At 35.9% G+C, this 72,089-nt stretch overlaps 1 protein-coding gene across 4 annotated transcripts; it reads left to right on the top strand.

The window, feature by feature from the left end:
• Positions 1 to 8,901: 8,901 nt before the first annotated feature.
• LOC137387376 (zinc finger protein ZFP2-like) lies at positions 8,902 to 58,490 on the top strand. Of its 4 annotated transcripts, none has more exons than XM_068073784.1 (10): positions 8,902 to 9,000; positions 17,071 to 17,212; positions 17,528 to 17,606; positions 24,719 to 24,784; positions 29,544 to 29,609; positions 36,731 to 36,853; positions 38,256 to 38,402; positions 43,103 to 43,249; positions 48,504 to 48,554; positions 56,581 to 58,490. In XM_068073784.1, exons 3-10 carry the CDS (start codon positions 17,561 to 17,563, stop codon positions 57,855 to 57,857), a joined length of 1,923 nt encoding a protein of 640 aa, XP_067929885.1. In that variant the 5' UTR covers positions 8,902 to 9,000; positions 17,071 to 17,212; positions 17,528 to 17,560; the 3' UTR covers positions 57,858 to 58,490. The 4 variants fall into 4 exon arrangements, with proteins under 4 accessions (XP_067929885.1, XP_067929888.1, XP_067929887.1 ...); XM_068073785.1 differs by having other exon boundaries at positions 8,982 to 9,014; XM_068073787.1 differs by lacking the exon at positions 29,544 to 29,609.
• The last annotated feature ends 13,599 nt before the right edge of the window (positions 58,491 to 72,089 follow it).

Here is a 72,089-nt window from a genome sequence, read left to right on the forward strand (position 1 = left end):
TTGGTAGCGAAAGATTCACCATGTCTTACTTTGCTCTGTTGTAAGTGCAAATATGTGAAAATGTAATTTCAAGCTCTTAAAAACTCAAAAATGAAAAGCCGTCGTAGATTGGAATCAGTTTATTTCTCTGACGTTGTCATTACATTTGGTTATTGCTTTGTCACGTGATGTTCTCACGTAAATTGAAAGGCCAATGAAAGGCTCAATAGAAAACTTCTCGTAGCACTTGTTTATGACAAACACTTCGGGTTTTACCAAAGACCCCGTATCAAGTATAGATACTTGCTACTTTACAGTTTTGTTTCGGCTTTTTCTAATCGGCTAGTCGTAATCTGATCATGTGACCCAACACTTCACAAATAATTTCTACAGCATTTTTTGATCATCACAGGTGACCAACAGGCTCGTCATGTTTATCAGACAATGATACGTACTCCTTCGAGCTAAAGTTAAGATATTAAACAAATTTTCGCGGTAAGTTATAAAATATCAGTGCTGAAATTGACAGCATTACAATGACGATAAAATAGACGCCTAAAAACAATAGACATGGTTTTATTTAATACGTGAAGTATAGTTGTGAAAATATTTCGACGAATGAGGTTGCGTGAAAGTGTAAACAGAAGCTATTTTGTACAACTATACGAGTTGTTTTGGAAAGAGATTCTAACCTACGGCAGTCTCGTGATGGTGGCGATTAACCATTTGTTTTTGAGCTTTTAAAAGCTTTTAATCACATTTCAACATATTTTGCACCTACAACATGGCAGAGTAAAACATGGTGAATCTTTTCATATCAAATAACTGTAATCTGAATTTTGTTGCAAGTCAACCTTTAACTTTAAGTGTGTGCATGGGAGTAAGCTAGTGCGGACAAGTGTAGGCGTGTGGGTGTGTGTGGGCCTATGTGGGTCTGTGGAAGTGTGCGCGGGGGTGTGTTTAGTAGACTAAATTCATTTAAGTTAGATTGAAAGTTCATGTTATGTTACGTAGCATTAAAAGTCTAGTGTATCATATGCATTGCTGTCAGGTCTCTCTCACACCACTGCTAGCATCTGGTCAACTGTCTCAAAGGTAAAAACTCCATACAATACTGTAGGCAGTAATGTTATACTGTAATGTGTATCATAACCATTAAATAGGTGAATAATTAGCTTTTGAGTGAGGCTACTGAATTATGACAATTAAAAGCACATTTTTCCATTTCAATATCCTGTTTTAGGTGGTTTATTATTGTTGTGAGAATTAATTGACTTCTAGGCCTATTTAGTTTTATTTTATTTAAGAAATCTTGCATTAAACATGAGCACATTAATATCTGAGCTTAGTGCAAGAAAGCATTAAGGTGGTATACCAAGGTATGACTGTACTGTACATAATAAGGCTACACTTTATTGCAGGCCATAACCACGTGATAGACATTTGCTACTTTGGGGGCATAGATGGTGAATCAGAGCAAGTGAAAATACATTTTTCCACCGTAGTATCTTGTTTTAGGCATTTTTTGATAAATTGAGAACGGATTAACAAGGATCTGCAATGACCCTTTTTTGCTCCAATTAAAGCTAGACACTTTGTTCAAGTATAGAATAACGTCTTTGGTACTGTATAAATATTCTAACTGTTCAGTGTAAAGGGGTGGTCACACGAGAGCTGAAACGAACTAAATGACGCAAAACGATGTCGCTGTCAGTTGTAAATTGTTCGGCCGAAGACATTTCTGGCCAAAATGAACCATTTCGGTCCTGCTCGAAATTTTGTGGCCGAACCCTTGCTTTTATTGGCTGGTTAAAATTCTAGCGAGCACGCGTCACATTTCTCCTTACTTGCGTGTGAGCAAAGTTAAAAAAGAAATGGGACAACACTTCTATTTTGTTAAATAAACAACATGAAGCAATTTACGACAAGGCTCACCCGGACTTGTGATTCTGTTGCATAAATGTAAGATGTTGCACTTAAGTTTTGCATAAATGTAAGAGAATGGTGGTGGTTTTCTTTCGTGTAGAATAGAAGTAAAGTGTCATACTCATCCTGATGAAGTATCGGTGACTGATTTATTTATGTAAAATCACAGTACTATAATAATAAAGACTGTTTTTGTTTGTTATGTACTCAGCATAGAAAAACATTCATATGTTAATAAAACATATAATTTTGTTGATGGGAAGGGTTGGCAAAATATTTGTATCAAGTGATTTATGTTGAGCAGCTGAACGATTTTCTGATAAATCTGCTGCTTAATTATAATTAATAGTTGTTCCTCAAAGTATTTTGTTTACAATAGAAATATTTAGCTCAAATACATAAAAACTACCAATGAAATAGTGTCCTGTCTCCACGCGTATGGTATCTAGGAAGCAAAGTGACTTCGGATGCCGTGTGATATGTGGCTTAGCCGAACCGAAGTAAAACAACCACAAGACCAAACCTAAGTCGGTTCGACCATCGTGTGACCCCGGCTTTAGAATAGCCAAAGTACATGACTTTCTTTAACGCTTCTCCACATTCAATCTGTTTGAACTTGGTGTTTATGTCCTCTTATAAGAGAAATATCTACATCCTTCATCTGGGACTAGCTGGTCCTCATAGCATCGGCCTGTCATCTTCTCTTTTTGATCCGGTCTGGCCAAGCCATTTTATTGTAAATTTTTCAGGGTCAAGCTGTCTCTTTGCCGGCCAGGCAAGGCTGCAACCAGCCAGTCTTCTCAAAAACTCCATATACTCATTGATATGTTTTCTACAGTGTGCAGCAAATAATAGCAATGATGCTATCAACTAGGACCCTACAAACTTGCAAATTTATCCCTTATATAATAGTATTCTATTAAATGCTACAAATATATGCTGAAAAACGAGCTACAGAAACAATGTTCATGATGTATGTAAAACAAAAAATAAAAACTTTAAAAAGTTTCTGAATGTAGCCTAATTTGCTTAGCCAGATGCGATTTAGTGCTGCTTCCGCTTCAATTCATTTCAGCTTCATCTGGTTGTTTAATAGCTTCTTCTAAACTACTGAACTAGTTGATATTAAAATTTTTATTAAGATATTAAGATTTTTACGTAGCGAAAAATAAACTTTTGGCCATAGGTAAAGCTTGAACATGCGCAGTAATCAAGCCAATGAACAGTCGTTAGAATACAAAATTACCAATGAAGAAAATTATTTCAAAAAGTACTATTGGAAAATCAAACGACATCGACTAACACAAATTTGGTATGCTTGGCCGATTCAACCAGACCAATATAGTCAGCTTTAAAATGGAAAGCATTAGTTTTATTTTTTCACATCCTTTTTCCTTCAATCCACTCCTGGACTGGAAAGAACAATGAACTGAATGTATTGCATATTGTTAGCAAGCTTTATAAAGTATAATTACCGGTTGTAATTCTTTTATGGTACAAAGAGCATTACACGCGGATTAAAAGGAAATCAGCATTGTTTTGTAAACCAACTAATCACAAAGCAAAACGATATTACTATTTAAGATGTTTAAGCCAGTTTACTTGTGGCAGAGCATTGCAAGATCATATAACAAAATGTTTAAAGCTACACGACGGTAAATGCAAAACTAAAATGATATCAATAGGTCCCGTATTAAAATTTTTGAATTATAAAAACGTGGAAAAGGTTTCCCATGTAGTGTATTCAGATTTTAAATGTATTATAAAAGATATTGCTCATGTACCTTGGGGCTTGGCAATTCACTTGGTAAACTCACAAGGTAAATCTTTGAGATTTTAACTTTACAGAGGAAAAAACCGTATGAAATAATTTTATAGAGAACTAAATGAAATTGATCGTCAAGTAAAATCCATTCCAAAAACCCCTATTTCAACAACTCCGCAACCAGAACAAGAATTTCAAAAAGCTACTCATCGTTGGATATGTTGGACATCTTTATTCGATGATAAAGTTGGAGACCATGCGTCTGGTTTGTACTGAGAACCGGCTCACTTCAAATATAATCTGAAACTTAGAGTTTCTAATGAAATTGTAGTTGGATTTCACAATTTTAGAGGCTATGATTCTCGTCTCACACCCAAAGTTTATAATGCAAAAGAGTCTGTAGATGTCATAGCCAATACGAATCAAAGGTGTAGGTCAATGACCATTGCCAAGAGATTCAAGTTTATCGACTTGCTACAATTTTTAAACAATAGTCTCAATTGGTAGCTTATCTCAAAAACTTTACCCATTTGAGAGCGGCTTTCTCCGATGATCATGAGCTTTTATCTAGAAAAGGTGTTTATCCGTATGAGTATATGAACGCTTTTTATAGATTTAAAAAAAATCTCTACCTCCCGAGAAAGCTTTAAAATCTTCTCTCAATGGATACGCCGACATTAAACAGTCTCATTATACACACTATCAAAAAATATTGCAGCAGTTAAATGTTAAAGATTTTGGTGAGTATCACGACTTGTATCTAAAAACTGATATATTGTTGCTTACGGATGCGTTTGAAAGCTAGCATTGGACATTTATAAACTCCACCCTTGCCATTACATTACATCTCATCTAAGCTGGGATGCTTTGTTAAAAAGGACTGGCATTCGACTAGAGCTATTGAATTATGTAGACATTTACAACTTTGTTGAGTCGGGTATTAGACGAGGGTTATCAACTTGTAGATCTTTGAGATATGCCAAAGCCAATAATCCTTTTCTTAAAGACTATGACCCGATGCAGTTAAACAGCTATATAATGTACGTAGATATGAACAACTTGTATGGATGGGCAATTTCTAAAAAGCTTTCTACTCATGGATTTCAATGGGTCAAATCGCTCAAAAAATTAATGATGATGAAGGTTATGTTGCTGAAGTAGATTTGAAGTATTTTAAATAATTACAGGATGAACACAATGACTTTCCAGCGGCTCCCGAAACAATCATCCCTGCAGAATATTCCGATTATATGATGTCACTAGCTGAACAATATAAAATTCCAATTGGTAAAATTAATGAGCTTATACCCAACTTAGCGGATAAAAATAATTATGTGGTACACCACGAGGCTCTCAAAACTTATTTAGAGATGAGTTTAAAAATAACATAAATACATAAAATACTAAAGTTTAAAGGATCGGCATGGATGGAGCCATATATTAAACTTAATACAGACCTTAGAAAAGAAGCCAAGTCAGATTTTAAAAATGATTATTTTAAATTGATGAATAATTCAGTATTCGGCAAATCTATGGAAAATATTAGAAATAGAATAGAGGTAAAGTTGGAGACTGATACCAAACAAAAAGAAAAGTGGATTAAAAACCCTCGGTTCAAGTGCACCAAAGAGTTTAAGAAAAAACTATCATCGGTACTACTCAACAAATCTGTTTTAGTATTAGACAAAACCGTATACACTGGTCAGGCAATCTTAGACACTTCAAAAACTTTGTTGTACAATTATTTTTATAACAATATTTGAAAGCGATATCCAAAAGCGAGCCTGTTGTATACGGATACCGATAGTTTTGTAATATTCGTACCGACTAAAGACTTTTATCAGGAACTATATTTGTCTGAATACGCTACGAAAGGTTGTACGAGCGATTACCCTCAATATAGTTTGAAAAATAAAAGGTGATAGGTCTGACGAGGGAGGTGGTAAACCAATTTTAGAATTTGTAACTTAAAGATCTAAATCGTACTGTGTAAAGTATGAGTATCAAAACAAAAAAGGTGAAGGTGTAAAAAAACTACATCATCAAAAATTGGAATTTTAACAAATACTAAGACTGCCTAGTTTTCGGAATACCCAGTAGTTCATGTTGTATAACTTTAATACAACAAAAACTGCATTCCATTGCTACTAAAACTATAACGAAAAAGACTGTGACAGCGTTTGATGATAAAATATATTATACAGACTCGATAAACAGTTGGGCTCATGGACATTGCAGAATACAATAAATGATGATACAGGCGCTAATAGCAATGCATCTGCATTAAGAAGAAACTCTAGATGAACTTCGCAAGCGAGTTGCGAGTGGATGCGAACGTATAATAAATGAATGATATTTGTGTATAAATAAATGGCAGAATTGATAAATAAATTACATCTTAGTCTTGAAAAAATAGCTCTTCAGATCCACTCGTCTTTAGAATAGACGAAATAATCGCGTTTCGAAGAGAATTAAAAACTATAATGAGTGAGAGGTTTATTATACAAAAAATATACCAAAGTGGTTAACACGTGTAAAGGATTACAACTGTATCTAGTATGATATCTGTAGGTAGTTCAACAGCTGGTGTTGTTTTAGCCAGTATCGGTATAGGGATATTGCCCGCTATACCAGTATTGTAAGGGCTATATGTGCGGCTGGAACTGAAGCTATAGAAGTCTCAAAAAATAGGCTAGAAAAAAAGGAAACAAACACTCGGCCATCTATCAAGAAACAGGTGACATATATAATTCAGTGCTTTCTAGGGTTTCTGATGGGTTTCTAGTGCTTTCTAGGGTTTGTGAAAAATGAAAAAGAATTTTCGAGGATCATGAAAGATAGAGATGCGGTACATCAGCTATTTAGAGAAGCTAGAAAAAATGCATTACCTAAAGAAACTTTGGGTATTTCAAAAAAAGGAAGAACTTCTAAGAGCTGTAATTAAAATGTAGTTTTATAAATAAAATTATAAAACTATGCTAACATCGAGTAGGTGATACCAGCCGCCATAGACCAGCCGCCATAGCTCTCTCAGTGAGTTATAACTTTTTATTTTCTAAAACTCTCAATAACTCGGGTTGCTTCATCTTCATCACTTATCTATACCGCGGCTTTTAGCAACCTCTCTCAACACTAGTGCACTCTGATCTCTAAGTTCAGGCGGTACATGACATTCTGTTTTATTTCTTGAAGGAAGTATTGCGGGTCTAGGTGTGCTTCATTTAAAAAAACTTATAGGCCCATTTTTTTACATGAGCAGACTTTAATTAGGTTTATTTTATGTTGGTTCATTTTTTTAAATAAACAGACTTTCATTAGGTTCATAATTTTTCTTTCGTAGTCTCAGTTCATGATCTTGCCATTTATAAAAAACATTATCTTGAGGAGGAAAAAACAGATCAACATCATCACAACTTTTTTTCCATGTGGGTCCATTGATATAAGTTCAGGCATTGATGGGAATCTTTATCATTTATTGTAACTTAATCATCCTTAGCCCACAATACGGAGTGATAAGTGTGTTCGCTAGTATCAGATCATTGTTGCAAGCCATTGTATACAAATCTTTTGCCAGGCGTAGTGCTATCAGCTATATATTTTGGCATAAAAACAATTAGTTTTTTGTTCATATCATCTTTACAAACTGTGACTATATACGAGCTGTATTTAGTTGGCTCGGGGTTGACTGATACGATGGTATAAGGAGATGTTTTATTTAATGTAGCCAGTTTGCTTATTGACTTGGTGGTTGCTTTAAATTCTGTGCCGTTTACAACCTTGCTATCCATGCTTATTTATTACAAGTTTTTTAATATAAAAATTGGCTAGAGTAGTATGCTACATGGGGTTGGCTTATATCACGGTTAAACCTCCATCTCCTGTATTCCGTATTATATATTAGTTTTTCGAAACTCGGCATAAAATTAGGGTCATTGAGTGCAAAGGTCATTGAATGCAAAGTGCTCCAGAACCCCCATATAGCATACTACTATAATCTTCAATGAGCAACTAGGTTGGCAAGTTCCAAAATTGCACCAGCATAACCACGGGCTAGCCGGGTCACGAACTCAAGGATTTTCGCCACGCTCATACAAAACAAAAACAACAGGGTAGACACACTTTTCGCGGTCTTCCGCACGAATATTCAGAAATACTAACAGATGTCAATTCTATCGGCCAAACACAACCTACTAATGGATGAGCAACCTATTAATGTATCCGAATACCTCATATAAAATAAGCCAACCAGGTTACATAAAGGTTAATACCAACTTTATCTCTGGAAATATGCCTGCCCGCGGTTTTTGGCCAAGATTAACCAGGGTTCATCATACACCAAAATGTCTCTTACGGGTTCTGGAGCTAGTCCGTTATTTAATATTATCGGGTGGGTCCATTGTCCCCGTACCAAAACTTAAACTATTTTTAAGCCAACCAAATTCACGCGTTGAATAAATCATGAGCACGTAAATGAACTACCACTCCACTACTACAACTAGCGCGTAGGTACCGTATTGTATGGCGTTGTGATTAGCTTACATTGTGGCTTCTATTCGGGACAGGGTGTTTATATGGACGCCCGATCTTAATAAACAGAACGGGGTCCCTCCGGAACCCGTAATAGACATTTTGGTGTATGATGAACCCTGGTTAATCTTGGCCAAAAACCGCAGGCAGGCATATTTCCAGAGATAAAGTGGGTATTAACCTTTATGTAACCTGGTTGGCTTATTTTATATGAGGTATTCGGATACATTAATAGGTTGCTCATCCATTAGTAGGTTGTGTTTGGCCGATAGAATTGACATCTGTTAGTATTTTTGAATATTCGTGCGGAAGACCGCGAAAAGTATGTCTACCCTGTTGTTTTTGTTTTGTATGAGCGTGGCGAAAATCCTTGAGTTCGTGACCCGGCTAGCCCGTGAGCATAACAGTGCACCAGCAGGACAGTTGTATCTCCCTGACCACTTCCACTTGTGGAAATGGCCCAGAGGAAGTGGTATTTTTTCTTCAAGAAGCAGCTGCAAGTTTGAAGCTGCAATCTTTATGAACAGAGGGTCGGGGATCAAACAACATTGGCCAAAATCCATTAGTCTGCTAACCAAAATTCACCAAAAAATTATGGAGAGTTTTGTCAAATAAACTAGAAGAGAGTTGTCTGCTCTACGTAAATATTATTCGTTGGGGTTCTTGAAATAAGCTCCGCCTTCAAGTCGCAGCTATCCCATTAATGAAAATGGTTAATTTGTTGCCAGCCTCGTTTAAGACCGAATGTGTCTAACTGAATTTCAAACGTACTTTGCAAATCTCAATAACATTTACAAGCGAAGGTAAGCATAATTTTGTAAGTAACAAGTTTTTACTCTCAAGCTTTATTACTTATATTTGTAACCAGTGAATGGGTATACTGTCTCATTTTACAATATTCACAATCATTAAGAGTGCAATGTCGTTTAGGTAGTAACGTTTAGGTATGCTATGAAATGCCGGTTTGATTATATTTTGACTTGAGGACGCAGTGTACACCTATAGACCTATTATCATGCTAAAATAGTAGAAAATGAGTAGTTAGCACAAATAACTTTTCAACTCTGATGACTTATAGAGTAAATGTACTGACTGTCTCTCACTTTTATTGAGAGTAAACGATTGTAATTGCCAAATAATCCATCTCACTTAGAGAAATGTAGGCAGCAGTTGAGCTTCTATATGTACGTATTGAAAATATAACTAAACCGTGAAACCTAAAACGCCTGTCAGGTAATAATAGCTAATAATATGTTGACATAACGTAGTGCCAAATCATACAATAATAACAACAACAAAACATAGTGGTATTGCAATAAAACAAGAATTGAACACATACATAAAATAAAACTTACGGAATAGAGCACACGTGAATATTAAAATACAAAATTAGAATTAGAAAATGTATGGATACCTTATGTTTGCCACTACAAATCAGCGAATTGGCTTGTTTTTAATTGCACGCTCATTGTAAAATAAGTCCATAGTTTACATTTGACATCGTCATAAGCCTTCATGGTGTGAGTGACTCAACTAAAATAAGAGTGAACCGTTCCTACAGTACACGCAATATGTATGCTACTTGGGAGTACCGGTTAGGAAAAAGATGGAGAGAAAATAAGTTCCATCCTTTGAGCAAAGCAACGTTTATGTTGCCTATCGTTTGCACTCTCCCATGGGCAGAGGAATATTAAAGTCACCAGCGTCAAGAGTTTTTTTCATTTCGAATGTATCAGACCTGGTTAAACAAGGTGCTATTTAACACTTTAAAGCCTAACATTCGATACACCAGCAAGCCCCCTGATCCTAAACCGTATTTACAACATGCAATCAACTGTGAAGGTATTTAGGATGGCACAACTCCATTTGAACTAAGCGTCAAATCAGAACTCCGAACTTGTGAAACTCAATAAAAAACTGAAATCAAATTTTGTGAATTTTTTCACTCTTTAAAATTGGGACATTTTAGAGGTATCTAAAAACATAATGCTTGATGCAAACCGAGTCTGATCAAGTCTGTATTTCTTTATGAGTAGAAAAACAAATAGTTGTGATCTAAATCTCTTGATGCTGAGGAGAAGAATCTTTTTAGTTTACTTTTTAGTTAGCTTGCCTTGTATCTATCTTTATTACAAAAAAATTCAATCAGTATGTCATTAAGAACTAATGTTGTCTGCAGTCATTTATCATTTACTGATCAGTTAAAGCTGTCTTTCTTATTTCGAGAACATCTCCCGAGATAATCCTCTGACCAACGTAAAACTTGAGGTTTTTGCTGAAATTCTTCACCTCACAAAGCGAACAAAGTTTGGTAATTCCGCATAAACCGCAAATACATAGAGAACTAAATTTTTTTGGTAGTCGTTTTTCATTTCTCGGGCTGTTAGAAGTGTTCTCCTTATTTTGGGAATATATCGAAAAATAAAAGTAAAGTCAATTTGAAACCTTTAAATTATGCTAAGAACAAAAACTGCGCAAACCAATACAGATTTCATAATTGTAAACAAACTATGCGTATGGAAGTGAAGATAGAACTAGTGTTCATTTGGTAGCCATTTCAAATTTGTCGTTTGTATAGAAGTGTTGTCAATATTTTTACCGTATTCAACGAACTGTTAGTCAAATTAATATGAAATTTCCTCATTTGATTAAATTCCCATACTCCACAAAGCTACCAAAGGTTTTTGAGGTTCTTTATACTGGAACATAAATAAAGCGAAACAACCAGGCTGAGTACGGGTTTAGTAAAAAGTGTGACGCGTGATGAGGTGTGAGGATTAAATATACTTTTAAATAACATAAAATCATTCTAAAACACTCATAGATGAGTTTTGGAGGATTTTCAGTTAGGTACAAAAAATTGTGTGATGGCTAAAATCATGCCAGGCCGTCATAAAATTGCTCCCAATGGCTTGCCAGATGCGTTTTAAGTAATATCTCAACAAGCCAGAACTAATTTGCCAGATTGTTATTTCAATGCAGTGCCTAAATGATATAATTGTAAATCTAGAGCCATACAGCTTCACAGAGTCTCATGACCAACGAAAGCCGTAATAGGAGCTCGCTGTTTCCAAACAAACAGGCCACGCCCACTATTTTTTATGTAAGTTACATGTATAATGAAGAGGCCGCAACATTAACCAACAAAAATTACTCCTCTTGGCAGTTGCTCTGAAATTGATTATTATGTTATACAACATTTTAAAGAAGACAAGTTTCCCTAAAATAAGCTACTAATTTTTTTAATTCAAAAACAATATAACCCTTTCAAGGCTCAAATTAAAGCACATCTTACCTAAATTGGCATATAGCTCAAGTTCTGGTCGGTTTTGTATTTGCAGCCAGTTTCTAGTTTGGGTTTCTAAAAGAATTATATGTTGGGATGTCTGTGAAAGCCTTAGGTGCTGCTGCTAAACGGATATAACAACATATTGGCTGGGTGCAATATTCATTTAAATACTGTATGTGGATACCTTTCCTTCAACTCTTCATCTTACAAGCGCACCAAGGTAATATCAGCTGAAAATCAATTAAGCAAAACATATATGCAAAATATATTGTATACAGTATTGCAATACATATGCAAAACCATGCTCAGGTAAGCAGTTACAGAGATTATGATCATCTGCATGTGATTAGATAAAAATATAATTTATGTAGCAGTAACAAACAACAAAAACAAAACAATAGTGTAGTGAAATTTGGAATTCTGTTGAAAAGGTTAATGACGCGTTCGCAACACTGATTTCAGGTGAGCAGTTGGATACTACTAATATTTTGACAATATATTAAGCTGAAAAATATTAAGCAAAAGAAAATATAAACAGAGCGAGTAATGAAAAGAAAATTCGGCTTAGAAGGCACTCTTTGGTTCTGCTCATCAACAGACGCTTTAGGCTGAAAATCAACTGATGACGCTAACTCCTTGCACATCATCTCGCATCGCCATTGAAGCACTCCCACAGACGAATCATTCTTCAGTGGCTTTTTTATACGAAATATAGTCGTCAAAGACAAACCTTTTCGCCAGACGATGCCCTAGTTGGTGTTGGCAGCTTGACGATGTCAGTGCATGGCACCCTGCGCATCTTCATCTTTTGCTGTCTAAGCTTGGCTTCATCCGCCCTTTTCTCTTTCTGTGCCTAAAGAAAAAAAATTGTATCTTTTCAAACGTTTCTTCTCGGTCTTAGTCAGTGTAAACCAATGCTCTTCGAAATATTTCTGTTAAAAGTTGACTTGCAACAAAATTTACTTTACAGTTATTTAGTATCCAAAGGTTGACCATGTCTTAATCTGCTATTTTGTAAATTCAAAATATGTGGAAAAGAGATTACACGCTCTTGATAGCTCAAAAATGAACAGTTAATCGCAGCCATCACGAAGACAGCCGTAGTTTGAATTCTCTTTCCAAAACGGCTTAAATGTGACGTAGTTGTGGTAGATGGTTTCTGTTTACACTTTCATGCAACCTTATTCGTCAAAATACTTTCTCAAATCTACTTCCCGCATTCAATAAAACCATGTCTATTGTTGTTAGGCGTCTATTTTATTGTCATTGTAATGCTGTCATTTTTAGCAGTGATATCTTACAACTTACCGTAAAAATTCATTTAATTTTTTAACCTTACCTCGAAGGAGTACATATCATCGTCTGACAATCATGACGAGCCCGTTGGTCACCTGTGATAATCAAAAAGTGCTGCAAAAATTAATAGCGAAGTATTGGGACACATGATCAGATTACGATTTGATCAAGCCGAAACAAAACTGTAAAGTCGCGTGCATCTATATTTGATACGGGGTCTTCGGTAAAACTCGAAGTGTTGTCATAACCTAGTCCTACAAAAAGTTTTATATTGAGTTTTTTATTGGCCGTTCAATTCACTTGGGAACATCACAAGACAAGATAATAACCAAACTGTAATGGCTTTGTCAGATAATAAGCAGATTCCAATCTATGGCAGCTTTTCGTTTTTGAGCTTTTAAGAGCTTGTAATCACATTTCCACAAATTTGGCACCTACAACACAACAGAGTAAGACATGGTGAATCTTTTGGTACCAAATAACTGTAATGTGAAATTTATTGAAAGTCAACCTTTAAACATTTGTCAAAAATATATATCACACCTACTATATCATATATTTGTCAGTACACACATAAAATCGAACCAGTTAGTACATGTATAAGCAGTACGATTGCAGGCCTAATGAGAGCCTAAGGCTGTTGCTTCTATTTCTTCTTAAAACATATTGATATGAACCATGTCATGGTCACAGTGGTGGTCTGATACAATAAGTATCAGACTTGTTTTCAATGATACTTAATTCATTACTTTTTTTAATTTCCCTCTAGCCTAAAACAACAACTAGCTAAATGTCATCACAATTCCAGAAAAAGTACTACATGTAGTAAAAAGCAGAATTAATATTATTAAGAAAAGGGAACCCACCTCACAGAGTACGGCTTCTTTTCTTGGCTCTAGAAGTTCAGGGGCTCTTGGAAATCTAGGATAATGAGCCAAGATGAACAAACAGTATAGTATTTCTTTAAAAATGTGTAGAGGTTTTCAGTGATTATCTTTCCAAGTTTAAATTATATTCAAGCTAATACAAGTCAAAGTTTTTTTCAAGCATGTGTGAATATGACTCGTGACGATTTCTAATAGATTTTCAAGTATTTCCAATAAGTTTTAACACATTTTTGACCAATTTTTACCCTCACGCATATTTCTAGTTTGTTGAGATATTACTTAAAATGCATTTGGTAAGCCATTGGGAGCAATTTTATGATGATCTGGCATGATTTCAGCCATCACGCAGTGTCACGCAATTTTTTTTACCTAACTGAAAATCATCTATGAGTGTTTTAGAATGATTTTATGTTATGTAGAAGTGTTTTTAATCATCACACCTCATCACGCGTCACACGTTTTACTACACCCGGTACGGGTAGACTCAGGTGTAGAATCAAGTGGAACAATATGTTCTCGAGTTATCTCGGGCCCAGGCCTCGATATGTTAAAGGTTGTCTTGCAACAAAATTCACATTACAGTTATTTGGTATCAAAAGATTCACCATATATGTTGTGTTGTAGGTGCCAAATATGTGGAAATGTGATTACAAGCTCTTAAAAGCTCAAAAACGAAAAGCCGCTGTAGATTGGAATCTCTTTATTTTGATGACGTAACCATGAAATTTGGTTATCGTCTTGTCACGTGATGTTCTCACGTGAATTGAAAGGCCAATAAAAAGCTCAATATAAAACTTATCGTAGCACTAGTTTTTGACAAACACTTCGGGTTTTACCGAAGACCCCGTATCAAATATAGATGCTCGCTACTTTACAGTTTTGTTTCGGCTTGGTCTAATCGGTAAGTCGTAATCTGATCATGTGACCCAATACTTCGCAAATAATTTTTGCAGCACTTTTCGATTATCACAAGTGACCAATAGGCTCGTCATGATTATCAGACAATGATATGTACTTCTTCGAGCTAAGGTTAAAACTTAAACGAATTTCTACGGTAAACTAAAAGATATATCACCACTAAAAGTGACAGCATTACAATGACGATAAAACAGGCGCGTACGAACAATAGACATGGTTTTATTGAATGCGTGAAGTATATTTGTGAAAATATTTCAACGAGTAAGGTTGCATGAAAGTGTAAACAGAAACCATCTACCACAGCTACGTCACATTTGAGCCGTTTTGGAAAGAGAATCCAAACTACGGCGGTCTCGCGTGGCGGCGATTAACTGTTCGTTTTTGAGCTTTCAAAAGCTTGTAATCACATTTCCACATCTTTTGCACCTACAACACAACAGAGTAAGACATGGTGAATCTTTTCATATCAAATAACTGTAATGTGAATTTTGTTGCAAATCAACCTTTCAGGTTGATTTGCAACAACTATTTATTTGTTGATTAAAACAAACATTTTAGATTAAACTATTTATTACTAATTTATTACTTTTTTGTGATCTTCACACCATTATTTTGCCTGATTTATGGAATATCTACAAAGATTAGGACCAGGTTTTGAAGGAAGCTAAATTATCTGCATGCAGTCTTGTAACCACAATGTCGGACTTTGAAAGTGACAATAGTATCAGACGTCAACATTACATCCAAATTTCTTGACAGAGGATATAGACCTGGACTCAACATTTCTTTGGGCATACCAAACTCTTCTGATTACATCAGACCCAAAATTGCTCGAAATATGACATTTTTGTAAGCAAAAGTAATAAATCTGATTGCAAATCAAACCTAAAAGAGATAAAATATGAGCATTAAAATCCATGATGCTCGACAACACCCTTCGCAAAGATAATTTCAAATGAATTATGGTTATGACAATTACATTAATTCTTTCTCTGGAGAGGGTTTAACAATTCTCAAATTGTTGTTAGTAGATTTACCATGCAAATCACTTGAATTTCTGATTTAGGCTTATTAACAAGATTATGGTTAATTCCATTGTATCATTCAGGTATGTTCATATTTTATGATGTGGCAGTCAGAGATTTTTTACTAACTTATGTTTTTCGATTTAAGCTATCACTTGGAACTGCCCCATCTAAAAGAGCTCATTAATTCTCTTACTTTGACCATATTGTGAGGGTGTGGAAATCCATATAAGGCATGGATGCCATAACTTCACAAAAAGGCTGTTTTTTTGTGAATCTAATTTCCATGTGTAAAACTTCTAAAGTGACTAGTAATACACATGATAATTTAACATGTTAGATGGGTAAGGTGTCAAAGATCATGAGAATTTAACATGTTAGATGGGTAAGGTGTCAAAGGTCATGAGCATTTAACATGTTAGATGGGAAAGACGTCAAAGATTCTCTTGAAGGAAAACGTGAAGGTTTTTTGAAAGAATAACATGTGCACATGCTCAAGGGTGTGTGTATGACATGACGCTGTGATTTTCGTACGGTTAAAAGCTGGTTATTTGTGTTGAAATTCATGAGAAACAAGCGGTTGATTAAAGTCATAATTAGTATAATTGCATGTTTGTATCAAATAATATAGGATAACTATAGGTTGAAAAATAAGGTATTACACATAGCAGCAAGCGCAAGTACTTGACACTAGTGAAGAGTTTAAACCGAAACACAGCAACAAGCTATTTAGCTAAATATCTACCCAAGAATGCAAATAACTGCAAAAGTTCTGAGCAACTCAATCACTCGCATTAAGGGATTGCTGCTTTATCTAGTTCAGCAAACATATTCTGTGATATTTTGTTTAAAATTGGGCATGAAGGGTTAGTGAGCATTTGTTTTTTCTCTACCCAGGGCTGGTTGTTTTCCTTTATAACAAATACTAAGCACATCGACTTCCTTACTCCTTTTGAATACTGAACTTCAAACTCCCCGATTTTGACATCACAAGTTTTCACAATGGTCATATGGTGACAGTCATTGTCACGCGTTGTCTGGAGTCTTTTGACTACAAAATGATCATCACATCAAGTTTGATTCAATTTGAATCACATAGATGACTTTTTTGTATGTTGTAAAGTTTTTATCCTCAAAACCACGAACACAGCCAACACTCAGATCTTTTTGGCAGGCACTATTTTGCTTACAATGAATTAGCCAAGTTTCATTTTATCCTAAAAACCCTCCCACCATTGGTTTAGAGAGGCTTCATTTTTAATTTTGTTGTTTATAAAGTTTGTATATTCAGTTTATTGACAGAAATTTCATTAGCTGCGTTCATCTTGACAGCTGAAACAAAGCGAAAGCTTTATATGAAACGGCTATTTGTACCAATAAGCAACAAGCTTTCAGAAAGCACAACGAGAAAGCACCATTAAAACCATGAACTGCTATTATTGTAATAAAATGTTTCAGGTTTGATGACAATGGTTGCCTCTGATGATGAACATTGAATAAATCTGCATCTTTCACACTAGCTCTACCAAGGAACTTTTGTGTTGCCATCCTTTTCGAGCTCCTTCTCTGCCTATCGACAGATTCCTTTTTATGACCAGTGGTAAAGAAGTTACACTGTAATTTAAATTGAAATATGCATGTTAAAGGAAATGTTACAAGCAAATAGTTTAAATTGCTCAAAATCGCTTTCTGTATAATCCTGACATCATTAGACTTTGGATGCTTACTGGCTCTTTTAATGCTGTTAATAATAATCCGGCTAATACACGCTCAACCTGCAACTTGCTATCACATTCAGGCTCATAATCAATCAGCTGCTATCAGAGCCAGAAAAATTAGTTGTATAACACTGTCACTCTAGCAAGACTGGTATTAAACATTTTGGCTTTACTCCACATGCTTTTTGTTATTGTAGAGAAACAGTTTATTTTGTACCTGTGAGGTGAAAATGGACAAACAATCGGAGCATGTTGATACCAATCTCTATCCAACCGGTTAGTTAGAAAATATCAATTGTTTTACAGCACTTAACCCTTTGGCTGGGAAACGACCAAAATGTTGTTTACTGGTTGCATGGGGAAACGACATTTATGTCCCTTTCAGTAGGCGTTTATAAAGCTGTCGCCTAGTAACGTTAAAGGATATGAACACTAGTAAGTTTTAAATATCATCAACAAGATATCGGTCAATGATTTACAATATGAAAAGATTATATGAGAGGCGTTGCTTTGTGATAAAAGCTAAACAAATCACGCCTCCTTGAAAAAGAATAAAAGTTGGAAAAACCAGTCAACATCGACTCTACTTTCAAAACGGTAAAATAAAAGATTATTTGATCCTGCGATCGCTAGTGATTTTTTGGCTGATCAGAATAAAAATAATTCAAATGATAGAAGTGATGTAAACTTTTTGGACTTTTAATATACTTGGAATATACAGAGAAAACGATCGTTATGGTGGCTCGCACAGCTACGTTATAGCGTTTGACTCTACCGAAAAAAAGTGCTTCTAAGCATTTCATACAAGGACAATGGCACATGGTTGTATTTTTTTTAGTAGTAGATATATAAATGAATGTTTCTGTACAAAAATTTTTGTTCATAAAAATAAATTTAAGATTTGAGCTATGCATGTTCATAAAATATCGATTTTATTGAATTTTCGAAAATAAATTACACGAGTTTCGGTTGTTTTTGGGGAGGCTTATACCCGGTCAAAGGGTTAATATATTATCATCAGTAAATATGCTGCCTCCATAACGTTGGAATTTAAGTTGTTTTACTAGTTGAAATCTGTATCGCTATACTGTAACTTGGGCTCATTATCATTAAAATGCGGGCTGAAGCATTGAAAAGGTAACATATCTAAATACAGGTAACAGCATAATCTGACACAACCTGTTAACTTACTTGTGTGCACACAAGTAATTTGTGTGCACATTTGTATTTTTCTCTTCATTTGTATCAAATGAAAAGAGGAAGTTTTTTGGCTAATTTATAGAACGTACAGTAGTTTGTCAGAAAAAACAGTCACTGCTTTTATTTCAACGCTTCAAACTTCGTGTGTGGGACTTATGAACACCTTTTACATTTGATAGACTAATTCTTGTAACGGTAACTGAAAGAGTAATTTGGTAGCACATCAAATTTTTGTTGTTACTCTTTTCATGTGGTCTCTTTATGTATTCTCTGATCTTTATCAGTATTTCCTGTCGACAATACAGCCGCCTTCCTTTTCCCTCCCTCTTTGAACTGCCCTTCACCAGGCATTCAATTTTCCAGCCCATTTCTTATATCTGTACATTAGGCATGTCTGTCTAAGGAATAAAAAACTTTGATTGACATGTGACTTTTGCAAGAGATAAGGCAAGCAATGCTGTCATTTTCCCACTTTTATTATTAAGGTAGATCCTCTACATAAGAATTTTTATTAATTATTATTGCAATTGTTCTATTACCGTCATTATATATCAAAAAGTTGTGTTTTACAGCATTTTTCTTATTTAAGACCATGTAATAGGACTTAATAGTTTTAACACCATAATATCACTCTCAAAAACCGCCAAACTAAATTAATATACACAGTTTATACTCAAGTATATACTATACTAGAAATTCCACTGTCATACAGCCCACGACCAAAGAGATGGCCAGAGATATTGGCAAAAAAATAAAGGGTACTAATGGTTGAGAAATGCAATATTAGCAATCAAATGGCTCTGCAGTGCAATAGGATAACTGCAATGGTAGCTGTAATGTACTGGGTGTGGGTGTTATTATATACAACAATAAGCAATAATGAATGGAAAAGATGTTTATATTTTCCCCCTGCAACAGGAGAAATGCAATATTGGCCAATATTAGAAGTAAAATGCACTGATATTCTTAGAATAATCAATTTTATTAATATAGTAATAATAGAAAACCAATACACAATTTTGTTTACATTTCAAAACGTCATAGGTAGCAATATCGAGAAGTTGTGGTATTTATATAGGTTTTTAGAAAATTTATTTAAAAAGTGTTTGGTCATGACAAACAACAACAATGAAAGGAAAATATTACGTTTATATCTCTCCCTTGCAATAGGAGAAATGCAATGTTGGCCAATATTATAAGTAAAATGCACTGATATTATTAAAATAACCAATATTGTTAATATAGTAATACAGCAATAATAGAAAACCTATGAGCGTTAATGCGTCTCGAAGATTTCTGCAAACTGCAGCAAAATAAAAGCTGTTATAAAAGTGTTATAAAGCTGTAGGCCTAATTTACTGTAATGTATGTAATTCAACAACGATAAAGAAATATGTTTATTATAACTCTGAAATGCAAAATTAGAAGTAAAATGGCAAGCTACTGTGTACTATACACAGTTTGAAAGTTGGTTGCGTTGAATGTAGAATGGTTTTGATTAGCGATCTTTAACAGAAAGCGGGTAGGAGCATTCACTCGTATAAAAATGTAGCAAAATAAAAAATGTTCTCGTCATGAAGGGGCGTTGTAGTTTGGCCCTAGCTTGTACGTAAGTTGTAAAGAATTTCGGCTAACGTTTTAAATAATGAAACCTTTGGTGATTGGACAAAAAACATAGGCTGATAAACGGTGTACCACAATTTCGTACCTGCAAATCGGTCTACGCCTCAAACGGTCTACGTTTATTACAAAAACCTTCGAATAAATTCGATTACATATAAACAGCACCATAGACTGGTAAAATGAACACGGTTTTATCGTGAAATACGCACTACTAAATAGTTCTACAATCGGTCGCACGGCTTTATTGGCGTTTCAATTTTCGGTCTTAACTTTTATTAAACCGAGCTTTTCAAGCTTTTTGTGGCAATTTTCGTTCAAATAAATCTGTCTATTTGTGTATAATCCGATCAGATGGGTAAGTTTAAAGATAATACCGACAATTTACAAAGACTTGCTAACATATTTAAATAGGTTTAAATGTGTTTTGTATCGTTATTATACTTTAACGACTTTACATTCCGATGCTTAAATTTCTTGATGAAATTTCTAGCCAAGGGTTCGTCTCATTGTTGATGAATAATTTTCGTAAGTTGTGTGCACATGCATTTATCATAAAAACTCGCACACATCGCTCCGCTCGTTTGCTCGTGGGAAAACCTCTAATAATCTAATTGAATGCCATCGCGCTCCATTTTTCAACCCTTCCTTTATAGTGGCGGTCAATAGCAGGTGGCAGTCAATTGGAGGTGGCGGTCAATTGGAGGTGGCGGTCAATTGGAGGTGGCGGTCAATTGGAGGTTGCGGTCAATTTGAGGTGACGGTCATTTAGAGGTGGTGTTCAAATAGAGGCTGGCGTTGTATTTTGCAAATAGCTCGTCAGAATTTGGGAATATAAACTTGGCCGTTTTGCAGGCGAAACGAATTTCATCTATATTTGCCCTCTCTTTCCGATGGAGCGATATTAAATCATTTGGATGCAATAAATCTCCTAGCTTACCTCCAACTGACCTCAACTCTTCTTCTGCACTGCTGAACTAGTTGCTACTAGTGTTCAAACAATTTTTTGCCATAGCAAAACCTTTACGCGCTGCATTTAGCACGCGCTGCATTTAGCACAAATGCAGCGCGTAAAATTTGGCTCGCTAAACATAACCTTTGGCTCAAAAATTTGCAAACTGTGTTCTATATGCATGTTCTTCGAGGTATTAGGACCACGTTAAACAAGGAACTACTACTAGCATGAGGCATTTATTAAATTATTGTCATGGTGTTGCTTTCAAAGTTCTAACGAAAAAGCTTTGGATCTGGACATCAAGAGAATTAATCGCTATTGATATAAATGATTCATCATTGGTACGATTTTGTGAACAATTTTCTACTGATCAATTGATATGGGCTCGTAAAGATCAAATAATGTCAACTGGCGGCCAAATGGAGGTAGTGTTCAATTAGAGAGTGGCGCTCTATTTTGCAAATCTTCTCTCAGGGTGGCGGTCAATTGGAAGGGGCGTTCAATTAGAGGTTTCACGGTATTTTAATAACTAAGTAATAATTATAAACACAAATGAGATAATATTCTAGAACCAATTTTTAATGATTCTTTCTTATTGAGCAACCACTTACATGTCATCACCTTGACTTCTGGGCTTTAAACACTTACACATCATCACCTTGACTTTTGGTCTTTGAACACTTACACGTCATCACCTTGACTTCTGGTATTTGAACACTTACACATCATCACCTTGACTTCTGGGCTTTGAAGACTTACACATCATTACCTTGACTTTTGGACTTTGAACACTTACACGTCATCACCTTGACTTCTGGTCTTTGAACACTTACACATCATCACCTTGACTTCTATGCTTTGAACACTTACACGTCATCACCTTGACTTCTGGGCTTTGAACACTTACACGTCATCACCTTGACTTCTATGCTTTGAACACTTACACGTCATCACCTTGACTTCTGGGCTTTGAACACTTACACGTCATCACCTTGACTTCTATGCTTTGAACACTTACACGTCATCACCTTGACTTCTGGGCTTTGAAGACTTACACGTCATCACCTTGACTTCTGGTCTTCAAACACTTACACATCATCACTTTGACTTCTGGGCTTCAAACACTTACACGCCATGACCTTGACTTCTGGTCTTCAAACACTTACACATCATCACCTTGACTTCTGGGCTTTAAACACATACATGTCATCACCTTGACTTTGGGTCTTTGAACACTTACACGTCATCACCTTGACTTCTAGTATTTGAACACTTACACATCATCACCTTGACTTCTGGGCTTTGAACACTTACACGTCATCACCTTGACTTCTATGCTTTGAACACTTACACGTCATCACCTTGACTTCTGGGCTTTGAACACTTACACGTCATCACCTTGATTTCTGGGCTTTGAGAACTCACTTTCCTGGCTTTTATCATTTTCAAGTCTTACCCCTTTGGCCTCACGTTATTCATGGCTTTCACAATGTGAGACTTTTTTAATTAAATATCGAGAAAGATCTGTTTTGCCTCCTTTTTAAGATGTTACGGGAAAATGTTTAACAGATATTGCTAAGGAGAATGTGATGAGGTAAGTGAGGATGCGTTAACCCTTTTGCAGGCATTGCGATATTTTCGTCATTTTGCGATACTGACGCTAGTGGGCAGAGCGACTATTATGTCACCACACAAACTTATTTTATAAATTGACTTTTGGTTAGCTATTTGCCTTTTTTTGTTTAACTTTTTTACCAATAGTAAACTAAAATAGATTGGTCTCTGTTAGCAACCAAAATTGAGCCGTTTTGAGAAGAAAAAATGATCGTTTTTGCATACTAAATGAACGAAAAATCCGAAATAAAAGCGTATTTAAATAAAATTGAGAATTTTGTTGGTAGCTTGTTTCTGCTTCTGTTTTTTTTCTGAATATTTCCCAGAGTGCAAAAAAATTTCTTTTACTGTCATGGCGTCCTCCAAAAGCTATAGCCAAAGGCAAGGCTATAGAGGAACAAGAATAAGCACATGGTTTCAAGACTGCGATGTAGGCCTCTGCAAGGTCAAATGCTTTCAAAAGTACCATAGCTAGAGAAACAGTTATATGAAGAATTGACTTGAAACATGTTTATTTGTATTTACCTGTATCATAAAAACATAATACGCCTATACAATATCATAAATAAGAGTGTATCAATGATTTTTTTTAATCGATTTGTGAAAAATTAATTGGTCGGGCGGTCTCAAATAGCCCAAAAAAACTAGTCTGCGAAAGGGTTAACAGTGCAGCTTTAGCAAACATTGCAGTGATAATTGTATAGAGTACTATATATATATATATAATATAGCTGTTTATCAGTCGGCTATACAACTGTCACTCATTGAAAGATCTTATCATCATCGATCATCCCAAATCATCATCGAGCGTAATCCTTTTTGTTGTCTTTCAACACAAGTCAATTTTAAACATGATACCTCTAAAGTACTATGCCACTTTTTAATAGAGTAGGCGTTCCTATAACATATACGTCCAATAAAGTAAATTCCACATAACAAATAATTTATGTCAAATGTTTGCTTCGTACTACCCGAAAACTTTCACATAGACTTTGATTTGAATAACAGTAATCTTGAATAATAATAATAACAATAGGTCTTAAAATGCCGCTTTCTTTCTCTCTTGCCTCACTTGTGAGAAGAGAAAGCGCATGCATAGCATCTTATCTATGATATAAACAAGTTCCATGACATTGTTATTTGCTATGATAGGTTGTCAGACTTGTTGGCAAGACAAAGAGTATAGGTAGCTGGCACTCGCTGCGCAATTGTTCAGAAATACATGAACACGATCCATTGAGTTTTTGCACAGAAAATAAAGTTTTCCAAAATAAAGCAACGCCGGGCATTCACCTAGTATACTTTATATTAATATCGACCAGCTCATTTATGACTACGGTTATTACCAGAATATATAATTGTATATTATATATTCATACATAGCTGCTAATTTATAACTCTGGTTGCTGTCAACAGAATATACTATTTATATATTGTATGTTTATAGAGACCTACTCATTTATAACTATGGTTGTTATTAACAGAATATATCTTTATATATTGTTTATAGGGTGGATGGTTAAACCATCTTTTTCCCAATGGTATTTTGCTGCCCATGTGCGAAAACCCTTGTAATCTCGATTAATAGTGGTAATTAACAATACCATATTTCAGACTGACTGGTTGGTTGATATCATACTACTCAGTAGATTATTAATTTTCACACTGACTCTACAGCAATAATTCTCAAAGTGTACTCTACTTTCATTTTTTGTTAATTGCAGTTTGTTATGAGATTTGGCTTGGCAGATTATATAAACATACAAACATTTTGCAAAAATGAATTTTTCAGCCTCAAATTAACCTGCCCAACAAAATTCTCAAACCAATATTTAAATACACATTTGATTTTCGACGTATTTTTTATTGGCTCTGCACTTGCCTTTGACATTTGGAGCCATGTTGACAAGCTGTATTTCACATGCTTTCACGCATGATACTTCACATTATACTTTTTTTTCTGCTATATTCTTATCACTTGACACCATTTCTCTTGCAGGTGTTGTGGAAGTAAAAGAAGAGCCACAATCCGAATATAATGGTCCTGATAATCTATATCCTACTGGTTAGTATGCTGTTTATCAGTCTATATGGCAGCACTTGCCAGCATTAGTTAGAGCTGGAACGAGATCAAGGAATGCAAGGTCGGGCCAGACTCAGGGTCAGCAATGAGGGCCAAGATCGAGTCGGGCCGGGTCAGCACACACGATTTTTTTATTCATTCAATGTTAGGAGATAGTTCTATTACAGCCTAATGTTGTGACATCAATAACCTAAGATAAAAGAACCCATTATCACACCAATCATTATATTTTGTGGCTTGGTTTATAGATGCAATCTACAATTTATGGCTAGACATTGGTGGATCAATGCTATTCAATGGGTGATAGATTAATGGCATGATTTGGCTAGTGTTTTTTATTAAAGATTTTATTTTCAACTGCTATTATAATCAACAAGAGATTAGTTAAAAAATACTTTACAAATATAAGAATAGATAACCCAGCGTAGTGGAAAACAAAAATCCATCACTTCCCTGGAACCTCTGGTATTAGTGAAATAAACTAAAATAAAATAAATTTGCTGGATTGAAGGTTCTTAGACGCGCTTTCAAGTTCCTCAGGATACCTTCGTTGTAAATGTCTCAATTGTATTGAGGTGGACCCTTCTTTGTAGCTCAACTTGCTTTCACATGTACACATAACTTGGTCTTTCCCTTTCGTGACTGGCTTCTTCATGAACTTTCAGACTGCCTACACGTTGATTATTTCTTGCCGAAAATGTTGCGAAACCCTTAGTCCAGAGACTATTGTCGCAGACGTAAAAATATAGTCGCGACTCACCTTGTTTTAATTCGCCGGGTCCTTCCGCGCTAGGACTAACCGCGACTCTATTTCATTCGCACATGAAAAGTGATATACGATCGCTCTCGTTTAGCCATAAACCTACTCGTGTCTTTGTATAGGAAGACCCGAGGGTCGGGTGGCCCGACCCGGGCACCTCTGACCCAGTGGGTCAAGACCGGACGAGCTACCCATGCCAGCTCTAGGATTAATATAGCAACTTAAACGGGCAGATATCATTTTAATGTCATCGTTTCTTGCTTTGCGACTTTTTTTCTCTGGTGGCGCTTTTTTGAAGTGACGTTCAAAGAAAAACTGGTGTTGTATTTCCTAAATAGCCTATCAGACTTTTTGAAAGATAAAGTTATCCCTTTTTACGGGTAAAGCGTGTATCCAGTGATGTAGTGCTAACCTTTTTTAACCATAGCTGTATATTGAGATAAGTGGATGTAGGCGACTAAAAGTCGCAGTGCGACTCCACCGCCACGTAGTGGCGGTTGGAACAGCTGGGGGGCGCTGTGAGCACCATTCATCCAGGCTACCAAAGCCTACAGGGCTTTAAAATCATGTATATGATATGAGAAATGAGCACATCTGTAGTAATAAATAAGTTGAGAAAATAATAAAAATCAATGCCTTTGTCCTTTAGTACAAATGCTGACTGCTATTGGTTTGCTGTAATCTGATTTTAGCCGTTGTTGTAGACAACTAATTAGGACCACAATCTTGTCATGTTACACGAACATTACATCACTGTATTGTACTGTATGCTGATTGTATATTGAATGTCGACTATAATGACATTAGTGTACTTGAATCATTGAAATGGATTCAAGTACACTGCCTCGAGCATTGGCAGTCTAAATTTTTTTAACTCTAACTATAGTTATACTTGAAAAACACTCAAATTTTCTAACCATAACTTAGTTAAGAAGAGTTAGGTTAGCATTACATCACTGCGTATATCGCCTGTATTTTTTACTGTCTACTGGGTGGAGCAACACTACCCCTTCCAATGTAAGAATTCTTCTAACTCACCTATAACTTGTAGTAGATCTCTAAATAAATGTGCGTCTAGAAGCTGAGAAATATTTCTACCAGTTGATATGTTTTGTTTGCAAAGAACCTGTGATGACCTTTTAGCCTACATTGCGATTTGTTGGATGGAGCTTTCAAAGTTTTATTTCATTCTAAGTTTATATTCTAATTCTAAGTAAGACATATCTTTATTTTATATCAATATTTAATAATGTTGCATAAAAGCTCAATGCACTCATTGATACGTTCGCTACAGTTTGCAGCGAACACTGACTTTTTATATGCAATACACTATGTTTCCATGACTCACATAATTCAAATGATTTGCAAGTTGAGTTACTTTGCAATCAAGCGTTTCAATGAACGCCTGCTGATGCGGATTTAGCGCCAGCGCTTTGACTCCATAGGTCAAGTATTAGCCTAATTAATGACTCTAAAAATAGCTACGCAGGCTTGTCACGCAGTCTTGTCACGCAGTCTTGTCACGCAGTCTTGTCACGCAGTCTTGTCACGCAGTCTTGTCACGCAGCCTTGTCACGCAGCCTTGTCACGCAGCCTTGTCACGCTAAGCTTAGCAGCAATCGTTCGGAACGTTGGTGCATTGAGACTGTTGAAATCGAAATAAAAATGACTGAAGCGTGAAAATGTTTATAATGGAATAGCCGCGATAATCTAATCCGCATGATTCGCAAGTGCCGTTTCCATGATGGATTCGGTAAAGTTATGCGGATCGATCGCAAAACTCGCTTAGCTTGTGGATTTATGCCGTTTCCATGACGCGGATAACTTGCGGATTGGCTCAAATTTGCGCACTATGCACGTCATGGAAACGCAGTGATAGAAGAGGAGTTTGATCTATTGAAAGCTGAGTTCAGATAACAATCTAAACTTTCTCATATAGATATACCATAATGTCATCAAATAAAATGCTATTAATCAGCCCATTAATAAGCTATGTAATAATCTATTAAATGGTATAAATATTTTCTTAGGAACCGGTAGTATAAACCAATTTTATAATATATTCAGCAACAAAAATTATCGCTTGAAGCAAAAATTTTAGCATCGTTTGTTTGGCCAGTTGTGTTCTCATTGTCGCTTTTATTTAGAAACATTTAATATTATTCATCATTTTCAATACCTTCCACAGTATCTTCTGACTTGAACTCTTTTTCTGCACTGCTGAACTGTTGATATAGTGTCCAAAGATTTTTTAGCAGAGCGCAACTTTGACACGCTGCACATGTTGCGCAAATAAAACTTTGAGCCACGTGTATGATTGAGCATGTGCAGATATTTCAGCATCAAAATATTTATACATACTGATTCCATGGCAAATACGAAGCCGTTTTTCACAAACGTCGAAGTAACAAGACCTCATTAAGACCTGATACTGTTCTTAATGATTTCTATGGTGTTGTTTTCAAAGTTTAACAAAAAACTGTAAAGATTTAGAGTTTAAAAACAAACTTCGATACGAACAGTTATAATTTGAGAATTGCTTGTTATTGATGAAACCGAGCCATTATTAGTACCACTCTATTGAAATTTTTTTACTAGTCCCTCGCCATTTTTGGTTCATGAAGGTCAAATAATGTCAAAGTGGTGACCAAATAGAATTGGCATTCAAATAAAGGTTTTACCGTATTTATATATTGTGCACAGATATATATATATATACAGTCAAACATGGATAACTCACCCACGGATAGCTCGAACACATGGTTAATTTGAACGGTTTCTTTGATCCGTTCCCACGTAATGATGAATTGCTATAGATAACTCGAACTCAACACTGTTAACTCGAACTGTTTTTTGCCCAACGGCTACCGAAACGGTTGTTATCCCTCTAGAAAATCACTTTATTCCAAGCCATAGAGGTAAACCTCAACTTTTCGTAATTCATAAGCGTCGTTATTACCACCATCGGCAAAATATTTTTGTCAATGACTTTTCTAAAGGTTTGGTGAAATTTGATTTATACCAAACATCCGCTTAACGGTCGCCCTTCCGAAGCGAGGTAAAGTGAGATAATCTTTGCATAAACTTCAAAAAAAATCGGCAAAATTGATCGTGGGTAAAACGTTCAAAAAACAAAGATGTCTTTTCTTTGGAGCATTTCAACAACGATCAAGTTTTGCCAATGTCAATCTAAAAAACGTCCTGGCAATAACATCACCTCAAACAACGAACCAATCTCAAGAGATAGAAAAGTCTATACTTTTTGATAAAAACGTTTTGAAATTTACATTAGAAGCATTTAATTTGAAACAAGCCATTTGTGCTTTTGATTTATATTATAGTTTGTATATGTACTGATGTCTTTTCTTTTGAGCATCTCAACAACGATCAAGTTTTGCCAATGTCCATCTAAAAAATGTCCTGGCAATAATATCACCTCAAACAACAAACCAATCTCAAGTGATAGAAAAATCTCTATACTTTTTGATAAAAACGTTTCAATTTTTACATCAGAAGCATTTAATTTGAAACAAGCCGGTTGTGCTTTTGATTTATATTATAGTTTGTATATGTACACGTATCTACTAATAAATAAGTAAATACATGGACTTGTGACAGTGCTCTGATAACTTGAACGCTCTGATAATTCGAACACTTTTGCTCGGTCCCGTGAAGATCGAGTTATCCATGTTTGACTGTATATCTATATATATATTATTGTATTATATATGTATATATATTATTTATAGAGGCCTGCAAATGTGCAACTATGATCGTTATTATTATACTATATGTCTATGCATTGTATATTTATAGGGGTTTGCTCATAATTTTTAAACATACATTTTATTTTTTGTGTTTTTTATTGGTTCTGGCGCTTTTTTCGATGTTTGGAGTCAGCCAATTTTAAAAAGCTGTGTTTCACATGCAAGACTTATTCTGTACGTGAATTCTTATCACTTGACACCATTTCTCTTCCAGGTGTTACAAAAGTAAAAGAAGAACCACAATCCAAATATAAGGGTCCTGATAATCTCCATCCTACTGGTTAGTATGAGGTTTATCAGTCTATATGGGAGAATCTGCTAGCATTAATTTATATATATATATACAGTCAAACATGGATAACTCGAACTTCAAGGGGCCGAGCAAAAGTGTTCGAATTATCAGAGCGTTCAAGTTATCAGAGCACTGTCACAAGTCCATGTATTTACTTATTTATTAGTAGATACATGTACATATGCAAACTATAATATAAATCAAAAGCACAAATGGCTTGTTTCAAATTAAATGCTTCTAATGTAAAGTTTAAAACGTTTTTATCAAAAAGTATAGAGATTTTTCTATCACTTGAGATTGGTTTGTTGTTTGAGGTGATGTTATTGCCAGGACGTTTTTTTAGATTGACATTGGCAAAACTTGATCGTTGTTGAAATGCTCAAAAGAAAAGACATCTTTTTCTTTTGAGCGTTTTACCCACGATCAATTTTGCCGACTTTTCTTGAAGTTTATGCAACTTCAAGAAAAAGTTACCAAAGAAAAATCCCTTACTTTACCTGGGATTCGTTAAGAGCAACACTCCGAGGCAGTTCAATTAAAAGTTTTACGAGGTTTAACGGTACATTGTATATCACTCACGCTTTTTGAATGGATACTTATTGAATGTACACACGTATTCTGTGTTTAGGTCAAACGATGAATAGTTTTTTTTAGCTAAGACAACGTATACGTTTAATAAACACAATTTTAAGACGTTTTAAACATTCAACATTCCGACGTTGATTCAACACGGAATCAACGTCGGAAAACTATTCGTCACGGGCTAGCCGGGTCACGCACTCAAGGATTTTCGCCACGCACATACAAAACAACATGCTGTTTTTGTTTTGTATGTGCGCGGCGAATATCCTTGCGCGCGTGACCCGGCAAGCCCGTGCTATTAATCGTATAGCAGTATAAATCAAATTTGACCAAACCTTTAGAAAAGTCGTTGACAAAATTATTTTGCCGATGGTGGTAATAACAACGCTTATGAATTACGAAAAGATGAGGTTTACCTCTATGGCTTTGAATAAAGTGATTTTCTAAAACGATAACAACCGTTTCGGTAGCCGTTGCGCAAAAAAACAGTTCGAATTAACAGTGTTGAGTTCGAGTTATCTATAGCAATTTATCATTACGTGGGAACGGACCAAAGAAACTGTTCGAATTAACCATGTTTTCGAGCTATCCGTGGCCGAGTTATCCATGTTTGACTGTATATATAAATTAGTGTCATATGCGTGTATGCGTGTCATCATGCGTGTATGCATGCCCAGCTATAGCTATTAAAATCTTGGAATTAAAATTCCGCGTTGAATGGATTTGAACTCACATGAGGCATGAGGCTACATGAGGCATCTTGATCACTGATGTTATCATATTCGGTATATTGAATACACACGATAACTACGTTATGATGCCCCTGTTGTTATGATGCCCCTGTTATGATGCCCACACGTTATGATGCCCACACGTTATGATGCCCACACGTTATGATGCCCCTGTTGTTATGATGCCCACACGTTATGAAGCCCCTGTCAAGAAACTTTTTTGTAAGGATCAATTACTAGGGCTGAGGTCAATTTTTTTCACGCCGACATCATATTGTCTCTGTGGGACTTGAAAGCAGTTTTAGTATGTATTTTAGTAAACCTTAAACTTTTAACATTAGTTTTATCACTGCGAGATGTTTTTATTTTAACTGGTTGGTATATATATATATCGTATAACGGATACAGATAACTCGCCACGGCACGTTCAGCGACGTATATCTTTTAATAACGTATATAATCAGTTCACAATTCGCCAAGTTTTAAGTTTGAGATTAATAATCGTCGATATCGTAGGACCGAATACATTAGCCCTAACGAAAGAGACGATTAAGCATCGCATTGCATATACTTAGGTCCCAAAATAGTTCTGAACAGAAGCATCGTAACTCGTCGATGCTAAAGGCTAAAATAATTAGCATGCGCATTGTGTATCCGTTATATTAAAACGTCTTCGACCACTGTACCATTCTTGCTCAGTGGTTGAGCGTCCGGATTTGAAATATGTCATGAAATGGTCGTGAGTTCAAATATATCAGACCGACGACATAGTTAGAGAAATATATAGATAGATGTATATATATGTACATACATCTATGCATTTCTCAAGGTATGTCGTCGGTCTGTCATTCCGGCATAGATCTTAAAATCTTGATATTAAAATACCGCATTCTGATATATTTATATATATATGTATATATATATATATACACACTAGAAATTCCCCTGTCATACAGCCCATGACCAAAGTGATATTGGAAAAAAGAAAGGGTACTGCTGGTTGAGAAATGCAATATTAGCAGTCAAATGGCACTGCAGTGCAATAGGATAACTGCAATGGTAGCTGTAATGTACTGGGTGTTATTATGTACAGCAAACAGCAATAATGAAAGGGAAAGATTATATGTTTATATCTCTCCTCTGCAATTAGAGAAATGCAATATTAGACCGCTATTTTACAATCAAGTTTCCATTTTGTGTTTCACCTTAGTTAAAAAACCAAACTGCTTTAAATAATTTGAAATCTAGATCGTTGTATGCGCAAAAGGCTGGCCTATCAGAAACCTAATGATAAAGCACACCATTCCAGTGGGTCTGATTTTAACTAACATTTTATCAGGGTATGTCTGAAGGGGTACGGACATTACAAAATTAGAATATGACATCCAATGCAGCTCTCATATTAACATTAAAAGCTATGCCAGCCATTTCAATGTGCACAAATATATTAAATCAAGTATAAACCTTCACTAAGAGCACAAAATGGAACTGTTATCAATGTTCTAGAAGAGGAACTGAGAGTTCAATATTTACGATCTAATTAACCAATTTTGTGAAACTAAGTACACTTTTGAATTTTTACTTTGAGACTTTTATTTGAGACTTTGAGAAATTTTATTTGCCTCTCAGGATTGGTTCATGCTTCTACTGAAATTTCCAAGTTTTCCAGGTTGCAAGTTAACAGCATATAAACTTTCACAAGGCTAGCTTGAACACAACTATATCTGTGCATCAAATAATGTGAAGCTAATCACAGGGTACGGACACTACAAAAAAGCTACAGAAAATTTTCATTGGAAAGCCTACATTCATTTATTTATTGATCAATTGATAAACTATAAACAAAGTAGGTTGAAGTTGAATTAAGCTATATAATACAACAGTTACACTTATTCCTGTCATTTAGGGGTACGGACATCACATAATATACAAAAAAATAAGCATATTTGTAGGCAAGGTATTTTTTTATATAACTTATTACTTGGCTGTGACATATTTCAAGTTAAGCTGAAATGGCTGTATTTCTCCACTTTCAAGCACAAAAAACAAACTTTCTTTCAACAGTCCCTGGCTCTCTAGTCCATATAAATCTTTTGTTGGCACCCTCTTTCTTGAACCGTACATCAAGATTGTTTCCATCAACTCCAATTACTTCTCCAACAGCAAAGCTATCCTCATAGGTTACTGCCACCACAGACAAGCATTGTCTATAATTTTTCTCCACCACTGGCACAGATGTAGCACTGATTGTTGGAATACACACATCTGCCACTCTTGTCCTCTCAGCTCCCTTCACCGCCAGTTTCTCCTCCAGCCAGTCTCCTCAGTAGCCTTTGTTGATACACCCATCGCCCTCTTCGTCTTGACAGAAGTCACAACTTAGCAGGAAAAGCTGACCTTTCAGAAAACCTAGGAAGCTGGTGTGTTTTTCACAGCATGGAGTTGTCTCACTCCCTTCTTGACTGGCAGAATATTTTATCGCTCTAGATTGATGGCACCTTGCTTCAAGAAAAAGTATTCACGCTTGGTTGACATAACCCCTAGCCATTATGAAGGGAATCTATAAGTTTTCTTCACAGTATTCATAGAACTCCTTTGGATTGGCTATGACAGCTTTCCCAGATATAACAGCCTGGTACTCACTGGACTTCACTGTAGCTCCAAGGCCATCACAAACTGACTTCCCATGGCTGGTCTCGTAGAAGCTTCTCTGCAGGCTAATCTCATGTTGGCTGATGTCATGAAATGAGTTCTTCCTTTTGTACTGTGCTGGAGCACCATCAGTGAATATGTGTACTCGCTTGAGAATTACTAGTTTCTCTTCCTCCACTCTTTTTAAAGCAAAATCCTTAAAGGCTATGACCACAGTGGCGTCCTTAGCTTTCTCTTCTGTAATGCAGATTATGCTATGTTTCACCAATGTCCTCTCATCTTGACAATGGCAATCTTGACAATCTTCATCAATGGCAATCTAACAACGAAAAAGCCCCCATTAAACTATGTTTACTATCCAACTTAATTATTGCATCACATTTCTGAAGTCATTTTGAGCATCAACCAACTGATATACTGATCATTATGTCTGACTGCGTCTTACATCACGTAATTGTGAACAACAAGATTGAATGAAGCTGTGTTTGTTGTATCTATCTACATTGCTAAAAATTATTTTGTATAAATTATATAGTGCTTACCTTCTTTCCTATGATAGCAAGTCAGCGTTTGATCAATTCTAGCATCTTTCCCTGATATATATACTTTATGGGACCCAAAACAACATATTGTGTAATTCTGTTGTGTCCGTACCCCTATCAGGTCAGAGTTATAATTATCGTTGTTTCATCATTGCTATGCAAGCTATGGTAATGTTGACATTTTCTTTGGATAATGAGACTGTCAGTCACCAAATAAAGACCGAAAAATTGTGCTTACTGTGTCTATTGATTGGGAAACTAGGCAGCATCTATGATGTCAAAAACCCTTCAAACCAGCATATTAGTGAGGTCATCAAAACATTATTGTCCTAGGTCAACTAAATTCAGCTATAAAAAACACTCATATGTCAGCTGAGATGGCTGACTAAAAAAAATAATTGGTATTTGATTGATTTTCTGTTTACATGACTATAAAGTTGGAGGGTACGGACACTACTCAGGTGACGGACACCACAAATGATTACTTATCCCCAATACATGCATGACTCACTCAGGATATGTTGTCAGTTGTTTTTTTGAGCAAGGGGATGAAAAGCAAACAACCAAACATGGATTGTAATAGTTCATATGTATTTCTTCTCTCAAATCAAAGTGGGGTACGGACACTACATATTTTACCTTGTCAATGTCTTATTTTCAATCAAAGATTATAGCTGGGGTAATATGCATTGTACAAACAATATGGGGCATTAATTTTGAAGCTAAGAGCCAGAAGAATCCTATGAAGTTTACAATGACAACCTGGTGCATTAATGTTTCAAACTACCTCCTTCTAAAAACACACTCAAGAAAAACACTAAAAACTCATAACGGGTGGGCATTTTCAATAAAATGAGCAAAAAAGCGAGAAATGGGAGCTTTGTGACATGAGTGTCATATTTATTTGTTGGAAACTTTACTGGGCTGTGGGAATCATTATCAAAATACATACATAATTATGTTTTCTTGAAGTTTTACTCATGATATTGATGATGAAAAATCAAGTGAAACGATATAACGTTCAAAAATTGGGGGATTTTTTATGACATAAACGGCTACAGTTTCCGTTCTAATTCACCAGAATGAAAACGTTTTTTTGCGCTGTAGAGGTTTTTTCTTACTTTACCATGATCTTAAACCTCACAAAGTATTTTGCTATTGAACAAACAGTACAGTGTTATAACAAAATTGAAATCCTTGATGTACACTTGATTGTGAAATAGCCCAGAAGTAAAATGGCAAGCTGCTGTGTCATATACACAGTTTGAAAGTTGGTTGTGTTGAATGTAGATTGGTTTTGACAGCGATCTGTAACCAAAGTGAAGAAATGGGTCATGATCACAGAAACCATGGTTAAGTCGGGTGTGTGAGATTTTGAGTTATCTACACTAGCAGAAGGAGAAAATTCTCAGTTATTTTGCCAAAAAAATTTTTATTCCAGCTTAATTACAGCAGATTTTATGGTCAATAAACTGAATGCATGTTTACCATTAGTGCGAAAACATAGTTTTGAGAAAACCGGTGTTAAAGTTTGAGAAACAAAAACCATTGCACAATTTTGTTTACATTTTAAAATTTCATAGCAACCAATATCAAGAAGTTGTGATATTTATCTAGATTTTTGTATTCATATGCAAACAATTATGCTGAATTTAAAAATCTAAACAGATTTTAGTTGGTTGCCATAGAAATAGCTGTATATCTACAAGAAAGTGTAGGCCTATAACTTAATTTTGCAGATATTGAAAATGGCTTGGCAGTACGGCGATATTGGGCACAACCGTAGCGTCATCAATAAAATTTTTAGAAAAATAATAGCAGTAACATATTGCACGCCATTGGTCACTATATACTTCGATCTTGTAAAATCGAATAATTATTGTTATAATTAAATATTGTAATAATCTTATAAGAATTGTCAGAAAAATATCATCATCATTTCCTTTACTTTCACTGCTTTGGACATCAGTTGGAATACTAAAGTACTTATTATTATAAGTGTCCAAAATGTCAGAGGCCAGCAGAATCGGCAAATAAGAAACAATTGCTTTTCAGTACTTCTACATTACCTACAGAAACCTTCGGCAATTGGACAATGCCATAGACTGGTGAAATGTGCACGTTTTTTTCGTGAAATGCGCACGACTTAATGGTTCTACTTTCTGTCGCACGGCCTTATCGGCGTTTCGTTGGCCTGTCTTAATTTTGATTAAAAAAGGCTTGTCAAGTTTTAATGGCGATTTTATTCCAAATTAATCTGTCTATTTATATGTATAATTCGATCAGATGGGTAAGGTTTAGGATATTGTCTACAAATTTCAAAGACTTGGTAACATATTTAAATAGGTTTATATGTGTTTTATATCATTATTATACTGAAACAACTCCAGTGAAAAATTGTTAAATTTGTTGATGAGATTTCAGTACAATGGTTTGCGACGTTGTTGATGAATAATTTTCATCAAGTTGTGTGCACATATGCATTTACCATTAAGCTCCCAAACAATCGCTTCGCTCGTGTTTGATCATGAGATAAACAAACATATTAAACAAATGATTATCATGTACTCTATTCCATGCTATATATTATTTATATATTTAGAACAACTTGATGTAGTTGCCAACCATCTTGCGCGTGATGAAGTACGAGTAAGTGAAAAGAATGGTCAACCCGTTATTACATATGCATGCGTACCTCCAGTTGACAAGAGTGTCTCTGATAAAGGTATGTATCAATGTTACCTAAAGTTCGTCACAAATAAAAATCGTATCCTTTGCTAGCATTAATCCTCGTATTTCTGTTGTTCTCAATCAGATTGCTCACAGTACGCATGTAGATTTTTAAATGGAAGTTGTTACAATGGTTTCATGGCAAGACTCTATGAACAGGTTCATGGAAGGTTATCGTCCTTAATGATTTCAAAAGAATGTTCTTAAGTTTTCAATAGGTACATCCTGATTTATTATATGGAATACAAAAGTTTCAAGGTCGCCAATTGATCCTGGTGCTACTTAGAGTGTGCCTGTTTGTTGCATAAATTAAGCTGTTGGCAACACATGGATCCCTGGCTTGTAGATGTAACTTATCCCTCACCCGAGAACTGTTAATGCTTCAGAATGCTGCTCTTATTATATCAAAGATGTTCTACACAACCAGAAAAAAATAAATGAGTGGTAATTAAAGTGTTTCATAAAAGATTGCTGTGTACGGGACTCGAACCCAAGACTTTCAGCTCGAGACCAACACTATACTACCTGCACCAATCAACTCCCTTCTGGGTAGCCTGACACACATACAATACAAGCAAAAATGCAACCTTTGCCTTTTCGACAAGTTCAAGATTATTTGCAAGCCAAACCGATGCACATTAAATAAAAATATGAATATGCTTCATCATGCAGGTATGCTAGGAGTTATCTGTTCAGCCATTTCAAGAAGGAAAACACTTGAGCGGTTCACATTGGTTTATGGCGATTACTTATTGACCATTAATATGTGTTTGATGAGTCATTCTCATACTCACTAGTAGCCATCTTTTAATCCATTATTTCAAGCTGTCACCTTTCAGTAGCAGACCTATATCTGCTCAAAACAGCTCTGTTGTGGTTAATCAGCAGCTAAGTACTCTCCATATTGTATTTTATAATATGGAAGTCATGATTGCCGAGGGATCTTGATGCAATCTTTTTTCCTACCTTTTTCCTTATTTTAAGTTATAATAACTGCTTTTGTTATAGTAATGATTTAGACTAGCTTAAGTTAATCAAATTTATTGGGTGAATAAGTTTAGTCAATGGCAACTACATTACCTGCCACTGTTTATAAGCTGTTTTAAATCTGGTCCCAATCTGTAGCATAAGAAGTAAGAAATGTTTTCCAACATTCTGTTTTAGCTGTGCATCAAGTTTTTAAATATTTGAATTATGTATTCGCTGGACACAGAGAAATAAATCGAAAACTTTATTTAAAAATTAGAATGGTAAATGTTGCAATTGTTGATTTGAAATAAATATTCTATTCGAAGACATTTTTCATTACTCCTGTAACGCCCGATTTTCTGTAAATTTGTATATATAGATACAAATCACTTACCCTATTCCATGGTAGATATTATTTATACATTTAGAACGAGTGGATGTACTTGACACCCATCTTGTGCATGATGAAGCACGAGTATTTACAGACTCTCCACCATCTCTTTCTAAAGAAAGTGCTCAACCCGTTGCTTATTACACTTTTGTACCTCCAGTCAACATGAGTACTTCTGGTGAAGGTATTTATTAACTTCACCTAATATTCATCACATATACAAATTCTACCTGGTCGCCTCTGACTGGTTCTGGCATGGCAATCGATGTCTCTTTTTTCATAGATTATTGCTTTCATACGGTGCTAATTCGTTGGTAGATATGTTTGTGATGACTATGTTTTCTTTCAAGGTTGACTGGCAAGAAAACTCACAGTTAGTTGGTATCAAAAGATTCACCATGTCTTACTCTGCTGTGTTGTAGGTTAAACATATGTGGAAATGTGATTACTAGCTCTTAAAAGCTCAAAGATGAACAGTTAATCGCAGCCATCATGAAAACGCCGTAGTTAGGAATCCCTCTATTTTGATGATGTATTCAACTCCACGTGGTTATTGTTTTGACAGGTGATGTTATCACATGAAATGAAAGGCCAATAAAAGGCTCCATATAAAACATTTCATGGCGATAGTTTATGATAGGGCTGCACGATAAAATGACATTGCATGATAGGTGATGATTTTGCGTGGAACGATATCATTTCGGGGTGTTTTGTAGGTCGGTTCTGTAATCGGGTATATCGACGTTTTCGATATCATGTCAAGACGATAAATGTTTGTGTTTAATTGGCAGAACCAACATCGGTTATCGCCGGCTTTCGTGACTCAATATCGGCACAGTACTAAGCTCCTGAAAACTTATTTGCGAGCCCGCGAATTTCCTTTATCTTTCACAATCTTTGAAAGAAAGTTTCATAAAAGTTTCTTAAATAAAGTTAGAGAGAAAAGACTCCTAATTTTTTTATTTGGACACGATTATCGCCCTTGTATTTTTGTTTTTGGTGAAGCGTCACAATAATCTATATCGAAAGAGCATAACTCCAATGTTTGGATACTGAACGATATCGATAGCTCACTGAGCCAATATATCGTTTTGGCATGTGGTGTCATATCGCACAGCACTAGCTTATGACAAACACGTCAGGATTTACCGAAAAGCCTTTATCAAATATAGATGGTCGCTACTTTACGATTCCGCTTCAGTTTAGTTTAATCATCTAGTCGAAATTTGATCATGTAACCCATATTTCCTGCCAAATAGTGCGAACAATTTTTGCAGCATTCGACTATCACAGGTGACCAACAGGCTCCTCATGTTTATCAGGTGATGATATGCATTCCTTCGAGTTAAGGTTATCAAATTAAACAAGTTTTTGCGGTAGGTTTGGAGATATCCGTGCTCAAAGTGACAGCATTACAATGATGATGAAATAGAGGCATAAGGACAATAGACATGGTTTTAGTGAATGCGTGAAATATATTTGTGAAATTATTTTGATGAATGATGTAGTGTGAAAGTGTAAAAAGAAGCCATCCTGTTCAACTACATCCCATTTAAGCCATTTTGGAAAGAAATTTCAACCTACGGCATTTTGGTGATGGCTGCGATTAACTGTTCATTTTTGAGCTTTTAGGAGCTTGTAATCACATTTCGACATATTTTGCACCTACAACACCACAGAGTAAGACATAGTGAAATAAGACACTTTTCATACCAATTAACTGTAATGTGAATTTTGTTGCGAGTCAACCTTTAATGGTAACATTGAAAACGCGAAGAAACTAAAGATGCAGAGAAAGCTCACAAATCCTGTAAATTAAACTTGCAATAATATATTAATATTAATGCTAGCAAGTACTGCCATATAGACTGATAAACCTTAGTGTTAATAGTTGATAGTGTTACACATGTTTTGTGACTTCTCATGTTAGCCATTTACATCATGTGACCTCTCATGTTAGTCATGTACATCATTGTGACTTCTCATGTTAGTCATGTACATCATTGTGACCTCTCATGTTAGTCATGTACAACTTGTGGTCTCTCATATTAGTCATGTACATCATTGTGACCTCTCATGTTAGCCCTTGTACATCATTGTGACCTCTCATATTAGCCTATGTACATCATTGTGACCTCTCATATTAGCCATGTACATCATTGTGACCTCTCATGTTAGCCATGTACATCGTTGTTACCTCTCATATTAGCCCATGTACATCATTGTGACCTCTCATGTTAGTCATGTACAACATTGTGGCCTCTCATGTTAGCCATGTACAACTTGTGGTCTCTCATATTAGTCATGTACATCATTGTGACCTCTCATGTTAGCCCTTGTACATCATTGTGACCTCTCATATTAGCCTATGTACATCATTGTGACCTCTCATATTAGCCATGTACATCATTGTGACCTCTCATGTTAGCCATGTACATCGTTGTTACCTCTCATATTAGCCCATGTACATCATTGTGACCTCTCATGTTAGTCATGTACAACATTGTGGCCTCTCATATTAGTCATGTACATCATTGTGACTTCTCATATTAGCCATGTACATCATTGTGACCTCTCATGTTAGCCCTTGTACATCATTGTGACCTCTCATATTAGCCTATGTACATCATTGTGACCTCTCATATTAGCCATGTACATCATTGTGACCTCTCATGTTAGCCATGTACATCGTTGTTACCTCTCATATTAACCCATGTACATCATTGTGACTTCTCATGTTAGCCATTTACATCATTGTGACTTCTCATGTTAGCCATGTACATCATTGTGACCTCTCATGTTAGCCATTTACATCATTGTGACCTCTCATGTTAGCCATGTACATCATTGTGACTTCTCATGTTAGCCGTGTACATCATTGTGACCTCTCATGTTAGCCATGTACAACTTGTGGTCTCTCATATTAGTCATGTACATCATTGTGACCTCTCATGTTAGCCCTTGTACATCATTGTGACCTCTCATATTAGCCTATGTACATCATTGTGACCTCTCATATTAGCCATGTACATCATTGTGACCTCTCATGTTTGACATGTACATCATTGTGACTTCTCATATTAGCCATGTACATCATTGTGACCTCACATATTAACCCATGTACATTATTGTTACCTCTCATGTTTGACATGTACATCATTGTGACTTCTCATGTTAGCCATGTACATCATTGTGACCTCTCATGTTAGCCATGTACATCATTGTGACTTCTCATATTAGCCATGTACATCATTGTGACCTCACATATTAACCCATGTACATTATTGTTACCTTTCATGTTAGCCATTTACATCATTGTGACCTCTCATGTTAGCCCTTGTACATCATTGTGACCTCTCATATTAGCCCATGTACATCATTGTGACCTCTCATGTTAGCCATGTACATCATTGTGACCTCTCATATTAGCCCATGTACATCATTGTGACCTCTCATGTTAGCCATGTACATCGTTTTTACCTCTCATATTAACCCATGTACATCATTGTGACTTCTCATGTTAGCCATTTACATCATTGTGACTTCTCATGTTAGCCATGTACATCATTGTGACCTCTCATATTAACCCATGTACATCATTGTGACTTCTCATGTTAGCCATTTACATCATTGTGACCTCTCATATTAACCCATGTACATCATTGTGACCTCTCATGTTAGCCATGTACATCATTGTGACCTCTCATATTAGCCATTTACATCATTGTGACTTCTCATGTTTGACATGTACATCATTGTGACTTCTCATGTTAGCCATGTACATCATTTTGACCTCTCATGTTAGCCATGTACATCATTGTGACCTCTCATATTAACCCATGTACATCATTGTGACCTCTCATGTTTGACATGTACATCATTGTGACCTCTCATGTTAGCCATGTACATCATTTTGACCTCTCATGTTAGCCATGTACATCATTGTGACCTCTCATATTAACCCATGTACATCATTGTGACCTCTCATGTTAGCCATGTACATCATTGTGACCTCTCATATTAACCCATGTACATCATTGTGATCTCTCATACTAGCCATGTACATCATTGTGACCTCTCATATTAGCCCATGTACATCATTGTGACCTCTCATATTAACCATTTACATCATGTGACCTCTCATGTTAGCCATGTACATCATTGTGACCTCTCATGTTTGACATGTACATCATTGTGACCTCTCATATTAGCCATGTACATCATTGTGACCTCTCATATTAACCCATGTACATCATTGTGACCTCTCATGTTTGACATGTACATCATTGTGACCTCTCATATTAGCCATGTACATCATTGTGACCTCTCATATTAACCCATGTACATCATTGTGATCTCTCATACTAGCCATGTACATCATTGTGACTTCTCATGTTAGTCATGTACATCATTGTGATCTCTCATACTAGCCATGTACATCATTGTGACCTCTCATATTAGCCCATGTACATCGTTGTGACCTCTCATGTTAGCCATTTACATCATTGTGACCTCTCATGTTAGCCATGTACATCATTGTGACCTCTCATGTTAGCCATGTACATCATTGTGACCTCTCATATTAGCCATGTACATCATTGTGACCTCTCATGTTAGCCATGGACATCATTGTGACCTCTCATATTAGCCATGTACATCATTGTGACCTCTCATATTAGCCCATGTACATCATTGTGACCTCTCATGTTAGCCATGTACATCATTGTGACCTCTCATATTAACCCATGTACATCATTGTGACCTTCAATACCCACCCATTCTTGGGAGTTATTCTAGTTTATATATATATTGATGCAAGTAGGACTAAACAAGTGACTATCAATACTAACACTATTCCACTGTAGCTATCATTTATACATTTAGAACGAGTTGATGTAGTTGAAACCCATCTTGTGCATGATGAAGCCCGAGTATTTACAGACTCTCCACCATCTCTTTCTAAAGAAAGTGCTCAACCCGCTGCGTATTACACTTTTGTACCTCCAGTCAACATGAGTACTTCTGGTGAAGGTATCTATTAACTTCACCTAATGTTCATAATGAATAAAAATTCTATCCTTAACTAGCGTTAATCCTTTCGTTTCTGTCGTTCTCAATCAGAATGTCCGCAGTACACATGTAGATTTCCAAACGGAAGTTGTTACAACGCCTTTATGACAAGATTCCATGAGCAAGCTCGTAGTAGGCAATTGTCCTTAATCAATGCAGAAGTGCATTTTCGAATTTTTAAAGCACGTAAATTACATAATTTTTTATTATATATTTCAATACATCAGAGTCTTGGCTTTCGAATGAGCTTATATTCAATACACAAAGAATAATAGAACTATGAAAAACAGGATGTCAAAAGTATGTCCTGCAAAAAACCCACTCGGTTCAGGTTCTCAAAATGTGATGTCACGATTATAATTTAGCCTTAGGTTGATCCCTTTCGCTGCCATTGAGGCTGCGCTTTTCTGTGACAATTGGTGCTGTTAAACCCAGAGAGCGCTAATAATAAACTAGGATTCTAGATAATCAACAATGCCTGGGATCGTGCTAACTCCTGACCATTACAAACACATGTTCTGGGTTAATTAATTATGCTTCAATAAATGTACTGTCGTTGATGAAGATAATGAAATCACATCGACTCTATTGTGACCTGTGCTTGCATGGCCCTAGGACTATATGTCAATCGCACTTTCGCAATGCTTGAAACTAATTAGTCTCAGTCACGACCCTCAACATCACAATAAAATGAGAGGGCTAGTGCATAATATCATCGGGAAAACATAGTATGGTGCATGGAACCCGAGTTATTTATCATAGAAATAATCTGTACATGGAGAACTAATGACACTGATTCCTTTGTCATCTTCATTGGTTCTCTGTAGTTGTTCTATCTTCGCCTGACACTAGCGTCATTATCGTAGTTGATAAATATAAGCGGTAAGCAATAAAATAGGTGGTAAGAGCACACAACACCGCATAAGAAAATTGTGACGTCACAATTTCTGAGCCTATGCCAATAAACATTTCTGCGGTAGAGCTCTGGAGAAATTCTATAAACACCAACCAATGTCTGTCTCACCATGGCAAACAATAGCTCATGTTCGAAAGCCAAGACTCTGATGTATTGAAATATACACTAGAAAAATTATGTAATTTATGCGCTTTAAGGGGGTTCATCGTAGTGCATTTATTTGGAATGCAAAAGTTTCAAGATTGTCATTTGAGCTCGGTGCCACTTGGAGTGGGCCTATTTATTACACAGGTACACTTACCTACAGATGATTTACATAAGTCATAGCAACTCAATGAGCTCTGTAAGTCTGCTCTTACAACTCTTTCCTCAGGCTAGAAATTTAAAGTTTCAGAATACTGCTCTTATTATATTATTCTTTTTATATCGAATATATATATATATATACATGTATATATATATTATTGTTCTACAAAACCAGGAGATAGCAGTTTATTTATCAATCTCTGATCGTTTTGCAATTTTGCTTGAGATGGTTGTGGTGAAAGACTTAAATTATAAAACCTGTAATTGAATGCCATGGCGCTCTTTTTTTCTACCCTTCTATAGTGGTAGTTAAATAAAGGTGACGTTCAAATAGAGGCTAGCGTTGTATTTTGCAAATGGTTTATCAGAATTTGGGAAGATAACTTTAGCCCTGTTATGAGCGAACCGAATGTCGCCTATATTTTGCTGTTTTTTTCCGGTGGAGTGATATTAACCCTTTTGGATGCAAAAAATCCGCTAACTTACCTCCAATTTGTCAAAGATCTCTTAATAAATATGCATCGAGAACTCGAGAAATATCTCTACCAGTTGATATCTATCGCTTGCAATTGACCTTCGATGACATTATAGTCTGTGTCCTTCTTTACAATTTGTTGGCATTTTCGTTTTGTATTTTATTCTAAATTTGAATACATATTTTTATTTTATATTTATATTTTACGATTTTGCATAAAAGCTCATCGCACTCATTGATATGTTTGCTACAGTTTGCAGTCAAAACCAGTTTTTTACGCTCAATAGATGTGGAGTTGTCAGCATCGATCCATTGTAAGCAGTGCTAGGATAGCCGCAAGGATGCTATAGAATATCATGCTATAAATCTGCATATTTTTAAGCTATTTAATGATAATCTATCAAATGATACAAATAACGGCAAACTCGGATAACTCAATCTTCACGGGACTTTACTGCGCTATTCCTTGCCCTCCAAGGACCATGGCTAAAAGGATATTTGGTAAAATATGATTTTTTCAAACCTTTAGAAAAGTCGTTAATGAAAATTTCTTGCCGATGATGGTAATAACGACGCCTAAGAACTACTTAATGTTGAGGTTTATGTCTATGGCTTTGAATAAAGTGATATTCTAAAGCGATAACAACTGTCTCTGTAGGCCTTTGACTAAAAACTGTTCGAGTTAACGAAATTGAGGTCGAGTTATCTAAAGCAAATATGATAATTGATAATGATAACTCAAACTTCACGGGACTGAATGAAAGTGTTCAGTCCCGTGACGAGTAAATTCCCGTGAAAAGGTCCTGCAAAGAAAAATCCCACCAAATTGATCATTGCGTGGAAACGGACCAAACAAATCCGTTTGAGTTAACCATGTGTTCGAGCTGTCCGACGGCGAGTTATCCGAGTTTGACTGTATATATTCATGAAGAAGTAACAATTGATCCATACTTATATTACATGCAGAAACAAAAGTTGACGTTTTCGAACAAAAATTTCCATTGTTTGCTCGGATAGCTGCATTTTGATTGTTGCTGTCGATGGAATAAACATCTTCTAGTTATCCAATACATCCACAGTATCTTCTGACCTCAATTTTTTTCTAATTGCTAAATTAGTCGATATTACCGTTTAAACAATGTTTTGGCAGAGCTAAACTTTCACGTCCTGCATTTAGCATCAATGCAACACATGAAAGTTTGCTTGCCAAACATAACCTTTGACCTTTGACCAAACATAACCTTTGACCCAAAACTTGTCCCCGTTTTATATGCATGTCCTCTGAAGTAGAAACACCGCGTTAAACAGGGAACTACTACTAGCTGATTAATTGTTGCTATGGTGTTGCTTTCAAAGTTTCAACGATAAACGAAAACCCTCTAGAATTGGGCAACAAAAGAATTAATTGTTATATATGTAAACGATTCACTATTAATGCGATTTGGTGGACACTTATCTACTGGTCAGTTGGTATTATGGGCTCGTAAAGACTAAGTTATGTCAGTGACGGTCAAATTAAGGTGGGATTCAATTGGAGGGTGGCGCTCTATTTTTCAACACTTCTCTCAGGGTGGCGGTCAATTGGAGGGGCGGTCAAATAGAGGTGTGTTTAATTAGAGGTTTTACGGTAGCTATAAAAATTGCTTATGAAGCGTTTATCACGATTGCATGCACTAACAAACGCAAAATGGTTTCAAACTCGTTTTAATGGAATCTATTCTTTCTTGCAATATTTGTCATGAAGTGCAACAATTGATATTTCTAATGAACTTTATTTTTCTTTAAGTAAGTCATCTAAAATTAACGTGATTTGTCTACATCGTTTTGCTTGTTTCTATATTTGTCGTAAGAAATAAATAACACTTGTAATTTTTTGTAATTGTAAATAATTTGTATTATAGAAAGGCAAAACCTTCAAAAAAGAGATCATGCGTTTCTAGCAAAAGTAGCAAAACTAAAGTAAATTTATTTCTTGAAGAATTGTTGCCAGTGTAGTTATTAAGCTATTGAAAGAAGTTGCTGAAGAGATAGCTAACTACAAGAGTAAAATGCCACAAGGAAAATGTTGTTAAACAACATTAGAAAATAAACATTTTCCAAACATTGCTATAACATTCATTTAAGGCTAGGACTTATGTTGCACCATAGTGTTCTCTTTACATTGCAATTCAATTTTGTATGGTGTTTACATCCAGATAACATTGACCTTTTCAAACATTTAAAAGGAATGTCCTATAACATAATTGGGACATTCAGTTTCATTATATATAGTACTTTATTGGCAAGAATTTCATTTCAAAAATAAAATGTTTTTCAAATTAGGCCATACAACAATAGTAAAACAAAAAAACAATAAAAAGTGCAACAGTTATGTTGAATATGTACTAGTTGTTGACATTGACCACAGTCATTATCTTGTATTTGTATATAGCCTTTGTCATACTTTTTGTTCATATTGACTCACTCATCTGTTATGTAATTGTTATATAATAATCCTTTTACTCTCTCGTCTCACTTATGTAGTAAGTCAGTTACTGTTTAGCTTTCAAATATACAAGACTAACAAGTTAGCCATTAAAATCGAATAAATAATTTTAAACAAATAGTGTTTAAAATTCTTTTCTCGCCAATAAAACGGATATTACATGTAATGTAATAATAACATTACATTGCATGTCAATGTTATTTTGATATTTATCCTCAAACTTTTCAAAGCCACCTTGTTTGAAGATTGCTGGGACATTCCATAACAATGTTCTCTAACCTCATTCTGATAGCGTTAGCAAAGTATATTCCTGTAACATTTTATTGAATTTTATGATAATATTTTTGCACAACATTCCGCAAAATATTTCTGCGACATTATTGCAACATAATACTATAATGATGACCAGATAATGTTTGTAGAGCATTATGAAAACGATTGCATGTAATGTTATTTCATTCGTAGTGTTGTGGAACGTCCTAGTAATGTAATTATTAGTTGGGAGGTTTCATCATTTTGGTTCAAATTTTAAACCATATGCTGTGAAGTATCCCGGATGAACATATAGTACAGACTTAAAATCCTTAGATGTTCCCACATTCTCATGAAGTTAAAAATGGCTATTACATGCGCTGTTACAAACCATACTTTAATAAACTTACTGGCTTTGCAATTTAATAATAGTAATGTAATATTGTTTGTAATGATAGGCTTTCAGAATTATTCTAGATTTTAAGAGTGAAACAGCTGTAATCTAAATACTATGCATCTACTCCATACATGCACCTTGTAGATGTTGTTTGAAGGCTTATATATATATATATGTATATTATGTTTTTTAAGGTTGGTAGGGTGATAAATATAACCCTAAACCATAATAAATAACGGGAAAGTATGACATTATTCACTTAAAGATGCTGCTGAGACTGTCTGGTCACGTATCGCATGTTCTGTTGAGCATATCTACCGCAGTTAAGGCTATGGTCATGTGATAACACAAGGTAGCTCTATACTTGGTTTGTGATTATTGTAGACATACAAGTTGAACCAGTGAGTACTTCAGTCAACCCACAGAGTGATGAAGGTGAATATGACAATTCTATTGAAGTAATAACTGGTTGTATCTCTTGCTCTAATAAAACAATATACGCTCTTGTAGTGGCATCCTAGGAAATATCACACATATTACGAGTTACGCTCTCGTAGTGGCACCCTAGGAGATATCACACATATTAAGAGTTACACTCTCGTAGTGGCATCCTAGGAGATATCACACATATTAAGAGTTACACTCTCGTAGTGGCATCCTAGGAGATATCACAGATATTAAGAGTTACGCTCTCGTAGTGGCATCCTAGGAGATATCACACGTATTAAGAGTTACGCTCTCGTAGTGGCATCCTAGGAGATATCACACATATTAGGAGTTACGCTCTCGTAGTGGCATCCTTGGAGATATCACACATATTAAGAGTTACGCTCTCATAGTGGCATCCTAGGAGATATCACACATATTAAGAGTTACGCTCTTGTAGTGGCATCCTAGGATATATCACATATATTAAGAGTTACACTCTCGTAGTGGCATCCTAGGAGATATCACACATATTAAGAGTTATGCTCCCGTAGTGGCATCCTAGGAGATATCACACATATTAAGAGTTACGCTCTCGTAGTGGCATCTTAGGAGATATCACACATATTAAGAGTTATTTGCTAATTTGCTATATCGATATTAGTGGGAATTCGGTCCGACTGGAACCCATAAGTTCAATTTTAATAAATGCTGACAGTTTTATTAGTTTTAATACATTTAACACAAAAAAGCCTTTGAGCCCAGACAGTTGTTTTTGTAATTGACATAATCTGGTTTGTGTTAAGCTCACCCAAGTTAAGTATTATAATGATAAATTGTTCTTGAAGGGGTTCTAATGGCAAATTGCTAGTTTGGAATCACTGAAACCAGTAATAACATAGCAAAAGTGAAAACAGAATAGCATTTTCTGAGTGACAATAAATGCAGTATCGAGGTGCTAGGCTCGATTGGTTGCAGTAAGAAGGGTTAATAACAAAAATAAGGTTTCATTTTAACAGTTGTTGGTTTTATAGAGCTTTATAGTGTGATGGAACTCGTGTTAAGGAAGTTATCCTGGAGTTTTTACAAATATTTAAAAATTGTTTGAAGCGTCACGACGAAATGCATATTAATGAAATTTTTGTTTCAAGTGTTTAAAATGGCTTCATTGGCAATCTAAATAGTTTTTCACTGTAGATATATCATCAGCTTTGCAAATATTTTTTAAACATAATATTATGTTTAAAAAATGGGCATATTATGCCCATTCACCAGTTGATAAGTTTCATATTATCTGAACCATTGCAGATTTGTAGAAATGCGAAAATCGCACTTTGGTCACTCACTTTTGCACATTTGTGCGGAATTGTTTAAAAGGTACCTAAGGAATTAAATTTAGACCCAAGGTTCTAAAAATGAACCTATCAACCAAATTGATTCAGTAATGATCAACACAAAGACCTTCACCTTAGTGCCTTAAGAAGTTACATCGGCGGGCGACCTATGAGAAAGCAATTTACTAGGTGAAAAGCATAATTGAATTATTTGGTTGGCCACCGATCATGGACATTCCCAAGGTCAACTCTAGTTAGTGATTGAATAAGCTTTACATGAAATGCCCACCAGTAAATGGCTTTCATATAATTGGACTGGTAGGAAAAGTTCCAAGTTTCTTTATGCTCATGCGCAGGGCAAAACTTTACAAAATACAAATGCAACATTCAGTTGCTATATTTGGCAAGCTCATGAACTTGTGTTCTAACTGCCATATCATTTTGGGGTTGATTGTCAAGTATTGTCACTATTCCAAATTTACAATCAATGAAGTTGGGGGTCTTTGAATTTTATTCCTGTAAACATTAGATTCTAAAAACCTGTAAACACTATCGCTCAAATCGACGATTAGCGATGCGATAGACTGCGACGATGGGCTGCGATGACGTCATTTTGCTATGAGCGGGCAACGCAATCGTTGAGATCTGAGAGCATGAAGATGAACGCTTTCACTCAGCTGCACAGATAACCAAGCAGCTTGCCAATTCTGAAGATGGTTAGTATACAAGTTTAATATATAAATTCATTGAATATCTTATTATGAGTTAGGGCTGTTACACGAAGCATATAAAGTAGTTTTGTAGGATTTATTCTGATACTTCGCTACTTAGTATTAGGCTATTCATGTTTTCAATATATTGCAGGTATCGGTATCCAAAAACAGTGGAAATATATCCGGCATACATTCGCATCGTGCCTGTGCAGTGCAGAAAACAACAAGAAGAGTGGTAGTGGGCAAGCAACGGTAAAAACATGGCACTTTGGGAGCATCTGCAATGACTACGGGATTATACAAGAAAAAATGGTAAGTTGATATATTGTTAATTTTTTTTAAAGTTTCGGCTTATAAATTTGTGGTAATTGTTTGTGATTCCATTGTTTTTCAACTTGATTTTAGGACACAGAGTAACTATCAAGTTATGAACTCAGAGTCGGTAAAGGCTATCTGCTCTGAAACATCTTGCATTGAAAGCCTTACCCCTATGGTCTCAGCCTTAAGCAGCTTTTTTGCTGCCTCATCTGCACCTTCATCTGCGCCAACACCAACCTTGCATGATATGCAACCAACCAAAAGAAGGACTGCAGAAAATGCAGATTCATTCCAGTAAGGTTATGTAAAACACTAAAAGTTGTGAAGTATACATAATTTATGCCATCCTTGTATCCAAACTCACATGCACATCACTGTCCGATTCTACAGAATGCGATTCCAAGCCATTTCAAACACAGTGCAAGTAAGGATTGCTAGGGAGGAGAAAGAACAGAGATGCATTATCACTTTGGAATGGAGGTTGCAGAATACCTCTAAAAAATGTCGCACGCACAAGCTCTCCGAGCAAAAATCAAAATCTTTGATGTGTTAGCAAGTGAAGGAGTTGATGAAGCACTTCCAGTTTCAGATTTAGATTTGCTCAACTCTACCAACTAAATTATTTTATGCATTTAAACCATAACTGTCACGAACAACTTTTATTGTATTTACTAGGTAAATCAGACACGCTGATTCCGATTTTGTACTCAAAATAAAGATTAGTCCACTAACCTTCATTAAGTCCACTAAGTCATTTAGGCTTTTTTAAAGCGTTTCAATATCCGTTTCGAAAACAACACAATCGGCATTACAAGCTCCGCCCATAAATATGTGACGAAACCTAGCTTTTTCAGAAACGGAAGTTAGGAAAGTTTAGTCCGATTTAGAATAATAGAGATGGGTGTCTTAAAACCCATTATTATCTAAATCCAGCCTGTAAAATAATTTCAGTTTTTTATGAAAGGGATATAAACTATTTAAAATTGCTCGCAGCTTGTTACATGACGTTTAAATGGGCTGGACGCCGAGAAAAACGAGCTCAAAAAGCGCGGTTTTATCACGAGCTAGCGTTGTTATTGCGCTTTTTAAATATGCAATGCTAAATAGCTCATCTACCTTTCAGAAAAGACTGATATTATTTTTAAAGCTGGATTTAGCTATTAATAGATTTTAAAACACCCATCTCTATTATTCTAAATTGGTCTAAACATCTCTACGTAATTTATGTTCCTAAAAAGCTAGGTTACGTCAAGTATTTATGGGCGGAGCTTGTTATGCCGATCGTGTTGTTTTCGAGACCGATATTAAAACGCTATAAAAAATCCTTTATTACTCTGAAAGTTAGTGGCCTAATCTTTATTTTGATTACAAAATCGGAATCAGCATGTCTGATTTACCTAGTAAATACGATAAAAGTTGTTCGTGGCAGTTATGGTTTAATATCTTCATCCTATACTTTATATACATTTGTATTTATTCAACTAGTCAGCTATATAATAAAAATGCATTCTTGGAAGCTGCACAATTATAAAATATTCACTGTCTCATTTGTACAGTTTAACGCATGGTGCTCTTGATAATCCAGCCTGCCGCCGTTGCAATTGAAGTAATGCATAAAATGGTTCTTCATGTCGATATCAGAAGTTGGTGAATTTCTAAGTGCAGGTTGTCTAACTTCATCTAAAGGTCTTCCAGAATTTCTCCACAAGTCTAGCTCGTCATCTGTGTCAGAACTCAGTACACCTAAAGCAGTACAACATACCTTGTAAAATCATGTTATTTCAAGCTAATAACTTCATTTTTCCAAAAACCGAAAAAAGACTTTAGGCAATGAAAACTAGATTACCGAAAGCATTTTCAATTGTTCGCCGAGCTCTAGAGAGCCTGTAATTATACACACATTGTTCATTAGTTATTGCGCGTCCAGGGAATGGTCTCATAAGCCATATTTTCAATGGGAAAGCTTCGCCACCACAAAGCACAATTACAAGCATTTAGGTATCCTTCGATCTGTTCATTTCCAGTTATTGCAATAGAACCTGCGCATTGACACAAATACTAAACAATTAGGATATAATAATTGTATTAGCAAACATGTTTTTGAGGTTGCCAATTTAACATTATTGCACATCACCATTATAATAACATAATATATGGTGGAACCTCAGTTCTCAAACAATCCGTTCCAGAAGATTTTCGAAAACCGAGTTGTTCAAGATTCGAAACAATTATTCTCATTAGAATTAATGTATGTCAATTTTAATCCATTACAAGTCGAGAAATCAACTTTGGTAAAGTAGTTTTTCAATATTTTCACCATAGACTGTACTGTATATTACATACTATAAATAGAAACAGGTAGGTATAGATAGTGCCTAATTTTAATAAAATATTTTCCATCTATGATGATGAAAAAAGAAAAGAACAAGCATTTCGTACGTTTTTCTCTTAAAACATCGAAAAAGACTCTAAAAGTTAAGATACCAAATTTTAGAAATTGATAATCAAACAGCAAAATGCAATTGCTTAAATTTGCATAATCGTCAACTCAGGCTGTTTCGAACGTTTAATTCTAATGCTCAGGTTTGGTTGAAAACCGAATGTATTTTTGAGATCCGCGATGAACCAATTTCTCGGATTTTTTGGTCAAGAACCGAAGCGTTCGAGAACCGAGGTTTCGCTGTATCTTTTCATTTTCTATCATACCGTGTTTTATATACTTGCCATTCCTTAGAGCAGATGCAAAGGAACACGCTTCAAACACACTAGCACCATTCCACAGGTAAAGCCTGTCCTAAATCAATAAGCGCCAATTTCAAATTAGTGTCACTCGCTGCCATTTAGTTTAGGGAGTGAAACCCTTTGTAATACTCATATTCAGAGCCAGGTGCTAGTGGAAATTGCATTCTAATGTGTTTGCCATCATCAAGGGGTAGTTCCAATGTTCCTCAAATCTAAGGTAGAGCCAAATATATCCTGTAAGTTGTTTTTTTAATAATATCTTAAATTATACTTTCCTAATAATAACTTTAGGTTTAATATTGTTTTTTGTCACCTACTCACCCTTTGGCTATTCCCTTACAATCATCAAGTGTTTGAGGAGGTTTCAGGTGTAGTGGCATTAGCACATCTCACATGGCATTGCAAGTTTTATTGATAATCATGGTTACGGTTGATTTGCCGATTCTCCAATGATATTTAATTGAGTTAAATGGGCAGCTTTCTGCCAATTAGTGCAAAGTCGCTGCCAGTCTCATATCAGCAGGAATAGATTCTCTCAGATGAATATACTGTTTTTCTATTATGTAGCATAAATTTCACACAAGGAGTAACACTCACTTCTGTCAATGATATAAAATCCCTACAGGATAGGGCGATGGTTATCATATGGGCAGGTTTAATGATCAAGCTCTGTTGGGATGAACCCGAACATAGCACCAGAACAAAAAATGTGCTGAATGAAGCCCTTTGTAAATTTACAAATGTTATGAACAATGGTGGTTATTTTACTGATCTGTTGGTTTCACTTTGTTGTCAAATAAATATAGTTGCCCAATACTGTCACTGTTATGATGAGTTAGTTGCCATTCACAAGCATTCATGATATTATTAGTCGCCATTGTGAAATGACCCAAATTAGGTTTTATATTTAGGTTTTGAGTATGAAACCTACACTGCACGTCTTTGCCTGCTGTCCCATCTTATAGGCCAGGTCAAACGTGACAATGATTAAAGACTTTGTCAATTTATGTTAGGGGTGGCAAAATATTTATCAACGACTAGGGGGAAAAAAGACGCCGTTTGGGTGATTTTAGGTAAATTGTATTTAACTTTAAAGGTTGACTTGTAACAAAATTCATATTACAGTTATTTGGTATCGAAATATTCTCCTTGTCTTACTCTGCTGTGTTGTAGGTGCAAAATATGTGGAAATATGATTACAAGCTCTTAAAAGCTAAAAAACAAACAGGTAATCGTCGCCTTCACGAAACCGTCGCATATTGAAATCAGTTTATTTCTCTGACTTAGTCATTACATTCAGTTGTTGTTTTGTCACGTGATGCTCTCACGTAAAATGAGAGGCCAATAAAAGGCTCAATATAAGACTTCTTGTAGCACTAGTTCTTGACAAACACTTCGGGTTTCACCGAACAGCCCTTACCAAATATAGACGCTTGCTACCGAAATTATTTCTGCAGCATTTTCCGACGATCACAGGTGACCAACTGGCTCGTCATGTTTAGCAGAGAATTATATGCACTCCTTCAAGCTAAGATTAAAAAATTGAAAGAATTTTTACGATAGGTTTTGAGATAATAGTGCTCAAAATGACAGCATCACAATGAAGATGAAATAGACGCTTAAGAACAATATACATAGTGTTAGTGAATGCGTGAAGTATATTTGTGAAAATATTTCGACGAATGAGGTTGCATGAAAGTGTAAACAGAAGCCATTTCGTACAACTACGTCCCATTTGATCCGTTTTGGAAAGAAATTAGGATCTACAGTGGTCTCGTGATGGCGGCGATTAACTGTTTGTTTTTTAGCTTTTAAGAGCTTGTAATCACATTTCCACATGTTTTGCACCTACAAACAGCAGAGTAAGACATAGGAAATCTTTTGATACCAAATAACTTTAATGTGAATTTTGTTGCAAGTCAACCTTTAAGCATATATTACGACCCCTACCAATCTCAAAATGGGTAAAAATAGGTAATTTGAAATGTTTTATTTTCCTTAGATCCATTTTTGATTAGGTATCACCCCTACGCTGTAGAAATTCAAGGTTTGCTAATTCATAGTTGGTTGTTCACGATCGAGGCATACCTGCAATAAAATCATATACCCAAAAACCTAACAAGGCAACGCAACCGCCTCACGAGATCTGTGTTAGTCCCGAAATCCAGGCTAGCACGATCCCAACAGAGCTCGATCATTAAGCCCCGCCCATATGATAGCCGTCGCCTACCCTTGTAGGCTTTTATATCATTGCTTCTATAAACAATATTGCGTAATTCAGACAATTCATAGCCATTAACATTATATACTCACATATGTTTGATCTTGCTAAGAATATAATCAAATGTGTATCTTGTCATGCGAAAATATTGAAGATGGCAATAGGCTGGGTTGACACCTCCTCTAAATTCAGGAAATAAATTGTAGTATAACCCTTTCCTTTGCATTTTCCTACGATTTATTAACAGAATTTCCCAAAAGCCTCCTTTGTTAGCTAGTTTATTGAGCTGATGCTGATCATAGCACAACATAATTGCTGTGAGCTCAAGTTGAACCAGTTTTCAAAACATGCTGTTTTCGTGATGCCACGAAGATCTGCATAAAGATAACAAAAGGACTCGCGATATCAGGAATGCTTGTTCGTAATTTTTATTGGTTGTTGGTTAGCCATCACCCGCAGTAACCTAGTGTTGTACCTATTCTACCTATTCTGTTGATGGCTCGTAGTGTTTACACCTTATTGTTGATGGTGCCACAGTTGCGGTCTATCCCATCGCTAATCGTCGATTTGAGCGATGGTGTGTACTTGCTTTAAAGCCATAAGAGAGTTTCAACGTTAATTGTGATCATTTTGTTGGCCTACTCCTACTCAAGTTTGAGTAGTTTTTACATTTAGCAACCCATTGCATAAGTATTCTTTATTTTCAGGACAAAAAAATAAACTTCGAGCAGACCACAAGTCTAAACAGGAGCAAATGGAAACAAACACCGTTAACGTAATGACAAATGTAAATGATGTTATTGAAGGGAAGCCAATTCAATGTGAAATATGCAACAGTTACTTTTCTCAACATGGTAATCTAACAGCTCACATGAGGATTCACACCGGAGAAAAGCCATTTCAGTGTGAGATATGCAGCAGGAATTTTTCTCGTCGAACTCATCTAACAATACACATGAGAACACACACTGGAGAGAAACCATATCAATGTACCATGTGCAACAGTAACTTTTCTCAAAGAAGTAGTCTAACAACACATATGCGGACGCACACTAAAGAAAAGCCACACCAATGTGAGATTTGCAGCAAGAAGTTTTCTCAGCGCTATAGTCTAACAACACATATGAGGACTCACACTGGTGAGAAGCCATATCAATGTACGATATGCAGTAGTACATTCTCTGATCAAGGCAGTCTAACAGGACATATTAGGGTTCACACCGGGGAAACTCCACATCAATGTGGGATATGCAACAGTAAATTTTCCAAGCGCAGTAATTTAATAATACATATGAGGACTCACACGGGAGAAAAGCCATATCAATGTGAATTGTGCAACAGTGCATTCTCTCATCAAGGTGCTCTAACAGCACACATGAGGACTCACACTGGAGAAAAGCCTTATCAATGTACGATATGCAGCAGTAAGTTTTCTCAGCATGGTAGTCTAACAGCACATATGAGGACACACACTGGAGAGAAACCATACCGATGTACGATGTGCAACAGTGCATTCTCTCATCAAGGCGGTTTAACTGGCCATATGAGGACTCACACTGGAGAAAAGCCATATCGATGTGAGATGTGCAACAATAACTTTTCTAAGCGCAGTAGCTTAACAATACACATGAGGACTCACACAGGAGAGAAGCCATATCAATGTGAAATGTGCAGCAGTGCATTCTCTCATCAAGGCGGTCTAACAGCACACATGAGGACTCACACTGGAGAGAAACCATATCAATGCACGATATGCAGCAGTAAATTTTCTCAGCACGGTAGTCTAACAACACATATGAGGACACACACTGGAGAGAAACCATTTCAATGTGAGATGTGCAACAGTAACTTTTCTCAGCGCAAAAGTCTAGCAGCACATATGAGGACTCATACGGGAGAGAAACCATATCAGTGTGAAATGTGCAGCTGTAACTTCGCAAGGCGCAGTAATCTAACAACGCACATGAAGACTCACACTGATTAGATTTCGTTTAATCAGAAAACCTGCAGTAGTAGCTGCTCTTAGCTCAGTAATCTCACAACACACATGAGGACACACAGTTAAGCGGGATATCAATGTAAGATGTTCGACAGTGAATTCTCTAACGAAGTCATCTAGTGAGGCGCATGCAGAGTCACGCAAGATGGAAGTCATTTTGATATAAGATATGCAGCAGCAGTTTTACTTGATGTAATGTCCTAAGATGTCACATGAAGGTTCACACAGGAGAAAATCATCTTAGTGTGAGAAGGGAAGCCATAGTTTTGCTCATAATCGGAATCAAACATATTTCATGAGAACTCATATTAGACTGAAACTTTCGGTTAGCAGGTGCTGTAGATACACTAGTTTAGCGATTGGTACAATATAAGGACTGACACTCAAGTAAAACCTTTTTGGAGCATGTGGCTTTTAATGTACATCATTATTATGAAGCAGAGGCGCACTCACTAGCGAAGAGCTTCATATGCGAGGTACTAAAGAGAAAGTTTTTTATTATAGGAGTTAGTCAGATATTTCACCTGATGATCACACCAAAGAAATGCCCTTTGACATACATTTTGTTGAAAATGGCTTTTTAAGTTTCCCAATACAATAAACCATGTTAGAACTCTCTCCGGAGTCAATTCATTTCATTGCAACATGAGCAAGAATTTTTTGCGTTTTGTGGATTGGCAAATCACCTGAAAATTAAAACTGAATCAAACAACCTTAGTTAATGCATGACAGCTGTATTTTTATGTTGATTTTGTAGCAGTTGATGTTTGACTAACACTAAAGACAAGTTCTGTTGAGTCACTTTGCTTACTTTACAGTCAAACACTGACATACGAAGTTATTTCATTGCGATATTCTCTGCTTTCGCAAATTCGATGTTGGGGCATGTATTGTAATATGTGTGACAGAGTGAGTGAGTTATAGAGTGTATAAGTGATAGAGTCAGTGATAAAGGGAGTGTGTGTGTCTGTGTGTGGGTGAGAAGGTGAGTGTGGGTGTGCGTCGGAGTGTACATGGGGGTGTCTGTGTGTGGGAGTGTGAGCGTGGGGGAGTGTGTGTGAGGGCGAGTGCATGCGGGGGTTTGCATGCGGTAGTGTGTGCATGTGGGGCTGTGTGTGCGGGAGTGCGAGTGCAAGGGTGCATGTGCAAGAGTTGCGTGCGCAAGGGTGTGAGCCTGGAGATGTGTGAGAGTGTGTGTGTGAGAGTGTACATGGGGGTGTCTGTGTGTGGAGGTGTCTGTGTGTGGAGGTGTTTGTGTGTTGAAGTGTCTGTGTGTGGGTGAGTGTGTGCGTGGGTGTGCATGCGGGAGTGTGTGTGCATGTGGGCGAAGGTGCGCGTGTGTGCAGGGGTGCAAGTGCCAGGGTGCGTGTGCAAAAGTAGCTTGCACAGGGGTGTGTGCGGGGGTGTGGAGGTGTATGTGCGCGAGAGTGTGGGTGCGCAAGGGTGTGCGCCTGGTTATGTATGTGTGTGTGCACGCAAGGGTGTGTGTGTGCACGCGAGAGTGAGTATGTGTGTGGGAGTGTACATGGGGGTGTTTGTGTGTGAGGGTGTCTGTGTGTGGGAGTGTGTTTGTGGGAGAGTGTGTGTGGGGGAGGGTGGGTGAATGCGTGCGGGGTGTGTGTGTGAAGGTGTGTGCGCATGTGTGTGTGTGGATGTGGATAGGTGGGTGTGTGCGCACACACACAAGGGTGAGTGTGTGTCCACGCACACACACAAGGGCGAGTGTGTGTCCACACACACGCACGCATAGATATATAAACCTAGATTGGCCAATAAGGAAAAAGCCTGTCAGACTTAAATAGCATGACGTAACGTCATTGTATTGTACCTCACGCTTGACTGCACTGTTGGGATCAATGGAGCTTATGAGGAGAATTTGACAAAATCACATTTATTTTTCCATAAAAACCTTCTTGGATACATAATCCAGTAAACTAAAGCAATTCTGTGATAATATCTGATAACCACCTTAGATTAAAACTATAAAAGCTATGAATTGTTGCGAACAAGTCATGAGCCATCAGGGCTTTATTTGCCACCCTCTCTTATCCCCATTCTCTCTTTTCCCCTTCTCCAAAGAAGAAGTGAGAAAAGGAAAAGAGAGAAGGGAGAAAGGAGAGGGGGGGGCAAATAGCCCACCCACTCAAAGATCCAGACCCTGGTAAAGGGACTAATATCATGTTGAACTAAACATGACAAAATATGATGAGCCTGTGAAGTTTTGATCTGATCAGGGAAATGGAATCAATGGCTTTCTTAGCTAGAGCTGGAACGAGACCAAGGAATGCAGGGTCGGACCAGACTCGGGGTCAGCAATGAGGGCCAAGATCGGGTCGGACCGGGTCAGCACGCGGCGATTTTTTATTCATTTAAGGTTAAGAGATAGTTCCATTACAGCCTAATGTTGTGACATCAATAAACTGAAATAAAAGAAACCCTTATTACACCAATCATTATATTTTGTGGTTTGGTTTATAGATGCAATCTACAATTTATGGCTAGACATTAGTGGATCAATGCTATTCAATGGGTGATAGATTAATAGCATGATTTGGCTAGTGTTTTTATTACAGATTTTATTTTCAACTGCTATTATAATCAACAAGAGATTAGTTGAGAAATACTTTACAAATATAGAAATAGATAACCCAGCATAGTGGAAAGCAAAAATCCATCACTTCCCTAAAACTTCTGGTATTAGTGAAAGAAACTAAAAATAAATTTGCTGGATTGAAGGTTCTTAGACACACTTTTAAGTTCCTCAGGATGCCCTCGTTGTAAATGCCTCAATAGTATTGAGGTGGACCGTTCTTTGTAGCTTAAAGGGCGACTTGCAACAAAATTCACATTACAGTTATTTTGTATCAAACTATTCACCATGTTTTACTCTGTTGTGTTGTAGGTGGAAAATATGTGGAAATGTGATTACAAGCTTTTAAAAGCTCAAAAACAAAAAGCCGCAGTAGATTGGAATCTCTTTATTTTGATGACGTAGTCATTACAGTTTGGTTATCGTCTTGTCACGTGATATTCTCATGTGAATTGAAAAGCCAATAAAAAGCTAAATATAAAACTTATTGTAGCACTAGTTTATGACAAACAGTTCGGGTTTTACCGAATACCCCGTATCAAATATAGATGCTCGCTACTTTACAGTTTTGTTTCGGCATTATTCAATCGTCGAGTCGTAATCTGATCACGTGACCCAATACTTCAAAAATAACTTTTGCAGCCCTTTTGGATTATCACAAGTGACCAACAGGCTTGTCATGATTATCAGACAATGATATGTACTCCTTCGAGCTAAGGTTAAAAAGTTTAATGATTTTTACGGTAAGTTATAACATATCAGTGCTAAAAGTGACATTACAATGACGATAAAACAGACGCGTAAGAACAATAGACATGGTTTTATTGAATGCGTGAAGTATATTCATAAAAATATTTTGACGAATGAGGTTGCATGAAAGTGTTAACAGAAACCATCTTGTAACAACTACGTCTCATTTGAGCCATTTGGGAAAATGAATCCAAACTACGGCGGTCTCGTGTGGCTGCGATTAACTGTTCATTTTTTAACTTTTAAGAGCTTGTAATCACATTTCCACATATTTGGCACTTACAACACAACAGAGTAAGACATGGTGAATCTTTTGATACCAAATAACTGTAATGTGAATTTTATTGCAAGTCAACCTTTAAACAATAGCATGATGTTGAACCTCAGCAACTTCTCCATGGTAGCACTTAGTGCTAGCCTGGCAAAGTTTTTCACCAATCCAGCACTACTAAGCAACACTCTCGTCGCTTTCTAACTGTGGTTGCAAACTTCAATCACCACAGGTGAAGACAAAGTCAAGCCACCACGATTCTTAACTGTGATTAGGGAATTCGTTGCTTGGTTTAAATCATAGTTGGTAACATCTACGATGCTAGTGATACAATCATTACATTTCAGCTTTGGTGACCTAGCCAGCTACATAGCCAGCTGTAAAATAATCATTCTGTCTCATTTTTGACCTAAGACATGCTTGCATACTCATCATATTTAGTCATGTTTAGTTCAGCATGATATTAGTCTATTTACCTAGCCAGGGTCTGGCTCTTTGAGTGGGTGGGCTATTTGCCCCCCCCCCTTTCCTTTCTCCCTTCTCTTTTTTCCCCTTCTCACTTCTTCTTTGGAGAAGGGGAAAAGAGAGAATAGGGATAGGAGAGGGTGGCAAATAAAGCCCTGATGGCTCATGATTTGTTCACAACAATTCATAGCTTTTATAGTTTTAATCTAAGGTGGTTATTAGATATTATCACATAATTGCTTTAGTTTACTGGATTATGTATCCAAGAAGGTTTTTATGTGAAAATAAATGTGATTTTGCCAAATTCTCCTCATAAGCTCCATTGATCCCAACAGTGCAGTCAAGCGTGAGGTACAATACAATGGCGTTACGTCATGCTATTTAAGTCTGACAAGGCAACCGATAGGAATAGCTATTATTGGCCAATCTAGGTTTATATATCTATGGTGTCCACGCACACACACAAGGGCGAGTGTGTGTCCACGCAAGGGTGAGTGTGTGTGCACGCAAGGCTGTGTGTGTGCGAGTGTGGGTGTGTGTGATTAGTAAATGCAGTACACTTCCAAGCAGAATATAGATATTTTGCACACCCTTATTTCTCACGCTAAACTAACAACTGATAAATTTTAGCATAAAACTCCAAATGGATAAAGCTTTTAATGCATGGTTTTTGAGAAAATTGTTTTTCGTTGTAGAAGCTTCAATAAAAAATTAAATATTGCATAAATCTTTATTATTTTAATGATAAATTTAACTTTGACCTGTCTTACATTTCAATGAAATTCATAAATTTATCAATTCATCTGGTAGGCATCAAGGCTTGATTTTAAATTACCTTTTCCATTTGCACTTCTCTATATTTGAATGAGGAGACTTAAATACACCTAACAGTTTTGAAAAATCTCTGTCTGCTCGCATTAGACAATGTCATTTCTTTTAGTCTGGCAACTGCACTTGTAGAAAGGCCAGCATTCTGCGCCATTGGTTCTTTGCTTTCATCACCAGCACTTCTTTCTAGGAATTCACTCATGCCTCTTGTGCTGCATGTCTTGTGTTCAGTGATTATGAAATCTGGGATTTCACACGGAGAAGGAGCGGGAATATCAAATTCACAGCGGTTCTTCAATTCTGCCAGCTCTTCTTTGATTTCAGGCTATTAAATACAAAATTAGTTACCAATTTACATATATATATAAACCTCAAAGTTTATTTGTGAGTGATTCGGTTTGTTCAGTTTAAACTATTAAAATATTGGAATGAAAAATCCGTATTGCATAAGATTCGATCTCGAAACCACCCTTTCGCAGACAATATGCTAAAGCATTGAGCTACACAAAATTGATGAATTTGTTGGGCGATATATGTCACTATGTGGTTGAAAATACGCATACCACTGTGCGTTGCAGTGCAACATAATTTTATGCTTGCTCTCAAAGCTTTTATTTGTAATTAATTCAGTAATTCACCATACTCATGGTTTTTATTTTGTTTTCTCAGTTTGTAATGATTGTATCAGTATCAAATCACTTTTCATTGCAACCATTGTAACAAATCCTACTTTATCTAGCAATTCCTTGCTAATTATCTCACATTCAAACATCGTTACAGTTGTTGTAGTTTTTCTCTTTATTTATTTGAATTGAACAAAAAACATTTCTCATGATATGAAGTTGAAAAGTTATGATAGTAACTGTTGTACGCGTTAAATAAAAATAAACTTTCTGTGCAAAGACTGATTTATTACCCGAGCAACGCTGGGCATTCAATTAGTTTATGTATATAAATGTGAGCATTTGTCTATTTATACACTATTTATATACTATTTACATCAACTAATAACGAAAACTTCGGCTAATCTGAACCTCCAAGTATGCAGACAGGCGCGCTACACCGCAGACTAAACCACTACAACAAACTGTCCTTGCCATATCCTGTATAATTGTGCGCATACTTATTCAGCCCTTGCAAAAGTACTATTGGGTAGTTAATAGCTCACATATTAGCACGCTCACTATATCATACTAACTAGCGTAACGCGTAGATTATAAACAGAACTACAAGCCAGCTCACTTTGAAGCAAACCAAACAAGCGAGAGGTCAGCTGCTGGCACTGCACTTATTATACTGAAGATTTTGACTAGTTTAAGTTAATGAGGTTCATTGGGTAAAGAAACTTAGCCAATGGTAATTCATTACCTGCCACTGTCGTTTATAAGCTATTTTAAATCTTAAACGAATCATCATGTACCTGTGCAACGCTGGTTATTCAGCTAGTATTTATATATAGTTAACAATAATAATAATTGTGTGATCAACAAGTTGGGAATATAAATAAGTAGTTTTCTGACATATTGCGCCTGAATGAATGCTTTTCTTTTTATACCTTTTTTTCTATTTGAAGCTAATTAATATCCCATTAAACAATAACGGAGCAGAAGATACGTGTTTGGACCTTCCTTCTACATCAACATCCGCACCAATAAAATATTGCAAGGTTTTATAGCTTGCGCTCGTAAACTTGCATAAAAATATTTACCTCTCTGTGTATAGTTCTATTTTTGTACAATTTTAGCGCCATCCGATTTAAATTATCTACCAATTGGGATGTGATGAGTTGGAATATCATTTAAAGTTAATTTTTATTCTAATCTTGACCCCTGGATACAAATAGATGGCAAAAATTTATTTTTGTTTTGATTTATTGTAGATGTATAAAATATTTGTCATTAGTTTCCCTTGACAGAATAGAACTTACTGCCTCAAAAAATAAAACCCACCTAAGATGCTTCCTATCAATTAGTTCTAAAATTATCACAATCATAGTCCATAAAACCAGTGAAATTGATCAGAAAAAGGAGACAAGTTGTCGATGCAAATTAATTATACTGGAGTTATGGTATAATCAACAAATTAACAACTTATGTCTAGTTTTTTTCTTTTTTATAACCAAAGAGGTGATTTTGGAAGGAGCTTGAAACATAAAAAGGAATTTACACGTATTTTACGGTTTGTATAACGTAAAATTCTTACAATGTAAAAGTTCCTGGAACGGAGGATTGTTTACGTTGTAGGAGAGGCTATTGTAATTTAAGTTCTTTTAAGTATTTTAGTTGCAACTTAAAAGAAATTAATTATACCAGTGCAGTGCTAGAGATCCAAAAAATCATGATTTTTTGATAAAAAGTATTCAGAATCTGAGTCTTTTGATTAAAACCAATTTTTTAGATTTAACGATAATTTTGCTCAATTATCTTCATGCAAGTTGTCTTTGATTAGCACATAGTAATGCTGCTGAGCCCATTTTTCACTATCAGTGACTTACATGTTTCCGTTTCATATCTTATTATCTTATGGCAGTTGAATGCAATAAGTATGCATTAATAACTAGCAAACTACATGTACGTTATGAAGTAGAGCTACTAGCAGTTTATATAATATATATTCACATTTACAGTAAAATCTCTATTTGAACGCCATAGCGCTCTATTTTTCCACCCTTTCCCTCTTATTATAGTGGCGGTCAAATGAAGGTAGCATTCAAATAGAGGCTAGAATTTTATTTTTCAAACAAGCGAATGTGGCTTTTATTTAGCACTCGCTTTCGGGCAGAGTGACATTATCTCTTTTGGACGCAACAAATCTGCAAACGTACCAAGAACTTCTCAATGATTTCTAAATAAATATGCATGAAAAAGTCAAGCAAAATATCTACTGGTTGATAATTATTGTTTGCAATTAACCTGCACCAATATTATCACTTGTGTACTGATTAGCAATTTGTTGTAGTATTCAAGTTTTATTTCATTCTAAATATGAAGGCATAATTTTATTGTACTAGAAATTCCACTGTCATACAGCCCACGACCAAAGTGATATTGGAAAAAAGAAAGGGTACTGATGGTTGAGAAGTGCAATATTAGCAGTCAAATAGGATAACTGCAATGGTAGCTGTAATGTACTGGGTGTGGGTGTTATTATATATAACAAATAGCAATAATGAAAGGAAAAGATTATATGTCTATCTATATCTATCCTCCTGCAAAAAGAGAAATGCAATATTGGCCAATATTAGAAGTAAAATGCACTGATATTATTAGAATAACCAATATTATTAATATAGTAATAATATAAAACCAATGCACAATTTTGTTTACATTTCAAAACGTCATTGCTATCAGTATCATGGAGTTGTGATATTCCCACGACCAAACAGAGCGAAGCGATCGGTTGGGAGATTTATGATAAATGCACATGTGCACACAACTCCCAAAAATTATTCATCAACAATGAGACGAACCCTTGAATCAAAATTTCATCAACAAATTTAACCATCGTTCTGTAGAGTCATTAAAGTATAATAACGATACAAAACACATACAAACCTATTTAAATATGTTACCAAGTCTTTGTAAATTATCGAAACTCTCTAAAAACTTACCCATCTGATCGGATTATACACAAATAGACAGATTTATTAAGACGAAAATCGTCACAAAACGCGTGAAAAGCTTGGTTTAACAAAAGTTAAGACCGGAAATTGAAACGGCGGGCGACAAATAATAGAACGATCAAGTCGTGCGCATTTCGCAAAAAAATAACGTGCACTTTTTACCAGTCTATAGCATTGTCGAATTACCGAAGGTTTTGGCAATTAACATTGGAGTACAGAAATCGTTTCATTTTTGCCGATTTCAATTTTTTCATTTTCTTATGAGATTATTACAATAATTAATTATAATTATCAGTCTTGACTCATTGTAAGCCGAGTTAAGATAAACGCAAGGATACTGTTAAATAATATGTCATAAATCTGCCAATTTATAAGTTATATAATGGAAACCTATCAAATGCTATGAATATATATTCATAAACCAGTGACATAAATCAACCATCTTTATAATACATGCAGAAACAAAAATTAACAATTTGAAATAAAAATATTTGCATCGTTCGTTTGGCCAGTTGCGTTCTGATTGTTGCTTTCGATAGAGCGAACATCTTATGCTGGCTGTTCAATACTTTCCACAATGTCTTCTGACTTCCTCTCTTCTTCTGCACTGTTTAATTAGTTGATATTAGCGTCTAGACAATTTTTTTAGAAGGGAAAAACTTTGTCGTGTTGCGATTAGCAGAAATAAACTTTTAGCCAGATCGGCGCTAAGTACAACTTTTAGTCTAAAACTAGTTGCTTGTATACCATAGTAAATGTAAACCGTCTTTTCACAAATGTTGAAGTATCAAGACTGTGTTAAACAAAGAACTACTATTAGTCTGATACAGTTGTTGGCTGTTTTTATATAATGCTTTCAAATTTTTAAGGAAAAAATTTGAAAACCTTTGGAGTTGGGAAACGAACTTAGATGCAAACAGAAACAATAAAAGTGATAACTATTTGTGTAACCGAACCATTATTAGTGCGATTTTTCGGAACTTTTGTACTGGTCAGTTGCTATTGTTGTGGAATGTGATCCACTGAGAGCTGTACGTAGGGCTGAGCTAAGCCGCGGCTGTGCTCAGTCTGGCAGAATAATGAGGTCAGAGTTAAGCCAGTCAGAGCCAAGCCGGGCAGAGCTGAGTAGAGCCAAGCCATAGCCAAGCCAAGCAGAACGAGAGACAGAGGCTACCAGCTATATAAGCACGAACATTTGCAGTAGAGAGCAGAGCTGTTCTGGGCCTGTTCATTGCCTGTTACTTAATTCATTTCTTGTACACCTTGATGAACTAAGCAGAAATATATTATGTATTGTACTCATGCACGAGTCTTGTACTAGTGGATGAAAGTGAAGGTCGCACAAAACCTTTCCACTATTATGGGTTGATGAAAATCAAAGAATGTCAAAGTGGCAGTCAAATGGAGGTGGTGTTCATTTAAAGGGTGGTGCTTTATTTTTTTAACCATTCTTCTATAGGGGTGGTCAAATAGAGGTGGCATTCAAGTAAAGGTGGCTTAAATTAGGGGTTCTATGATAAATATGTGGTAAACATATAAGCAACTGTGCATTCTTCTAGGTTCTCTGCTCTCTCTAAAACATCTGTGCTTCTTTTATAGTCTTTATTTGATGTTAAACTCCACCCCTCAGTCGCAAGGCCAAATCGGCAGCCGACTCTGGGGTATTTTAACTATTTTCGGTCCCAATAAATTTTTGGTAATTGTTATAATTATCAAGAGTTATAATGCTACTTTATGATTTTATTACGTAAGGAAATTGAGCAGAGTTTTACGTAAAGTCTTACCCAGCCTCCCGTCTTGTGAATAAACTCATCAACAAAATTTGCAAAGAGATTACTGACTGCTTCCAAGACTAACAAGATTCTAGACAAACTGTCCTCTTGATGCCATTTCATCAGATTATACACGATAGCGGCTAAAAACTCGAGCATCTGCAATTATAGTATTTGCTATTTACGTTTATAAGTATTTGTCATTCAGTAATTATCTAACAAGCACATCAAAAAGCTGTTAGATCAATTAGAGATATTGATAGTTTTTCAAAAAGAGATCACTACATTTACAATCAAAGTAGTTGGCGAACTACAAATATATGTTGTTATGAATAGCTATGTTCCTGAGTCACTAAGTTTACTATAATAAGAGTCGTGACACTATTCAAAGCCATCCTAAAAGCATCAGGAAAAAAATCACACCGCACAAGTATCAAACCCAGATGTTCCTCTACCCAAGCAAGCTACCAAATACACCACTTGAAGACCTTGCTACTTTGCGGAATAGCTATAAAAATACTTATTACAGAGGATGACCGTTCATGGAACTGAAGACGTATTATTAATAATAACATCAACAGACCAAGATCATCATATGTTCACATCACAACAAAGTTTTAGACGTTATTGACTACCCAGTTTCTTACAGAAGGGATCTATTTTACTCAAAATACTTACAATAACTATCCTGTCCCAGCTAAGATTCTTCCCGCGTATAAGCCAATAATATAGCATTTCTCTGATAGCTCGTGTCACCAATTTTGGCTCATTGTTGATATCCAGAATAAAACTGGTATAGTTATTCCAGTCTCGTAAAACAGCGTGATAGCTGCATGATACTTGTGGGAGCATTATCCGTCCTGAAATAAGCTAATCAAATCAGTCTCACATAGACATGAGATACTCTAATCAATATATAAAGCTTTATTAGAGAGTGACCGCTTAAAAAAGTTATATCGTATCACTGCTTAGATATAGACACCTACAGCTACGTAAACTTTGTTTGACTAGTACATGCAAAATAGGAATTTTTTTCAAGTTTTTTAACCGTATTGAAAGGCTTTCAAATGATTAATTGATTCTGATTAGTGAAACGGAATTCACAGAGATTTTTAGTTTTTTCTTTTGTTGTGTTGTGTTAATTTGATTTGCTCACAAATTACCAATTAACAAAGTTTGTTAAATTGTCGGAGCCGTTTGAGGCATAAATGCGAGAACATTCTGGGAGACTCTGTATAAAAATAAATAACTGTTTGAGCTCAGTAGTAACCTTCCAATTTTGAACTTACATGTATATCTGCTTGCTGCATAAGGCTGTTTAGATTATTTTATCTAAATATCTTAATAAGTACAGGTTTAAGATACGGCTGAAAGCTCGCAGAGTCTTTGTTATCTCAAACATTTTGCTAACTGGTATTAATTTTGTTTACGGTTCGACATTGCTAACTGGCAATGTAAGCAATAAAGCACACTTTTCACAAACAAGAAGGCAGCATGAAAACAATTATTTAGCTTCAGCTATGGTTGTGCTACAAGAGACACCTGGTTTATATGAATTTACATGTAGGTGTTTATATGTATAAATAGCAATTTTATTAGAAAGTAGGTTTTATTCTGTGTCAGGCATGGTTCAGATCTATGCCATGTGTATAGCGTGCAAGGTATTGCACGCTGATATGCAAGCTATCCACAATGCACTCCACATTCACAGTCACTCTATTATTACACCCTACAGAAAGAAATGTCATTACTCCCGCGATTAATAGCTTTGCAATGTGTAATTTTCAATGGCAAGACACGTATTACTAGGTAAGTCAGGGCTTATATTGCGCACGGCACTTGATTACATAAATCCTAGTCTAATAGAGCTAGCCCATGACTACACCCGACAACACAGATACAGCGCAAACAGGATTTAGTTGTGTCATCCTGCAACTTCAATGCTATCAAGTTTCACATCAATCGCACACCTGTGTGAGCTTGCGTAGCAAAGCGCAGCAACTTGTATGCCATACATATGACAGTTGTCTGAACCAGGGCTTAAAATTGTGCTTTCTCAAAATTTAAGCGAAGTGAAACTTCCACTTAGTTTTTAGTTGCAGGCATAAAATTTACCGTACAAATATGTTTCTTTATAAAATTATTGAGAAAGTCAATTTCAACAAATGCGTTATAAAAGTGTAATGGCGGCAACTATAAAAGCTTGATTGATAGACTTGCCTTAAAACTTGCAACGAAATTAGTAATATTATAAGACAAACAACTCCTGACGTCGTACAGATACTTTTTATATTATTAATTTTTTCTTTCATTCTAGCAGTGTCTCAAGCAATTTACCGTAAGCCATAATGTTTGCCAGAAGAGAGCTTCCTTGTAATTCCAATGATCGAGGTTCAGCTACTTCATCAAACTTGGTCAGCGTTGCGGATATCAATTCATTTTCTTGTTCTTTCACCAGCAAGCTAATAAGTATACGCTTATATTTTTACACTTTTCAAATTGATTAAAATAAAATTGGAGAGCTCTATTACTCAGATTTTCTATATCATCAATATTGTACACTGATATTAGCAAGAAGCAAAACAGTTTCTTATGTTAAAGTCTCTCATCTCTGGGGTTTAAGGAAAAGAGATGCGAGCTCCCTAATTAATGTTTGGTGTAAAAATGTTCAATTTTATTTAACACAACCGATGAAAAATATTTCTTGCAGTTATAAACATGTATTTCATTAGAATAGTTAGAATGTTTGAAATTTTGCAATTAAATGGTTAACAAAACAAAAAAAACATAAATTTAATTCAATATGTCAATGATTTAGCATTGCTTGGATTTCTTTGCAAGTGCATACTTTTTTAGCCATTCAATACAATTGCTGTCTAAAGTGTTAAATAGTATTGGTACTTGCAGAGACTACACTACAAAATAGTTCATTGAAAAGTAGTTTGACCAATCATAACTTGCGTCAGTCGTGTCAAGGATTTTTTGTCAGTGAAATAACAAAAGCTCCTCCATTATTTCATGTTGGTCATCAACACCTGGCAATATATCATGAGCAGCTTGAAATTACACCACTGGCTCTGTTAAAGGTGGTCAGTTAAAAGTTAAATTTGTTTTCACATTTTAATAAGTGTTTGTGTGAAGCCTGGTAAAAGTCTCTAATCCAGTAGTAAACTTTGAATGGAACAAGCTAGTATTACAGCCATCACAAGCTAGCATTACAGCCAATCACAAGCTAGTATTGCAGCCAATCACAAGCTAGCATTACAGCCAATCACAAGCTAGCATCACAGCCAATCACAAGCTAGCATTACAGCCAATCACAAGATAGCATTACAGCCAATCACAGCTAGTATTACAGCCAATCACAAGCTAGCATTACAGCCAATCACAAGCTAGCATTACAGACAATCACAAGCTAGCATTACAGCCAATCACAAGCTAGTATCACAGCCAATCACAAGCTAGTATTACAGCCAATCGCAAGCTAGCATCACAGCCAATCACAAGCTAGCATTACAGCCAATCACAAGCTAGCATTACAGCCAATCACAAGCTAGTATTACAGCCAATCACAAGCTAGCATCACAGCCAATCACAACCTAGCATTACAGCCAATCACAAGCTAGCATTACAGCCAATCACAAGCTAGCATCACAGCCAATCACAAGCTAGCATCACAGCCAATCACAAGCTAGCATTACCAAGGAGTTTAAATTTTTTACAGCCAATCACATATGCATCAGTTTTGTTTCGATTGATTTAGGACAATATGTTAGTTTAGAAATTATGCATCAACATGGTGCTGGCTAAGGAAAGGTCACATTTTATGGATATGTGTAGCTAACCATTAAATTTTAAGAACTTGCATTAATTATATCCTATAAAAAATTTAAACAAAAATCATGTACTGTTTTACTAA

Source organism: Watersipora subatra, chromosome 2, assembly GCF_963576615.1.
Source record: "Watersipora subatra chromosome 2, tzWatSuba1.1, whole genome shotgun sequence".
Lineage (NCBI taxonomy): Eukaryota > Metazoa > Bryozoa > Gymnolaemata > Cheilostomatida > Watersiporidae > Watersipora > Watersipora subatra.

Excerpts from the sequence above, each read along its gene's own strand:
- LOC137387376 (XM_068073784.1), top strand. The coding sequence starts at position 17,561 with ATGGACAAACAATCGGAGCATGTTGATACCAATCTCTATCCAACCG. Across the intron at positions 24,785-29,543 it reads TGATAATCTATATCCTACTG|GTGTTACAAAAGTAAAAGAA; the intron begins GTTAGTATGCTG and ends TTTCTCTTCCAG. Across the intron at positions 43,250-48,503 it reads CATGAGTACTTCTGGTGAAG|ACATACAAGTTGAACCAGTG; the intron begins GTATCTATTAAC and ends TGATTATTGTAG.